Below are 72089 nucleotides of genomic sequence, written 5' to 3' on the forward strand. Positions count from 1 at the left end.
TCAGAACTTGTTTGTATCACCAGTCCCATCCACAGCTGGGTATTCTTTTTGCTTTGGCTCCATCCCTTCATTCTTTCTGGAGTTATTTCTCCACTGATCTCCAGTAGCATATTGGGCACCTACTGACCTGGGGAGTTTCTCTTTCAGTATCCTATCATTCTTGCCATTTGCAAGAATACGGAAGTGGTTTGCCATTCCCTTCTCCAGTGGACCACATTCTGTCAGATCTCTCCACCATGACCTGCCCATCTTGGGTTGCCCCACGGGCATGGCTTAGTTTCATTGAGTTAGACAAGGCTGTAGTCCTAGTGTGATTAGATTGACTAGTTTTCTGTGAGTATGGTTTCAGTGTGTCTGCCCTCTGATGCCCTCTTGCAACACCTACCATCTTACTTGGGTTTCTCTTACCTTGGGCGTGGGGTATCTCTTCACGGCTGCTCCAGCAAAGCACAGCCAATGCAAGAGAGTTCCATAAAAACATCTATTTCTGCTTTATTGACTATGCCAAAGCCTTTGACTGTGTGGATCACAATAAACTGTGGAAAATTCTGAAAGAGATGGAAATACCAGACCACCTGATCTGCCTCTTCAGAAATTTGTATGCAGGTCAGGAAGCAACAGTTAGAACTGGACATGGAACAACAGACTGGTTCCAAATAGGAAAATGAGTACTTCAAGGCTGTATATTGTCACCCTGCTTATTTAACTTCTATGCAGAGGACATCATGAGAAACGCTGGGCTGGAAGAAGCACAAGCTGGAATCAAGATTGCTGGGAGAAATATCAATAACCTCAGATATGCAGATGACACCACCCTTATGGCAGAAAGTGAAGAGGAACTAAAAGCCTCTTAATGAAAGTGAAAGAGAAGAGTAAAAAAAGTTGGCTTAAAGCAAAACATTCAGAAAAGTAAGAGCATGGCATCCAGTCCCATCACTTCATGGGAAATAGATGGGGAAACAGTGGAAACAGTGGCTGACTTTATCTTTGGAGGCTCCAAAATCACTGCAGATGGTGATTGCAGCCATGAAATTAAGACACTTACTCCTTGGAAGGAAAGTTATGACCAACATAGATAGCATATTCAAAAGCAGAGACATTACTTTGCCAACAAAGGTCCGTCTAGTCAAGGCTATGGTTTTTGCAATGGTCATATATGGATGTGAGAGTTGGACTGTGAAGAAAGCTGAGCGCTGAAGAATTGATGCCTTTGAACTGTGGTGCTGGAGAAGACTCTTGAGAGGCCCTTGGACTGCAAGGAGATCCAACCAGTCCATCCTAAAGGAGACCAATCCTGGGTGTTCACTGGAAGGACTGATGCTGAGGCTGAAACTCCCAATACTTTGGCCACCTCATGCGAAGAGTTGACTCATTGGAAAAGACTCTGATGCTGGGAGGGATTGGGGGCAGGAGGAGAAGGGGACGACAGAGGATGAGATGGCTGGATGGCATCACTGACTCGATGCACATGAGTGTGGGTGAACTCCGGGAATTGGTGATGCACAGGGAGGCCTGGTGTGCTGTGATTCATGGGGACACAAAGAGTTGGACATGACTGAGCGACTGAACTGAACTGAACTGAACTGAAAGGAATGAAGAGCTTTCCAGGCAGCTCAGTGATAAGAATCTGCCTGCCAATGCAGAAGATACAGATTTTATTCCTGGGTCAGGAAGATCCCCTGAAGAAAGAAATGGCAACCCACTCCAGTTATTCTTACCTGGGAAATCCCATGGGTAGAAGAGCCTGGCAGCCATGGGGTTGCAAAAGAGTCAGACACGACTTAGCAACCAGACAACAAATGGACAAAAGTAGAATTAAGGTCCTTCAGTGGAGGAGAGGCCTGATAAATCTCTCAAAGACCTAAGTCTTGAAGAGTATCCTCTAAGAATAAGAGTGAAAAAAACAAAAAAAAATAAAGAAGTCTTCACAGGGACTGAAACCCAGTTTCGAATAATCTCAATATATGATTGGATGAAGGCAATCAGGGATTACTCGTCTTCCTAGACTGTTCACCTGTTAAAAGCAAAGACAAACCCTCTCTGAAAGATAATATCATCCAGAGCATCTAATTATATCTACAGTTTTTAGTATATAGTGTCTAAGCTGTTCTTCTACAATCACAAGTTATATGAGAAAACAAGGTATTACCAAAATCCAAGAAAAACAACAACTATCAGAAAAGGGCTAACAAGAAATCTAGACAATGGGCTCATCACTAGGAGAAGAGATGGAAGATAATCAAGTAACTGCATAATTTGAATAAATAATAACTAAAATTTTCCCCAAGTGTGCAAAAAACCCCACTAAGCTACAAGTTTTTTACAGAGTGCAAATCCCAAGCAGAATACATATAACATCATACCTAAGCATACCACTGTCAAACTGTTGACAGCCTAAAACAAAGACATAGATTTTCAAGGAGTGAGAGAAAAGAATTTTAAAAAGAACATAACCTTCAAAGATAACTAGATTGAAAGCTTAATTTTCAACAAAACAATGAAAGACAAATCATAACAAAATCTCAAAATACTAATAGAAAATAAAACTTGGAATTCTAAACTCAGTAAAAGCATCTTTTAAAAATGAAAGCAAAATTAATACATTTTCCAACAAATGAAAACAATTTGTCACCAGCAAACATACACTAAAAGAAATACTAAAAGCTGTTGTTCAGTCAGAAGAAAAAAATTCAAGAAGGAAAATTAAAGGACAAGATAAGTAACAAAAAGGGTAAATATATGCATTAATTTAAATGAATATTGAAACAGTAATGATTAATGAAATAGTAATGATTGAACATGTCAAATACATATAGAATTAAAATGCATGACATCAATACCATGTCAGAAAGGAAATAACAATGTTCTATTCATCTTACAAACAAAATGGTGAGTACTAACTTACATTAGTCCTTAATAAGTGAAGTATGCATAGTGTATTAATATCTTACATAGTAAAATTTGAGACAAAAAGCATGACTAGAGATAAAAAGGAACATTTTATAATGATTAAGTTTCAATTAACCAGAAAGAGTATAACAAGTCTAAATGTAAATGGATGTAGAACCAAAGACTTAAAATATATAAAATGAAAATAAGGAGAAACAGATTCACAATTACTCTGGAAGACTAGAACACACTTCATTCAGTACCTAATAGAATAAAAAACCAAAAAAAAAAAGTTAAAAAAAATAGAGGATTCGAGATCAAAATTAAGATCAATTTGTAGAGATTAAGAGGAGATAGGAATACTCTTTCAAGTATGCAACTTTCTTCCAAGAACACAAGCTCAAATGCAAGACAATTGCCTCATGGTAACCTAATATGTCCCCTTCAGGGATCATAGCCTTGTCATGATGACGGGGCTTGCATAACTGACTGAAGCTATGAAACATGCCATGCAGAGCCAACCAAGATGGATGAGTCATAGTGAAAAGTTCTGACAAAACACGGTCCACTGGAGAAGAAAAGGGCAACTCACTCCAGTATTCTTGCCAGAGAACCCCATGGACACTATGAAAAGGCAAAAAGGTATGACATGGGAACATGAGTCCCCCAGGTTAAAAGGTGTTCAATATCTATAGGGGAAAAGCAGAGGGCAATTACTAATAGCTCCAGAAAGAATGAAATGGCTGGGCCAAAGGAGGAACCATGCTCAGCTGTGGATGAGCCTGGTGGTGCAATGAAGTCCAATGCTGTAAGAACAGTAAATATTGCATAGCAACCTGGAGTGTTAGGTCCACGAATCGAGATAAACTGGCCATGGTCAGGTAGGAAATGGCAAGAGTGAACATCAACACCTTAGGAATCAGTGAACTAAAATGGACAGGAAGAAGAAATAGAATAGCTCTCATAGTCAACAAAACAGTCTGAAACAGAACAGAACAGTGTGCATTTTGGGCGCAGCCTCAAAAATGACAGAATGATGTCCATTGTTTCCAAGGAAAACCATTCAACATCACAGTAACACAAGGCTATGCCCCAATCACTAATGCCAAAGAAGCTGAGGTTCACTGATTCTATGAAAACCAACAAGACCTTCTAAAACTAACATCAATAAAGATTTTCTTTTTATCATAGGGCACTGGAATACAAAAGTAGAAGTCAACAGATAACCAGAATAACAGGCACGTTTGGCCTTGGAGCACAAAAGGAAGCAGGGCAAAGCTTAACAGAGTTTTACCAAGAGAACACAGTGGTCATAGAAAACACCCTTTCCCAACAACCTAAGAGACAACACTACACATGGACATCACCAGATGATTAATACGGAAATCTGATTGATTATGCAGCCAAAGATGGAGATGCTCTATACAGTCAGCAAAAACAAGACATGGAACTGACTGTGACTCAGATCATGAGCTCCTTATTGCAAAAGTCAGACTTAAATTGAAGAAAGTAGGGAAAACCACTAGGTCATTTAAGTATGACCTAAATCAAATCCCTTATGATTATACAATGGAGGAGGCAAATAAATTCAAGGGATTAGATCTGGTAGACAGTGCCTGAAGAACTAAGGATAGAGGTTTCTAACACTGTACAGGAAGCTGTGATCACACCAATCCCAATGAAAAAGAAATTCAAGAAGGCAAAATGCTTGTCTGAGAAGGTATTACAAATAGTTAAGGGAAGAAGAGAAGTGAAAGGCAAGAAAGGCAAAGATATACCCAACTCAATGCAGGGAATATCAAGAGATAAGAAGGCTTTCTTAAATGAACGATGCAAAGAAATAGAGGAAAACAATAGAATGGGAAAGACTAGAGATCTCTTCAAGAAAACTGGAGATATCAAGGGAACATTTCATGCAAAGATGGGCACTATAAAGGACAGAAAAAGTAAGGACCTAACAGAAGCCAAAGAGATTAAGAGGTGGCAAGAATACACAGAACCATACAAGAAAGGTCTTAATGACCTGGATAATCACAATGGTGTGGTCACTCACCTAGAGCAGGACATCCTGGAGTGTCAAGTCTAGTGGGCCTTAGAAAGCATTATTATAAACAAACCTAGTGGAAGTGACAGAATTCCAGCTGAGTACTTCAAATCCTAAAAGATGAAGCTGTTAAAGTGCTGCACTCAATATGTCAGCAAATTTGGAATACTTAGCAGTGGCCATAGGACTGGAAAAGGTCAACTTTTATTCCAATCACAAAGTGTGTATGAAAGTGTTGCACAGTCGTGTCTTTGCAACCCCATGGCCTGTAGCCCACCTCTGTCCATGGAATTCACTAGAGAAGATTACTGGAGTGGATAGTCCTTCCCTTCTCCAGGGGATCTTCCTGACCCCGGCATCAAACCCGGGTCTCCTGCATGGCAGGCAGATTCTTTATTGTCTAGCCCAATTACAAAGAAGGGCAATGCCAAACAATGTTTAAACTATGATACAATTGTACTCATTTCACATATTAGTAAGGTTATGTTCAAAATCCTGCAAGCTAGGCTTCAGCAGTGCATGAACCAAGAATTTCCAGTCCAAGTTGGGTTTTGAAGAAGTAGAGGACCCAGAGATCAAACTGCCAGCATCCATTGGATCACGGAGAAAGCAAGGGAATTCCAGAAAAACATCTATTTCTGCTTTATGGACTACACTAAAGCCTTTGTGTGGATCACAACACACTGGAAAATTCTTAAAGAGATGGGATTTCCTGACCACCTTACCTGTCTCCTGAGAAACCTGTATGTGGGCCAGGAAGCAACAGTTAGAACCAGACATGGAACAACTGGTTCAAAATCGGAAAGGAGTATGACAAGGCTGTATATTGTCATCCCGCTTATTTAACTCATATGCATGCAGAGTACATGATGTGAAATGCCAGATGGGATGAATCACAAGCTGGAATCAAGATTGGCTGGAGAAATACCAACAATCTCAGATATGGAGATGATACCACTCTAATGACAGAAAGTAAAGAGAAACTAAAGAGCCTCTTGATGAGGGTGAAAGAGGTTTCAAGCCAGCTCGAACTCAAAATTCAAAAAAACTAACATCATGGTATCTTGTCCCATCATTTCATGGCAATTAGAAGGGGATAAAATGGAAGCAATGACAGATTCTATTTTCTTGGCCTTCTAAATCACTGCAGACGGTGACTGCAACCATGAAATTAAAAGACACTTGCTCCTGGAAAGAAAGCTATGACAAACCTAGACAGCATATTAAAAAGCAGAGACGTTACTTTGCCAACAAAAGTCTGCTTAGTCAAAGCTATGGTTTTTCCAGTAGTCATGTACAGATACGAGAGTTGAACCATAAAAAAGGCTGCATGCCAAAGAACTTATGCTTTCGAACTGTGGTGCTGGAGAAGACTCAATCTTGAGAGTCCCTTGGACAGCAAGGAGATCAAACCAGTCAATCCTAAAGAAAATCAACCCTGAAGATTCATTGGAAGGACTGACACTGAAGTTGAAGTTCTAGTATTTTGGTCACTTGATATGAAGAGCTGACTCACTGGAAAAGACCCTGATGCTGGAAAGATTGAAGGCAAAAGGAGAATGGGTTGACAGAGATGGTTAGCTAGCATCACCAACTCAATGGATATGAATTTTAGCCAATTCTGGGAGATAATGGGAGAGAGTGGAGCCTGGTGTGCTATAGTCCATGGAGTTGCAGAGAGTGGGACATGACTGAACAACAACCACAACAAACTTAGTATGTAATAAGTAAGTAGAGGATGCTTTAACAAAATTGGAAGGAAAGAATTCTAGGTTTTAAAACTTTCTTAATTTGTCTCTTTAGAAAAAGAAATCATTCAAAAAGTAGAGGTTTCTGTAAAAGACAGTGAGAATCCAGAGTGCCAAATCTGTAACCTGTGGCTAACTTTCATGATCTCAGAACCAGCTATAGTGTAACAGGTAATCTTTGGGGCTGCTGCTTACATCAATGACCACTTCTGGGATATAGTCTGGGAGCACTTTATACCTCTTGGGCATGAGTTACCTGCTGCCATGGTAGGGAATTAATAAATAAGGAAACACATTAGTTACCTAAAGATGCCTGTGAATATTCAGGTAAGTCTGTGGTTTTTGCCAATCTCGAAGTCAAATTTTAAACTTATTAATCTAAATTTCCACACACTAATAAACATTGTAAGCTATAAATAATAGTGACATCCCAAAGAAAAGAAAAAAAGTAGAGTCCATCTTTGTATCTTTAATGTCAATTTTCACAAAAACTTCTAGATTCTTTTTATTATACATCTGAATTGTCTACACTGTTGCCTTGATTTTAGTGTTCATAGAGTGCTTGGACAATGAAAATTTTTCTTGGAAATCTACTCAAGAAATTCCTTTGGTCAACATTGAATATTTTTGCTATACAGGGCATGAACAACTCAACAGCCCTGATTTATAAAGCTGCTTATCCAAAACGTGAAATAAGAACTATTGCCAAGTCATCTTCTTGCACATGTACTATTATTTGCAGGCGCTTAAAAATCCCAGTATCTGTCAAGTAAACAAGCATGCCATTAATCACTGCTTAAACACTTTCTCCAAAGTGTCTGCCCATATGTATAAAACTGGACATAAGCTATGAGATCCAGATATTCATACCTCTGACTAGTTGGAGGAAAATTGACTTGGGTTACCTCCTGCTTCTTAGTCAAGCTATAGCTCCTCACAACTTTGTATCCCTACCCCATGATTGTGGCACTGGGCATTCTACTTCCTCAGTATTAGATTTCTGATGTACACTGAATTGTGCTTTCCAGTTAAAGTCTTTCCTAAAGTCACTAGATTTATAAGGTTTCTGTTTAGTATGAATTTTCTGGTGTTTAATAAGATTTGATCTGATGGAGAAGGCCTTTCCACATTCAGTACATATATAAGGTTTCTCTCCTGTGTGAATTCGGTGATGTTCAAGGAGTTGTGACTTCTTAATAAAAGCCTTCCCACAGTCGCTGCATTTATAGGGTTTCTCTCCAGTATGAATTCTCTTATGTCGATTTAAATGTGACTTCTGGATGAACGACTTCCCACATTCAGTACAAATATAAGGTTTCTCTCCTGTATGAATTCTTTGATGCATAATGAGTGTTGATTTTCGTGCAAAGGCTTTCCCGCATTCACTACACTCATAACGTCTTTCTCCAGTATGAGACTGCTGATGTATATGGAGGCCTGACTTTCGAGTGAAGGCTTTTCCACAGTCATCACATTTATAGGGTTTCTCGCCAGTATGAATTTTCTGGTGTGTAAAGAGATTTGATCTGTCCGTGAAAGCCTTTCCACATTCAGCACATCTGTAGGGTTTCTCTCCTGTGTGAATTTGCTGATGTACATGAAGCTGTGACTTCTTTGTGAAAGATTTCCCACAGTCACTGCATTCATAAGGTTTCTCTCCAGTATGAATTCTCTCATGTGTAATAAAATGTGACTTGTGGAAGAAGGCCTTCCCACATTCAGTGCAAACATAGGGCTTTTCTCCTTTATGAATTCTTTGGTGCATACTCAGTGTTGACTTCTGAATAAATGCTTTCCCACATTCATTGCATTCATAATGTCTCTCTCCAGTGTGACATTTCTGATGTATCCTGAGCCGTGACTTCCAGGTGAATGATTTCCCACAGTCACTGCATTTATAGGGTTTCTCTCCAGTATGAATTTTTTGATGTTTAATGAGATTTGACCTGTCAGTAAAGGCCTTCCCACATTCAGTACATATATAGGGTCTCTCCCCAGTATGAATTTTCTGGTGTATAATGAGATTTGTCCTGTGAGTGAAGATCTTCCCACATTCTGAACATATGAAGGGATTCTCCCCTGTGTGAATTCGCTGATGCACATGGAGTTGTGACTTCTTTATAAAGGACTTCCCACAGTCATTGCATTCATAAGGTTTCTCTCCAGTATGAATTCTCTCATGTGTAATAAAATGTGACTTTCGGATAAAGGCTTTCCCACATTCAGTACATACATATGGTTTTTCTCCTGTGTGAATTTTCTGATGCATACTTAGTGTTGATTTTCTTGTGAAAGATTTCCCACACTCAATACATTCAAAGTGCTTCTTGCCAGTATGAGCTTTTTTGTGTATACTGAGATTTGAATTGTGAGAGACATTTTTTCCACATTCACTGTAATCATGGGGTTTTTTCCCTCCAGTAGGAATTCTCTGGAGTCTGAACAGATCTAACTTCTTGATAAAGGCTTTTCCACGTGCACTGCATTTATAGTCAATTTCCTCAGTATGAGAAGTTTTCTCATGGTTTGAGTTGAGGGAAAATTTCTTCCCATATTCAGTGCCTACATAGGATTTTTCTTTGTATAAACCTGAGGCACAGCAAATTGGGACTTCTGAGTGAAGATCATCTCACATTTGGTGCACTCAGGATGTTTCTCTTCAGTATAAATCCTTTGATGTGCAAAAAGGTGTGTCTTATGGGTGGAGAATTTTACACAATCAGAAAATACATGGAAGTCCTCCCCAGTATGGTGTTTTTGATGCTGAATGAGAGCTTGCTTACTCAGAAGTTTCTTACATTGATTATATTCACAAGCATTCGTTTTCGTATGAGAATTCATATAAGTGTTACCATGTCCAATAATCTTATCAAAATTTTCTGTTGCATTGTTTCTATTACAATTACATAAGCTTACAATAGGCTTCAAACTCTTTTGAAATGAGTCATAGTTATGGAGTCTTTTTCTTGAAGGAACAAGGTTTGTGTTTACATGAAATTTTTCCCCAATGTCTTTTTTATAGTCACAGTTCCCCTTATTAGCTAGTGTATCCTTGTTGGTGAAGATGATAGGACTTAAATGTTTGTTCTGATTTTCCTTATCTCTTCCTGTCTGTTTATCATCTTGCCAAAATTCTTCTAAAATGGAATATAAGTCATCTCTTGGGAAGAGACGTATTCCCTCAAAGCAGACTGAAACATCTTCAGATATTCCCTGTTGTGATGTTTCAAAACCAATGTCCTGATCTAAAAAATAAAATACACAAAGAACAGTTAGCAAAACACAGAAGGGATGATAGAGTGGATACAAGATGAACACAGAGAAATGGGAGAGGTTCTATACACATGTAATACTAAATATAGATAAATATATAAAATAAGAATAAATATATATAATAATCTCTTTATATGAAATAATATGCAATAATAAAGTAAGCCCTTACATTTACTGTCTGATAATAGAATTTAGATGTCTCAGGCATTGTTCTAACTCATTTAAACATCAACATAACCTTTTGCTATTAATGTTATTATTGTCCCTTCTTCACAGATGAGGAAACTGAGCCACAGAAGAGTTAAGTAATGTGCCCAAATCAAATGCTTAGTAATTGGGGAAGACGAGATTCAAACTGAAATATGCTGTTCTGAACATGTAGCATAAGTACATAATAGGTGTTAGAACAAAGTGACAAACCATGTGGCTAAAAAATATTTCTGAGTCTAGATTCTTATTATCCTTCATCTATAAATCCTAATCTCTCTGCTTTCGCTATTCTCTATTAATCACTGTTCCATAAATACAAATTTATTTATGTACAGAAATCTATTGTAGCCACAGTCATCCTGAATTAGCTTTACCGTTTACAAATGGTAAATATATATCTATGATTCAATTCTTTATGCCTGGTTTTGGGGTGCAGATACACACACTTAATAACGAAGAATATAACAGCAAAAAGGGCCAACTCTGAAGCAGAGACAGAAGTTGTTCATTAAAATCCGTCCCCTTCCTTCAACAGTCTTAAGCCTGTAGCCAAGCATGTGTCTGTCTCAAAACAACAGGCATATACAGCCTCATTTGTAGGTAAATCCAGGTAATTCACCTATCACCATTCAAATGAGAATAGGAATTATATTTGTTGTAATCAGGTCAATGTTTTAAGGAAGTAAGTGTGTCTCCCATAACTCTCTTCCCACTGGCTATATTACAGACTTGATAGCTCAGTTCTATGTTGCTGGTGATGCCCAAGACAAGAGATTAGAAAACTACAGCCCTCAGGCTAAATCCAGGCCTGGTTAATGTTTGTGTTCTCTAAGTCACTGTTTCTTGGGGTCTATCAATGACAGGAGGTGGGTTTTATTCCAATATACCATTCTTACCTACAACAAGAATCACTAATATCCCCAACTGTGGAACAGTGTATAAGACATAGCAGAGTCAGTTCTGATGAGGTGGATGAACCTATAACCTATTATACAGAGTGAAGTGAGTCAGAAAGAGAAAGATAAATATCGTATTCTAACGGAGAAGGAAATGGCAACCCACTCCAGTATTCTTGCCGAGAGAACCCCAGGGATGGGGGAGCCTGGTGGGCTGCCATCTATGGGGTCGCACAGAGTCGGACATGACTGAAGTGACTTAGTAGCAGTAGCAGCAGCAGCAATGCATATATACAGAATCTAGAAAAATGGTTCTTTAGAATTTATTTACAGGGCAACAGTGGAGAAACAGACATAGAGAATAAACTTATGGACACAGGGAGAGGGGAGGAGAGGGTGCTGCTGCTGCTGCTAAGTTGCTTTGGTCGTGTCTTACTCTGTGCGACCCCACAGATGGCAGCCGACCTGGCTCCTCCGTCCCTGGGATTCTCCAGGCAAGAGTACTGGAGTGGGTTGCCATTTCCTTCTCCAATGCATGAAAATGAAAAGTGAAAGTGAAGTCGCTCAGTCGTGTCTGACCCTTAGTGACCCCATGGACTGCAGCCCACCAGGCTCCTCCATCCATAGGATTTTCCAGGCAAGAGTACTGGAGTGGGGTGCCATTGCCTTCTCCAGGACAGTGTGAGATGTATGGAAAGAGTAACATGGAAACTTACATTACCATGTGTAAAATAGATAGCCAATGGGAATTTGCTGTATGGCTCAGGAAACTCAAACAGGGGTTCTTATCAACCTAGAGGGGTGGGATGGGGAGGGAGATTCAAAAGGAAGGGTATATATGTATACCTATGGCTGATTCATGTTGAGGCTTGACAGAAAACAACAAAATTCTGTAAAGCAATTATCCTTCAATTAAAAAAAATTTTTTTAAGACACAGTAGATTCTTAGTAAATACTTACATAAAAATCAGATTACTCTTTAATATAGACACAGTCCAACCTTGTATCCATTTCATTCTATCTCTAGGATCTTATAATGTTTGTAATATCCCCAAACACATTCTTTTAACTTTTATATTTTTGGGCTTCCCATGTGGTGCTAGTGGTAAAGAACCCACCTACCAATGCAGGAGACTTAAGAGACATGGGTTCAATCCTTGGATTGGGAAGAACCCCTGGAGAAGGAAACAGCAACCCATCGCAGTATTCTTGCCTGGAGAATTCCATAGACAGAGGAGCCTGATGGGCTATACAGTCCATGGGGTTGCACAGAGTTGGACATGACTGACGTGACTTAGCACACATTACAGTTTTACTCACACATATTAATGTTTTCATTAAGCCTGAGGACCTCTAATACTAGATTCCTCAACATGGCTTTCACCTTTTGCAACTTTTCACTTTCTTTAGCTTATAAACCCACTGCTATGCCTGACAGTATTTACATTATTATCAATGATGTTCAATGTAAAAAATTTGCTCCTGTGGTAAAAAGTTTAATTATTCATAATTCCTCTGTCACAAACTGAATTATCAATTCAGTAAAATACAAAGTCATAATTCAGGCCAATAAAATGAGTGTATGTAAGCTATCTTTCCACCAGTCACTAAAGTCTATTTTATTACTGAATCTAAACATATATTCTTTTCCTTTTCCCCACTAAGCTTCCTTTTCCTGATCTTTATTCCTTTTCAAAATTCATTTCCTTCATGGATCATTTAGGGTTGTATGCTGTGAAAATGAATCTCAAACCTCAGAAAAACTCTAGGAAGGCTCTCTTTTCTCTTAACTTAAAAATAAACACAGATATTCTGAGCCTTACAAAGTCATATTTAATTGGCATAGATGTACACAATAATAAATGCTTAATGCTCAAATGCTTAAATTTTAAACATTTCTTTCAGTTGTCTCCCCTTTCCAATTACAATTATTGGTCCTTTAAATTACTCTTAGCAGAAAAATTTCAAATCCCTCTGAAATAGAGCAAAATATCACCTCAAGAATTTAATTTCACTAAATATTCTCTAGAGAAACATTTTTGAAATAGGTAAAAGACTCAGTTGTCATTCAAATTAATGTCATTTTCTCTGAGTTTTTGTGGGTCAGAGAATTAGAAAAGGGAAAAAGCAATGTATACTGTAATATGTCCAATAAAAGAAGTAAGTGAAACATGAGAGCAAAGTATAAGTATGTAGATTATCTGAATAGGCAGACAGATCAGAAAAGAAAGGGTCAGATACAGAGGAATAATTAAAGAAAATGTTAAAATGAACCAAACGTGATTATGGAAACTAAATAAAGATAAATGTGAATTGCAAATATGAGGCATGTTTTTCCTGTAGTTTATGAATCCATTGAGAGAAGAATTTCTCATATGTTAGGTAATATTTTGCATCATATAGTTACAACAAGATAAGCACAGTATTTTAACCAGTAGCACCTAGAAAAAGAATTTTTTTAAACATCAAAACAGGATTAGAATAATTCAAGCATAAGTAAATATAGACTTGGTCTTAGGTTTTACTTTTCACTGGAAAGTAAAAGGAAGAGGGCATCTAAATGATACTTCCTAAAAGAGAAAAATTAGTAGAAAGAGCATAAAGAATTGTTTGAGAAGATGAGTCACAGGGAAAAGCAAAAATATGACATTAAAACAATAAACAACAATAAAATATGACAACATTTAGAAAAGTGGTTTAGCATGCTGCATTGTAACTGCTCTTCCTTCACACAAGTAGCTGCCTGATGGGCCCTTATATGCATAAGGTATCAATTGTTCCCCTGAGAGCTTTATACAATGAGAGCCAATCTGATCTGTTTCCTTAATTCTGGTATCAGTCATGGCTTATGCCAGAATTGAGACAAATGATTCAATTTGAGACACATACATAGGTCTTAAGCTACTTTATGGAGGGCCTAGTTCTTTACATCTGTCCCAGAATACCAACAATAACTTCCAACTTCAATTGGAAGTTATATTTGGTGTGTGTGTGTATATATATATATATATATATTTGGAAGTTATATTTGGTGTGTATATATATATATATATATATATATATATTCTCTGGCAGTGAAGCCAGAGAACAAGAGAAGAAAGACCCCCTTGGTGGCGGTCATCATCCAAAGGCCCTGCTTACTACACAAACTGTTAAGTCACCTGCAGAGGAACAATGGACTCCCACACCAAATTTGGTTCAGATGTCAAGAGTGATGATTTGACACACAACCAATAAGATATGAAAAAGTTCATTACTCATTTAGTGAGGCTTTTGAAGGGAAAGCTCCTAAGCAGGTCTAAAAGTGGCTTACAAGAGTGAGAAAAGGAAACTATCTTGGGTTTTTTATAGTAGTTGGGGGGTGGTGCTAAGCTGACTGATACAGAGCAATTTCCCACTAGCACTAATGGAAAGAGCATCTGAGTTTTCTTGTAGTTTGCCCAGATGTGGGGCAGAAGATGAAGAGAGCGTGGTGAAGTTTGGAAGGTGTCAACAGTCAAATACCAAAAATGAAATCAGAATCTATTACAAGGTACATGATAAGATGTTCAAAACATTTTGTTATTAGAGAAACACAAATTAAAACAAATGGTTAGAAATTAAAATCCAATAGATTATGAGAAATCATTAGAAATATGGGCAGGGATGTGGAGAAACTGATGCCTTTGTATGTTTAGAGGACTGTAGACCAATACATCCAATCTAGAAACCAATATGGTTATACTTAGTGAAATAAAGCATTCATATATTCATTAATAAAACACTCCCACTACTCTTCCTCAAGAAATTCCTGTTTCCTATAAGAATAGTTCTTGAATAAATTTATTATAGTACTAGCTATAGTAGCTAGAAAGCTGGACAAGTAAATGTGGCATATATATATACTATGGAATGTATATATCTATTAGAAGCGATGAGCTAGAAAAACAGTGTAACATGAACCAATTTAGTGCTGAGAGGAAAGAAATAAACTAAGGATATATATATATAGGATATATAGCACAGTACCATTTTTAGAAATTAAAATGACCAACAATTTAAATTTTACAAATACCCAACAAATTCAAGAATAAATTGCAAGCAAACATATAAAATACAGGAGAGCAACTAACTGCCTCTGGGAAGAATAAAAATGAGTAGGGAGTGAGGATTAAAAGGGATAAATAAAAAAATTAAATAAAACTTTTTTAAAAATTGTAAAATAGGGGATTCCCTGGCTATCCACTGGTTAGGACTCTGAGTTTCCACTGGAGGGCATGCAGGTTCAATCCCTGGCGAGAGGAACTAAGATCCCGCATGCTGTGGGGTGTAGTCCCCTCAAATTATAAAGAATTAAAATAAGAAGCTATCCCCAAATGTAAGTAATAGAAATCTCAAAGCCAACAGTTGAGGGAGAGACATGGGAGATGATATAATATGGCCATCTTTAGATGACAATTTTGAAGTACCTTAAGGGAAGAGAAAGAAAATGAAGAGAAATATGCAGGTGAGTGACCCAAAGTAATTTTTTTTTTAAGGCAATTTTATGAGTACCTGAATGTGTAAGGAAAGGATTTAAGATATTGACAGAGATTTAAAAAAAATTTTTTTAATGCTATAAAAAGGGAGAAAAAGCAAAACAGCAGGATCCTACAGCCAATGTACCAGTAACTGTAGCATATCCCTCTTAAAGAGTCAAACAAAGAAGACACTGATATTGGAAGGGGCCTTAAATGGGAATGGCATTTAGATGTCTAAGAGACCAATATCAACTCTATCCATGCAGTTTCAAAAGTTCAGAATGTTAGAGAAATATCATATTAAAAGCACTTCAAAGTTGCCAAACTCTGCCAGCAAAACTGATTTGGTTATACGATCTCCTATGCTTTTGGTTCCTACTCACCTAGACAGCCCTGGCTTGAGATTTTGCCATTCCACATATATGGTTCTTCTCCCCACTCCAAGCTGAAAATGACTTCTGCTTTGGGAACTTGAAACCCTGATGATAGGAAATAACAAAGCCCTCCATTTACTTTTCAGAAAAGTTCACGGGGAACAGAAGTATATTCTTAATGTCCAAAAGAGATTGTTAAAAACATAGAACAAAATAAGGACAAAACTATTACACACTTCAGATGTCCTACAGGCTTTAGAAGTCCCACATACCTTAGAAACACCAGATTTCAGAAATTCCACTAAGGAGAAAAAAAAAAAAAAATACGTTCAGTTAGGTACAGCCTTACCCAGCAGAGCTGTGCTTACCCACTGAGATCAAGTTGAAATAGTTTTCCAGCATCACATCCCTGTATAGACTTTTCTGAGCAAGGTCCAATTGTTGCCACTCCTCCCTGCTGAAGTCTACAGATATATCTTTGAAAGACACTGATCCCTGGAAAAACACATGTTTATTCAATGAAAAGTATCAGGACTGTAGGATAAGAGCAAGATATTTATGAACTTATTTTTAATAATTTTTAACATGATACAACATATAAGCTTCTCACTAAATATCTAAGTTTGACATTATTATTTCAAGGGAAAAATAAATATTAAAAGTATCAGGTCATTCTTTCTGTGGCTCTAATAACATTCTGAGGTTTTGTTTTTATCTGCATGCTGGTTACAAAAGAATAAAGTGAAAACTCATCAAGCTGCAAACCTGATTTCTGCATTCTTTTCCATGTATGCCATATTTCATTAACACTTCACTTAGGCAATGATTTTTCAGATATAAAATCAGAAGCACAAGCAACCAAAGGAAAAAATAGATAAACTGGACTTTATCAAAATGTAAAACTTTGCACTAAAAAGGATACCATTAAGAAAGTGATAATGTAAGGGAATTTGCTGACAGTCCAGTGTTAGGTCTCTGCACCACCACTTCAGGGGGCATGGGTTCAACGCCTGGTAGGGGGACTAAGATCCCCATGCTATACCCAATGGCCAAAAATGAAAAATAAACAAAGAAAAATAACAACAACAACAACAACAAAAAACAGAACAAACAAAATGTTTACTTAAAAAAGAAAGTAAAAACAACTCAAAGACTATGGGAAAATGTCTGCAATTATATATCTGATAAAGGATTTGTGTAAAGAATATATAAAGAACTCTTACAACTCAATAAAAAGATAAATGATCCAATTAAAAATGGACCAAGGGGACTCCCTGATGGTCCAGTGGCTAAAACTCCATGCTCCCAATGCAGGGGGCCTGGGTTTGATCCCTGGTCAGGGAGCTAGATTCCACATGCAGTAACAAAAGATCCTGGATTCTGCTTACAAAGCTCGAACATCCCTCATGCCACAGCTAAGACCTGGCACAGTCAAATAAACAAATGGACCAAGAAAGAATATACATATCTCCAAGGAAGATATACAAATGGCCAAAAAGCACAAAAGGTTCTCAATACAGATCAATATAGTCAAAAGGGATATCAAAAAAATTCAAAGATACCCCTTCAAATTCACTAAGATGATTATAAAATAAAAAATGCTCTGCTTGTGTGTATTTGTATTTTGATTATTTTTGTAGCAAAATAATAAATGCAATTAAATCTTGAATTCTGAAATTTAAAAAATGCTCCAGTCATTAGTTATTAGTCATCAGGAAAATGCACCTACTAGGATGGCTATAATAATAAAAAACAAAAGGACACATAATATCAAGTGCCAGTGGGGAAGTGGAGAAATTGGAACCCTCATATAGTAAAGGTGGGAAGGTAAAACAGTCTGGCACTTCCTCAAAAGGAGTTATATGAGCTAATGGTTCCACTTCTAGGTATATACCCAAGAGAAATCAAAACATTCATTCACATAAAACTTATATAGAAATGTTCATAGTAGCATTATTCTTAATAGTCAAAAACAGAAACAACCCAGGGTATCAACCAATGATGAATTTCAAAATGTGGCATATTCATAAAAGAGATTATTCAGCCATAGAGAGGAATGAAATACTGATTTATGCTATACTGTGAATGAATTTTGAAAATATTATGCTAAGTGAAATAAGCCAATCACAAAAGACCACATATTATATGATTCCATTTACATGAGATGTCCAGGACAAGCAAACCTATTAGGACAGGAAGAAGACTGCTGGTTTCCCAGGGTAATGGAAGGATGTGGTGGGGAGGGAGGTAGGAACAGCTAAAAGTATGACTTTGGATAGGGGAGGGAAAGAAAGTGTTCTAAAACTGGATAAAGATTGCACAACTCCATGAATATACTAAAAATGATTGAATGTACACTTTAAATGGACAGTACATATGATACACTTAGGTGACCCTTTTGAGGCACTGTCATATCCAGATGGCATACAAGAGTTTGTGATGGTCCAGGGTTTCTTCCAGGAATAACTATACTTGCCAGATGAAATACTGAAACTATCTGTTTGAAAATACTGGAAGCAGTTAGGTGCCAAGACTCTACAGACAACATTGAAGGTTTAAGTTGATGTACGTAACCACTTTTACACTAGGAGTATTTATCAATTCTGGGTGTGGTAAAAGGTGAAAACCCAGGCTTTGAACCAGCAGAAGACTAAAGTTGGGTGATAGAGAAACCAGAATTCAAACACATGGACGGTTTTCCCCCTAAGACATCTGCTAAATTCTAGGGCTGTAGGAGCAGAAGACTAAACACTTAAGCAGATAGCCTCTGAAAAGCAAGGCAAAATGTTAGTAGTCTGATAAGAAAACACTGTTGGCACTTATCAAGAGGAGGGTCCACAGAGGGCAAACTGGGCTCTCAGCTGAAAATCCTGGATGGTCAGAGTGAACCAGAGGTAGACTATTATCAGAGCTTCAACTTAGTCTTGATTCAACCTAACACTGCTTGACTAGACAAAGGTGTTCATCCTCCACTCTATCTGCTAAGGGAAACAAGAATCCTCTCCTGAGAAAGTTTGTTATTGTTCAGTCATTAAGTCCTGTCTGACCCTTTGTGACCCCATGGACTGCAACAAACTACGCTTCCCTGTCCTTTGGTATCTCCTGGAGTATGCTCAAACTCATGTTCATTGAGTCAATGATGCCATCCAACAATCTCATCCTCTGTCATCCCCTTCTCCTCCTGCCCTTAATCTTTCCCAATGAATATTCAGGATTGATTTCCTTTAGGATTGACTGGTTTGATCTCCTTGCAGTGCAAGGGACTCTCGAGAGTCTTCTCTACCACCACCCCTCAAAAGCAACATTCTTTGGTGCTCAGCCTTCTTTATGGTCCATCTCTTACATCCATATATGACTAATGGAAAAATCACAGCTTTGGCTATTTGGACCTTTGTTGGCAAAATAATGTCTCTGCTTTTTAACACACTTTTTAACACGCTTTTTAACGTTCTAGGTCTGTCATAGCTTTCCTCTCAAGGAGTAAGTGTCTTTTAATTTCAAGGCTTTAGTCACCATCTGCAGTGATTTTGGAGCCCAAGAAATAAAATCTGTCACTGTATTCATTTTTTCTCATCTATTTGCTGTGAAGTGATGGAACCATATGCCATGATCTTAGTTTTTTTCGAATGTTGAGTTTTAAGCCAGCTTTTTCACTCTCCTCTTTCACCTTCATCAAGAGGCTCTTTAGCTCCTCTTTGCTTTCTGCCATTACGGTGGTGTCATCTGCATAGCTGAGGTTATTGATATTTCTCCCAGTAATCTTGATTTCAGCTTGAGCTTCAGCCAGCACAGCATTTTGTATGATGTACTCTGCATATAAGTTAAATAACTGAGAAAGATACCATAATCTAGATCCTTAACAATGTTTTATATGTGTTTTGATACAATAAAAGAAATGCCTATCAAAAAACAGAACAAAATATCTAAAGCCAGAGGAAAACAAATTCAATAGAAAGAGTCTTACAGGATTTTGGAGTTAGATGAAAAGGTGGAGAATTTCATCAGAGAAATGGAACTTATACTAAAAAAAATGAAAACTGAAAAATTAAGTATCTAAAATTAAGAACTGAGAGGGGTTTAATAGCAGAAGAACAGAATTACTGAAATGGAAGACAAGCAAACGGAAGATATCCAAACTGAACCACAGAGGTTTTTTAAATAAAAAAAGCAGAAGAGCATGTGATGTATCACATGTACAACACCTTGGAAAGGAAAAACATATTGTTGTCTGAGACAACAAAGAGGAAGAATATGAGGCAGAAGCAAAATTTGAAAAGGAAAGGTAAATGACATCAACTCAAAGACTCAAAAAGTTTCTCAAATCCCACTTTATAAAACTGTAAATACTGACTATGCAAAAACAGTAATAATAATATCTTGTGAAGTTTAAAACATATGTACAATTCAAATGTATAAAAATAATAACGTAAAAATGAGAGGCAGTAAATGGAATTAAGATGTTTTAGCATCTATTAAGAAGGGAGTAAGATAATAATAAGTTAAAGATGGATATTATAGTATCTAGGGAAACAAAAGAATGCATCACAAACAAGCTAACAAAATAAAAATTAAAACTTTGACTAATCTAAAAGAAAGTCAAGAAAAGAGTGGAAAAATAGTATTAGACATTTCAAATATGAAACTAATAAAACTGGATATAAATACAAATATATCAGTAATTGCATTAAATGTAAATAAACTAAACAGTCAAGTTAACACCAAAGACTGAGACTTTCAGCTAAAAAAATTTAGTAAGGTACATTCTACCCTGTTCATCTTGCTAAACACCTAAAAACCTAGAAAAATATTCATATATAAAGCATCTATCCACACCCTTGACTTTCTCTCAAGAACATCCTTTCCTATAGTGAAACTAATTATAGCATCTTTTGTAATCTTGATAGCCCCCAAATATCCCACATCATCAAGTCTAGTTCCTTTTTGCTTAACAGTTCTTCCTCCAATCTATTGCTTAATATTCATATTTTATTGTAAGCAGGAAAAAGAAACCAGGCCACATCTCCAATCCTCTGCTTGAAATCACCTCAGAGAAAAACACAAGTCCATCACTGACAAATCTGCTTTCCATATAACTACAGGAAAAAATCCAGCTAAGCTTTCTGCTACTATATACCAGAGATGTTCCCTCCCCTACTTTCCAGTAACATATTTCTCATTTCCTTCTGAGTCTTCACCAGAAGCACCTTTAACACCTGTATTCCTGTCAACTGTCTGTTTAAAATAATGAGATATTCTGGAGAAGGAAATGGCAACCCACTCCAGTATTCTTGCCTAGAGAATCCTGTGGACAGAGGAGCCTGGTGAGCTGGCGTCTATGGGGTCGCACAGAGTCAGATACGACTGAAGCGGCTTAGCTGTAGCAGCAGCAGTGCCACAAAGTGAAAATATAGGTCACTAGCTACAAACCACCAAACGGTTCCATTTCCACTTAAACCAAGGTCATACACTTTCTGTCTGAACTTTTTTTATTTTTTGTCTTCATTCATATCTTGGTAGTTTTCCCTGCTTTCCAATAACATTTTTCTATGAGGGCTATTATAAAAAAAATAATAATAAAATAAAATAATGAGATATTCTATAAAACAATATAGTTTTTTTCCTACTGTGCTCCTCACTTTCTTCTGAGTTCTCTAGCAGAGTTAACAACAATATTTCTATTATCAGTCTGTTCAAGGAAATCTAGGCTATTGCTATTATACACTTCAAATTTTTTACAGTTTTTATTCATTACCAAATTCCAAAGTCTTTTGACATTTTGGGGTATTTGTTACAGCATCATTCCATGTCCAGGTACCAAAATCTGTAATGGTGTCCTATTGCTACTGCAACAAATTACTGCAAACTTAAAACAACACAAATTTATTATCTGGATCTTGTTTTCACATCCAGTAAGAAAAGGTGGGATGATTAAAGTAGAAAGAATGTCTTAAAATTTCTGAGTAAAAATGACTTACAATCTAGAATTAGCTATGAAATTACTGAGGGTCAAATAAAAATACTTTTAGACATGCAAGGTCTCAAAAAACCTAATTCCCATACAATACTTTCTGGATAATATTCTCTAAAAATGAAAGCACGAATCAAGAAAGAGCCAAAAAACAAGAGATCCAATACTTGAGAGACATGAAAGGAATTCCTAGCAGCATGCCAAGAGAAGACCCCCCAAGTCAGTGCATGAGAATCAAAGAGAGAGCAACTTCGGTAATGTCAAGAACTCCAAGGGAAGTTTCTTTCAACTGCTGAAATAAAGAGCCTGTATTCTGGAGCCAAATTGCTTGGGTTTTACTCCTGGTTTCACCACTTACTAGCAGTACAACCCAGAGCAATTTACTTAACTTCTCTGTGGACCTACTTCCTTCTCTGTAAAATGAGGATAATGATTATAGATACCTCAAAAGGGATGTGATTAAATCAGCTGAGAGAAAGAGTGTGTGTTTACAATGCCTAGCATACAGTAAGCACTATATTAATATTTATGATTGGTGTTAACTGTCATTACCTAATATATTTTAACATATTGTAAAGATATTTATATTGCACTCATTTCACATGGTAGCAAGGTTATGCTCAAAATCTTTCAAGCTAGGTTTCAGCAGTTCATGAACCAAGAACTTTCCAGATGTACAAGCTGGGTTTAGAAAAGGCAGGAGAACCAGAGTCCAAATTGCCAGCATTCACTGGATCATGGAGAAAGCAAGGGAATTCCAAAAAATATCTACTTCTGATCTACACTAAACCCTTTGATTGTGTAGATCACAATAAACTGTGGAAAATTCTTAAAGACATGGGGATACCAGATCACCTTATCTACATACAGAAATCTGTATGTAGATCAGGAAGCAGTCATTAGAACCAGACATAGAACAACTGATTGATTCAAAACTGGGAAAGGAATATGACAAGGCTATGTTCACCCCATGTGTATAACTTACATGCAGAGTACATTATGTGAAATGCTGGGCTGGATGAATCACAAGCTGGAATCAACACTGCTGGGAGAATTATCAACAACCCCAGATATGCAGATGATACCACTCTAATGGCGGAAAGTAAAGAGGACTAAAGAACCTCTTAATGAAGGTGAAAGAGATCGAAAAAGCTGGCTTGAAACTCAACATCAAAAAGCTAAAATCATGGCATCTGGTCCCATCACTTCACAACAAATAGAAGGGGAAAAAGTGGAAATAAGGACAGATTTTATTTTCTTGGGCTCCAAAATCACTGTGGACAATGACTGCAGCCATGAAATTACAAGACACTTGCTCCTTGGAAGGAAAGCCATGACCAACCTAGACAGCATATTAAAAAGCAGAGACATCACTTTGCCAACAAAGGTCCTTTAGTCAGAGCTATGATTTTTCCAGTAGTCAGGGACAGATGGGAGAGTTGAACTGTAAAGAAGAGGGAGTGCCAAAGAACTGATGCTTTCAAATTGTAGAGCTGGAGAAGACTCTTGAGAGTCCCTTTGACTGAAAGGTAATCAAACCAGTCAATCCTGATGGAAATCAACCCTGAATATTCACTGGAAGAACTGATGATGAAGTTCCAATACTTTGGCCACCTGATGCAAAGAGATGACTCACTGGAAAAGACCCTGATGCTGGAAAGATTGAGGGCAGGAGGAGAAGCAGTCAACAGAGGATGAGATGATTAGCTAGCGTCACCAACTCAATGGACATGAATTTGAGCCAACTCCGGGAAATAGTGAAGGACAGAGGAGACTGGTGTGCTGCAGTCCATGGGGTTACAAAGAGTCGGATATGACTTACTGACTGAAAAACAATAGCAACAAAACACCTAACCTTCTGAAAGTGTTCCACAAAATTACAGCTGTAGGAAAACTTCCAAACTCATTCTCTGATGCCACCATCACCCTGTGATCAATATCAGACAAAGATACCACAAAAAAAAGAAAATCACAGGCCAATATCAATGATGAATGTTAGAGACATAAATCCTCAACACAATACTAACAATCCAAGTCCAACAATACATTAAAAAGATCATTCACGATGATCAAGTGGGATTCATGTACAGATGCAAGGATTTTTCAATATCTGCAAATCAATCGATGTGACACACAAACTGAAGAATAAAAACCATATGATTATCTCAGTAGATGCAGAAAGACAAAATTCAGCACCCTTTTATGATAAAAACTCTCCAGAAAGTGGGCATGGGGGGAACATTCCTCAACATAATAAAGGCCATATATGACAAATCTACTGCTTAACATCATACTCAATGTTGAAATGCTGAAAGCTTTTTCTCTAAGATCAGGAATAAGACAAGGATGTTTGCTCTCACCACTATTATTCAGCATAGTTCTGGATGTCCTAGTTACAGCAATCAGAGAAGAAAAAGAAACAAATGGAATCCAAATAGAAAATGAAGAAGTTAAACTGTCACTGTTTGCAAATGACATGATACTATTCATAGAAGACCCTAAGGACACTACTACAAAACTATTAAATCTCATCAGTGAACCTAGTAAAGTTGCAGGTTACACAATGAATACACACAAAAAAACTGTTGCATTTCTATACAATAACATCAAAAGATCAGAAAGAGAAATTCAAGAAACAATTCCATTTACCATCATATCAAAAGGATAAACTACCTATGAATAAACCTACCTAAGGAGACTAAAGACCTATACTCTGAAAATTATAAGGTGTTGATGAAGGAAACTGAAGAAGACACAAACAGATGAAAAGATATATCATGTTTGTGGACTGGAAAAATTAATATTGTCAAAATGAATATACTACCCAAAGCAATCTACAGATTCAATGCAATCCTGATCAAATGACCAATGGCATTTTTCACAGAACTACGGCTTTCCTGGTGGCTCAGACGGTAAAGAATCCGCGTGTAATGCGGGAGACCTGGGTTCGATCCCTAGATTGGGAAGATCCCCAGGTGCAAGGAATGCAACCCTCGCCAGTGTTCTTGCCTGGAGAATCCCCATGGACAGATGAGCCTGGTGGGTACAGTCCATGGGGTCGCAAGGAGTCAGACATGACTGAGCAACTAAGCACAGCACAGCACAGAACAAAAAAACTCAAAATCTGTATGGAGACACAAAAGACCTTGAACAGCCAAAGCAATCTTAAGAAAGGAAAACGAAGCTGGAGGAATCAGACTTCCTGACAAAAGTAGAAATATAGATCAGTGGAACTGAACAGAAAACCCAGAAGTAAATTCATACACCTTTGGTCAGTTAATCTATGACAAAGAAGGCAAGACAATACAATGTTGGACAGACAGTCTCGTCAACAAATGGTGCTGGGGGAACTAGACAGCTACCTGTAAAAAAAAATCATTCTTTAATACCATACACAAAAATAATGTCAAAATGGATTAAAGACCTAAATGTGAAACCAGACACTATAACACTCCTAGAGGAAAACATAAGCAGTACAATCTTCAACATAAATGTAGCAATATCTTTTTTATCTGTCTCTCCAAATAATGGAAAGAAAAATAAAAATGCACAAATGGGGCCTACTTAAAATATTTTGCACAGCAAAGAAAACAAAAAACAGAATGAAAAGAAAACCCACAGATTGGGATAAAATGTTTGCAAATGATGTGACTGACATGGGATTCGTCTCCAAACTTTACAAACAGCTCATGAGGTTTAACATAATCAAAACAAACAACTCACTCAAAAAATGGGCAGAAGACCTAAATAGACATTACTTCAAAGAAGACATACAGATGACCAAGAGGCACATGAAAAGAGCTCAACATCGCTAATTACTATAGAAATGTAAATCAAAACTACAATGAGATACGATTCACACCAGTCAGTGTGGCCATCATCAAAAAAATCCACAAAGAATAAATGTTGGAGAGAGTGTGGAGATAAGGGAACCCTCCTACAATGTTGGTGGGAATGCAAATTGGCACAGTCACTATGGAGAACATTATGGTGGCTTCTCTAAAAACCTAAAAATATAGCTACCATATGACTTTGCAATCCCATCCCTGGGCAGATTCCTGAAGAAAATCATGGTCCAAAAGGATATATGCACCCCCAGAGTTTGTTTCAGTGCTGTTTACAATAGCTAAGACATGGAAGCAACCTAAATGTCCATCTACAGAGGAATGGAGAAAGAAAATATGGTGTATATATATACAATGGAATATTACTCAGCCATTAAAAAGAATGAAATAATGCCATTTGCAGCAACATGGATGAACCTAGAGATTGTCATACTTAGTGAAGTAAGTTAGACAGAGAAGGATAAATAGTGTATGATACCCCTTCTAAGCAGAATCTAAAAAGAACTGGTACCCACGAACTTATTTACAAAATGGAAACAGACTTAGAGAACAAACCTAGATGCCGGGGCGGGGCGGGATGGGGGAAAGAATACAGGGAAGGAATAGTTATAGTTAGGAAGTTTGTGATTGACATATACACACTGCTATATTTAAAATGGATAACCAACAAGGTCCTACTGTAGAGCACAGGGAAGTCTGCTCAATGTTATGTTGCAGCCAGGATGGGAGCAGAGTTTGGGGGAGAATGCATACATGTATATGTACAACTGAATCCCTTTGCTGTCCACCTGAAACTATCACATCATTGTTAACTGGCTATACTTCAATATAAAATATAAAGTAAAAAAAAAATCTATCAAAAATTTTCTCAAACATCAAGAACCAGGAAGTAGTTATTATAGATGAAATAAATTACTTTTTAACAATATAATGCATGTATTTCATTTCCATTATTTCTGTCTTTCATGAAGATCAGAGACAATTTTGTAGTTCAAAGTTCATAACTGTTAAGTCACACAACTCACATATACCTATAATCCAAGCTTGACTTGGAGCTGATAGTCTCTTTTTACTGTCTTTGATCTTAGTTTTATTTATTTACACTTGTCCATTCACTATATGGGTTAATAGATACCTTCTAAAACTCACTGAAAAGTAAAGAAATAAATAAATGAACAAATAAGAACTTACCAGGGACTTGGTCATTTCTGGCTCTTCTGGGAAAGGGGCAGAGATCTGAGAAAACAGATTGACAGAGGGACACGAGAGAAGGAAACGTGTCAATGTCATTTACTGTCCATGAACCTGACCCAAAAACTTATTTGTAGAACCATATCACAAAAAAATCATCCTGTACTGTACAAAGATTTAAATGCAGGAGTTTTACCACAGCATGGCTAATACAAAAAAAAAAAAAAAAAAGAAAATTAGAAACATCTTGATACCCAATAATTATGAACAGCTTAAATACTTTACAGGGCATCCATAGTATACAATATTATGTAAAATTAAAGTACTATAGAAAAATAAAATGGTAAGTAAAAATAAAAAGATGTACCAAACAGTATGGGTCCATTTTCATTGAATAATATGTGTGTATGTACACATGAACACATACATGAATGCATTCATGCACACAGAGAAAATCATCTGGAAGGAAATATATTAATATGTTAACAGATATAACATTTGGATGATGGGAAAATTATAGGTAATTTTTGGTATAGACCATCTGGTGATGTCCATGTGTAGGTCTTCTGTTGTGTTGTTGGAAGAGGGTGTTTGCTAAGACCAGTGTGTTCTCTTGGCAAAACACTATTAGCCTTTGCCCTGCTTCGTTCTGTGCTCCAAGGACAAATTTGCCTGTTACTCCACGCAATGGCACCCCACTCCAGTACTCTTGCTTGGAAAATCCCATGGATGGAGGAGCCTGTTAGGCTGCAATCCATGGGGTCGCTAAGAGTCGGACACGACTGAGCGACTTCACTTTCACTTTTCACTTTCATGCATTGGAGAAGGAAATGGCAACCCACTCCAGTGTTCTTGCCTGGAGAATCCCAGGGACGGGGGAGCCTGGTGGGCTGCCGTCTATGGGGTCGCACAGAGTCGGACATGACTGAAGTGACTTAGCATAGCCACATATTTTTTGACTTCCTTCTTTTGCATTCCAGTCCCCTATAATGAAAAGGGCATCTTTTTGGGGTGTTGGGTCTAGAAGGTCTTGTAGGTCTTCCTAGAACCATTCAACTTCAGCTTCTTTAGCATTACTGGTCAGGGCATAGACTTGGATTACTGTGGTATTGAATGGTTTGCCTTGAAAATGAAGAGAGATCATTCTGTTATTTTTGAGTTTGCATCCAAGTACTGCATTTCAGACTCTTTTGTTGACTATGATGGTTACTCCATTTCTTCTAAGGGACTCCTGCCCACAGTAGTAGATATAATGGTCACCTGAGTTAAATTCACCCATTCCAGTCCATTTTAGTTTGCTGATTCCTAGAATGTCGACATTCACTCTTGCCATCTCCTGTCTGACCACTTCCAATTTGCCTTGATTCATGGACCTAACATTCCAGGTTTCTATGCAATATTGCTCTTTACTGCATCGGACTTCAGTTCCATCACCAGTCACATCCACAACTGGGTGTTGTTTTTGCTTTAGCTCTGTCTCTTCATTGTTTCTGGAGTTATTTCTCTACTGATCCAGTAGCATATTGGGCACTTACCGACCTGGGGAGTTCATCTTTCAGTGTCCTATCTTTTTGCCTTTTCATACTGTTCATGGGGTTCTCAAGGCAAGAATACTGAAGTGGTTTGCCATTGCCTTCTCTAGTGGACCCCGTTTTGTCAGAACTCTCCTCCATGACCCGTCCATCTTGGGTGGCTCTACATGGCATGCCTCATAGTTTCATTGAGTTAGGCAAGGCTGTGGTCCTTGTGATCAGATTGGTTAGTTTTCATCCCCATCCCTGGTACTCAATTCCTCACTCCCACTCCTAAACTTTCTTTTCCAACTGCCAATCATTGCACACTGACCTCACCCCAGCAGCCATTACTCACAGATCAGAATCACTGGTTCCCATGTTCTACTGCTCACAGGCCCCAAATGAGGCAGGAGATAGATGGGCTCCAGGTTAGACATTTACAGCCAGCATCCTATTTACACTTCCAGATAGAAATAACAACAGGAACAAGTTAAATACCTGTACTTTGCCTCCAGTGGATACTTTAAGATAGCAGTCCTGGCCATGGCAGAGAGGAGCTGAGTCCTGCTCAGATAAAGAGACCACATATTTCTCATTCTTGAGGTCAAGAACACTTCCCTATCTATATATGCACAGAAAGTTTCCTCAGCAGTCAAAAAGGGAGGGAGCACCACCCATAAGAGGTGGTGTCAACCTTCCCATAGGTTTCTGCACTGGAACCCACCTTGGCAAAAAGATGTGCACACATATGAGGGAGGACCTAGGTCAGGTCAGTTATGAGGAAAAAAAGTGAGATAACTGGTCAAAGGCAAACAAAAACCTAGAACTGCCCTATATAAAAGATGTAACTGTCTCTTTACTGTGCTCCTCCTCACTAGTGGGGATGCCCACACTCTTTCTCTCCAGGCATGTATCTCTACCTTGCTATGTCTTAACTAAACAAACTCTACCACATGTTATGCTGTGTCTCTAATAATAAACCTTATACTGGTTTTTGTTTTGTTTTTTTACAGTTTTTGCCTCCTTAAAACATTTTTGCTTTCAAATAGGGCAAAAGCCAGGGAAACTCTGCTTCTGGCTCTTGCTGGTGGAGTGGGTAGGATTCCTGGTTTTCACCCAGGTTCAATTCTTGGGCAGGGAACAAAGATCTCACTTCAAGCCACCATTGTTCTCTCTACAAGATCATAATCATTCATTCTATAGTTCCTGATCACAGAGCCTCCAATAACTGTACCCCATGGTCCTGACTCTACGTCAATCAATCCCATGCGCTGAAAAGGAAAAACTCCTCCTGTGTGTTTTTCTTCTATTCTCACACCATCTACTTAGAGTTTTAGCATTATTCACACAGGTTAGGGGCTCAGTCCTATAAGACTGTCCCCACCCCAAATTCAGATGCCAACAAAGTTCAGGTTCTTACTTGTGTTTCTGACCAACTGGCTACAATTAGATGTTCCCATGAGGTTCCCTCATATTACACTAATTTTCTAGAGTAGCTCATAGAACTCAAGAAAATATTTTACTTATTAGATTACCAATTTATTATAAGAGAATATAATTCAGAAACAGCCAGGTAGAAGAGATGGATATGCAAGATATGTCAGAAGGAGTGCATTGCTCTTCCAGAATCTCTACATGTTCAATCTAGAAACTCTCCAAACTCCATTCTTTTGAGTTTTTATGAAGACTTCACTATGTACAGATGACTGTTTAAATAACTAGCCATTAGTGGTTCAACTTCCTACTCAACTTCAAGCCCTAAAACTTTAAGAACTTGCTTGGTTCCCCTGGCAAACAATCCCCATTGAGTGATTCACTAGGGGCTTTCCAAACATCATTTCATTAAAATAAACTCAGGGGTGTTTCAAAGTAACTTATTATTTATAACAACAACAACAAAAACCCTACTAATTTCACCTTTATCTCTCTAGTGCTACGTCAAGAGACAGAAATAAAAGAGGCCCCTATAACTCTTATCATTTAGGAAATAGAAAGGTGTTAGGAGCTTTGTGCTGGGAACTGTGGATGAAAATCAAAATATGTATTTATTATATCACAATCCCGCATGCACCAATAACTGGCATCCACACCTTTATTACTACTGTTGACTGAAAAAAAATTCTCACCCTAAAAGGTGAGGATTATTTTTATTCAGTAGACTTACTGAGGACTTAAGTCCAGGATACAGCCCCTCAGACAGCTAACAGGGACTTTTCTGAAGAGATAAAGGAGGAGCCAGAGTAAAAGGGAGCTTTTGCAACAAAACAAAAACCAAGTATTTGGAATATCAAAAGATTCAGTTCAGTTCAGTTCAGTTCAGTCACTCAGTCGTGTCTGACTCTCTGCGACCCCATGAATCATAGCACGCCAGGCCTCCCTGTCCATCACCAATTCCCAGAGTTCACTCAAACTCATGTCCGTCGAGTCGGTGATGCCATCCAGCCACCTCATGCTCTGTCATCCCCTTTTCCTCCTGCCCCCTCTCCCCCCCAGCATTAGAGTCTTTTCCAATGAGTCAACTCTTAGCATGAGGTGGCCAAAGTACTGGAGTTTCAGCTTTAGCATCAGTCCTTCCAGTACTGTCTGTCAATTAAAGAAAATCCAGGCATCTCAAGTTAATGAATTTAGCATTTTTCTATATATGGGACAATGCAAGAGTTTGCATTCATTAGAAATCGTTCCTTTGATAAGTACTGTAACAATCTGGGACCAATGTCTTATTTTTCTCCATTCTGAATTCCCCTAAAGGTGAACAACTGCGGGTAGCAGCAGTGGCTGATGGCTTGATGGTCACAACCTCTTTTGTTTACTGAAATGGCAGGCCACATTCTTGGTCCACACTACTCACCATACATCTCCATTGGTAATCCCAAGTCTCAGTTCCAGACAGGCCTGCACCTTAGTGGGCCGTGAAAAAATCACCCAAGGACTCCTCTCACTATCCACACACAGTAGACCTATACCATCAGTTTTCCTAACAAATTTACATGCACACACAAACAATTGGGAACTCAATCAGTGAACAAAGCTATGAATATTCCTGAATTTTAAAGATAAATTTTAAAATCTAAAACACATCCAAATCTAAAGTGCAAGTGAATGAACAGATTATTTACAGAGAAAGAATTTAAAAAATCAAGATGCCTCATCTGCAGTAATGAATGCTAAGTGACATCAGAAGTAGCATCTAAAGGATGACTTCTCTGTTAGGGCCAAAGACATTTTCAAAAATGAAAGCACTTACAAAGTATCTCTTACCATTATCTGAGAAAAAAAACCCCACAAAAGTATTCCAAATAAATGTAAAATAAATCAGGTGAGAAATAGCAAACAGAAATATATTTTTCAGCAATAACTTTTGTAAGGTATATAATTATTAAAAAGGACAATGATGATGATATGATAAGAATGTAATCAAAGGGAAAAGTAATAACATTATCATATGACAAAACATTTCAGGAAAAAATCAGAAGTTATCTGGGGTGTAGAATGGAAACAATGAACAAAAATTTCGTCAATCCAATGAAAAAGGAAAAGAAAATCAGAAAACAGTGAGTTAAAATAAATAGTAAACATTAAAATGGAAGGTATAAAATTGGGTAAATCATTATTACACCAAACTGAAAAGGTAAAATTATCTATTGACAGACTAGATTATAGGTTAGATTTGGAAAAACCAAAGTGTATCTATTGCAAGCAGTAGATCTAAACAATGAGAGCAATAGAAATACAAAATAAAGCCCTGGGCAAAGATAAATCATCCAAATGAAAGTGAAAGCTGGGATAACAATATAAATATCAAAATGAAATTCAAGGTTGAAATTGCTTTTCACTGAAAAGACAGATCCTATAATAATAGCATCCAATAAATTTTTAAAAATACAAAATGCATTAACCATTAGATTTATGCATGCCTTTCCCCCACATACATGCAAACAAAACTAGTAAAAAAGCACATAGAACTACAAAGTGAATTATTAGTAAAAAATTATTACTGCAACTCTTTGGAAATATGATGAATCAAGTAAACCAAAAATAAGAAAAAAAAAGACTTGAAAAATACCAACAAGCTATATTTAATATACATTAGGAAAGGTTTATACCACACACACAGAAAATATGCTTTCTCTTATATCCATTGAACAAAGTTCACTGTAACTTGTGTAGCTTGCCTTCAAGTCACAAAGAGAAAGAAATATCGTATTCTAACACACATATAGAATCTAGAAAAATGGCTCTGAAGAATTTATTTACAAGGTAGCAATGGAGAAACAGACATAGAGAACAGACTTACGGACATGCGGAGAAGGGAGGAGAAGGGGAGATGTATGGAAAGAGTAACATGGAAACTTACACTACCATGTTTAAAATAGATAGCCAATAGGAATTTGCTATATGGCTCAGGAAACTCAAACAGGGGTTCTGTATCAACCTAGAGTGGTGGGATGGGGAGGGAGATAGGAGGGAGTTTCAAAAGGGAGGGGATATATGTATACCTATAGCTGATTCATGTTGAGGTGTGGCAGAAAACAACAAAATTCTGTAAAGCAATTATCCTTCAATTAAAAAAAAATTTTTTTAAGAAAAAGCTTGATAAATTGTTAAAAGTTGAGACTTTGCAGTCTACAGTCTATGAAAATACAATAAAATTAAAAATAAACAAAACATAGCAATAATTCAGGAATAAAGAAACTCAGGATCAAAGTGGAACATCAAACTGAAATTACACATTTCAAAAATAAAGATGCATATAAAAGAAATATCATACCCCTAAATGTATCCAGTATGGGAAAGAATGACAGTTACATAAAATGGGGGAAAATGGGGGAGTGGGGAGAAAACATTTTTTAAAAAGATAAAATTAATGTAAAAATAGTAGAGAGTATAAACATAATGAATACTTCAAAATGACCAATAAAATAAATCTTGAGACTCCTGATAATAAAAAAAGGAAGAAAAATGATACATAAATAACTAGGAACGACAATGTAGCTCCTAACCGGGATACAAAGCACATAACAATATATTTTTAAATCTCTAGCAAAGTGTACCATGAAGAAAACTTTCACATATTGAGGCACGGAGAAGTCGTTTTGGCTTACACATGGTTCAGACTGAACTTTGTGTGAACACACACAGCACATCTGCTTTAACCATTAAGGTGTTTGGAAGATAAGAATAAGTAACTCCCTTCTTATAGCATCCCCTTAACAGGAATCATGGTCCTGCAGTCTCACTGTATAAGTATTAAATCTGGCTGCTTTAAAACGTTGAAGGAATGTATCCCTGTCGTGTTTGATATATGATCTTTGTTCTGATAAGTTTATAAGGCTAAGCTGAAAACCATATTCCAACCCAGCAATTCCTCAGAGCCTCCTAGCTGTCTCCTGGGCTACAGTCCTCAGTTTGGCTCAAATAATACTAACAAAACTCTTTTCTACTCCTATTATGATTATTTATTATTTATTTCCATCAATAATTTTTTAAAAATCAGAAGTAGAAACAACCTAGTAAGCAGAAAAAAAGAGAGGATATTAATGACCATCTACCATCTCTCCCCTTCAGATCCTTCATTTCTCAGGCCCCACAGTTACCCTCCCCCCACAGAATCCAAGAACCTGCCCACCGATCCAACAACAAAGGTCCCATAGATCCCATCACTCCGCCTGGAGTTCCACCATCCACTATCAGTCCCACCCCATGTCTCCAGGGATTCACCATTACAGACCCCACCAATCCTGCCGGAATCCACCATCAAGACCACACCGACCCCTATTATTCCATCCACTGACCGCCTCCCCATTGTTCATCACGGACATCAGCGACACTTTCCCACTAAATCCCCACCCCAACGCTCCCTGCACTCACCAGCCCCTCACCCATGCTCTTTCCAGACAGTGGTCATTTAGATGTCGCAGTGGTAAAGAATCTGCCTGCCAATGCAGAAGGTGCAAGAGGCATTGGTTGGATCCCTGGGTGGCAAAGATCCCCTAGAGAAGGAAATGGCAACCCGCTCCAGAAAATTCCATGGACAGAGGAGCCTGGAGGGCTACAATCCACGGGGTCGCGAAGAATCGGACACGACTGAGCGACGGAGCGCGCGCGCGCGCACGCACGCACACACACACACACACACACACACACACAGTCACAGGAAATACAACTCCACCTACTTCCTTTTTCTGGATTCCCTCCTTGCCGTTGTGGAATTTCTTAGCTCCGCCTCCATATGCCCATGCTCAACAGTGGCTTCTCTGCGGAAATTTGCCAGTATTCAACATGGCGCTCTCCTGAACTCTGCTCTTCTCTAAATGATTTAAATTTGATTCAATATGGCGGCGCCCAGGTACTCACTCAGGCCTGTGGGCGGCCATGTTGAAATGAGGTAGACTTGTGTAGTAAAGAGCTGCTAAGTCACTTCAGTCGTGTCCGACTCTGTGCGACCCCATAGACGGCAGCCCACCAGGCTCCCCCGTCCCTGGGATTCTCCAGGCAAGAACACTAGAGGGGTTGACATTTCCTTCTCCAATGCATGAAAGTGAAAAGGGAAAGTGAAGTTGCTCAGTCATGTCTGACTCTTAGTGACCCCATAGACTGCAGCCTACCAGGCTCCTCCGTCCATGGGATTTTCCAGGCAAGAGTACTGGAGTGGGTTGCCATTGCCTTCTCGGTAGTAAAGAGCTGTCAGGAGGAAAGGGGGAACCGAGGGATGTATCCTGGAATTAAGCCAGGAACAACCAGAGCTGATCACCCAAAGCAGCCCCAGGCATCTTCCCTATTCCTGTGGATTTGAAGCACCTCAAACAATAATATCTAAGCAGCAATTATTAAGCACTCCATCCCCAAGTAGCAGAATAAATATTCTATCCAAGCATCTAGGGAGCATTTACCAAGGGATACCATAATTTGTGGGCTTCCCTGGTGGTGGTGTTAGTGGTAAAGAACCCGCCTGCCAATGCAGGAGACACAATGAGATATGGGTTTGAAAAGAACATGAGAGACCTGTAACCAAATTGGCTTTGGACTTGAACAGCAATAATGGAACCTAGAAGATAAAAGAGCAATACATTAAAAATTTGTGGGAAAATTGTTTCCAACTTGGAACTGTTATACTATACAAAATTATTAATTACGTGTTGGTATAGAAACCAACATTTTCAGACGTGCATGGTCTCAAAGTAATTGCTCTCCTATTCATACTTTTCTTAGGAAACTACTGGAGAAAGAAATGTGAAATCAAAATAGCAGGATCCAGCAAAAAATCACAGATGTGCAGGAGTTCTAGAGCGCTTTCATTATAGATCTGAACAGCTCAGAATAAATATCTCCAAGAATATGACACTGTCAAAATCAGTGTTACTGTGAATGCATTAGGAACTCATGGGGGGAAAAAAGACCTTTGAAGGTGGTATGAAGAGGTTGGAAAAAAGTATTGTTTCAGAGCATGTTACACTAGTTTCTCCCAGATACATATCCTCACACACATACATTTTCAATAAGTAGGCAAGAAGAAAAGCAAGTCAAGAAAAGCAATACAAGCAGAGGGGCATATATATATTACACACAAACTAGCAATAAACATATCTTTGTACAGAATGATTAGCATTCTGATCCTACTGGATTTGATTTAGGTCATACCTGAATGGTCTGGTGGTTTTCCCTATTTTCTTCAATTTAAGTCTGATTTTGCAATAAGGATTTCATGATCTGAGCCACAGTCATCTCCTGGTCTTGTTTTTGCTGACTGTATAGAGTTTCTCTGACTTTGGCTGCAAATAATATAATCAATCTGATTTCAGTGTTGGCCATCTGGTGATGTCCATGTGTCTTCTCTTGTGCTGCTGGAAGAGGGTTTTTGCTAAGATCAGTGTGTTCTTTTGGTAAAACTCTATTAGCCTTTCCCCTGCTTCACTCTGTACTCCAAGGCCAAATTTGCCTGTTACTCCAGGTATTTCTTGACTTCCTACTTCTGCATCTCAGTCCCCTATAATGAAAAGGGCATCTTTTGGGGGGTGTTAGGTCTAGAAGGTCTTGTAGGTCTTCATAACACCGTTCAACTTCAGCTTCTTCAGCATTACAGGTCAGGGCAGAGACTTGGATTACCGTGATATTAAATGGTTTGCCTTGAAACTGAGCAGAGATAATTCTGTCATTTTTGAGATTGCATCCAAATACTGCATTTCACAATCTTTTGTTGACAATGATGGCTACTCCATTTCTTCTAAGGGATTCCTGCCCACATTTGTATATATAATGGTCATCTGAGTTAAATTCACCCATTCCAGTCCATTTTAGTTCGCTGATTCCTAGAATGTCAAATATCACTCTTGCCATCTCCTGTTTGACCACTTCCAATTTGCCTCGATTCATGGACCTAACCATTCCAGGTTCCTATAGAATACTTTTCTTTACAGAATCTGACCTTGCTTCTATCACCAGTCACATCCACAACTCAGTGTTATTTTTGCTTTGGCTCCGTCCCTTCATTCTTTCTGAAGTTATTTCTCCACTGATCCCCAGTAGCATATTGGGCACCTACTGACCTGGGGAGTTCATCTTTCAGTGTCCTATCTTTTTTGCCTTTTCATACTGTTCATGGGGTTCTAAAGGCAAGAATACTGAAGTGGTTTGCCACTCAACTCTCCAGTGGCCCACATTTTATCACTGTAAAACCACCAGACCATACAGGTATGACCTAAATCAAATCCCTTATGATTATACAGTGGAAGTGACAAATAGATTTAAGGGATTAGATCTGATAGACAGAATGCCTGATGAACTATGGATGGAGGTTCATGACATTGTATAGGAGACAGGGATCCAGACCATCCCCAAGAAAAAGAAATGCAAAAAAGCAAAATGGCTGTATGAGGAGGCCTTCCAAATAGCTGTGAAAAGAAGAGAAGCCAAAAGCAAAGGATAAAAGGAAAGATACAACCATTTGAATGCAGAGTTCCAAAGAATAGCAAGGAGAGATAAGAAAGCCTTCCTCAGTGATCAGTGCAAAGAAATAGAAGAAAACAATAGAATGGGAAAGGCTACAGATCTATTCAAAAAAATTAGACATACCAAGGGAACATTTCACGCAAGATGGGCTCAATAAAGGACAGAAGTGGTATGGACCTAACAGAAGCAGAAGACATTAAGAAGAGATCGCAAGAATACACAGAAGAACAGTACAAAAAAGATCTTCACGACAGAGATAATCATGATGGTGTGATCACCGACCTAGAGCCAGACATCCTGGAATGTGAAGTCAAGTGGGCCTTAGAAAGCATCACTATGGACCAAGCTAGTGGAGGTGATGGAATTCCAGTTGAGCTATTTCAAATCCTAAAAGATGATGCTGTTCAAGTGCTTCACTCAATATATCAGCAAATTTGGAAAACTCAGCAGTGGCCACAGGACTGGAAAAGGTCAGTTTTCATTCCAATCCCAAAGAAAGGCAATGCCAAAGAATGATCAAACTACCGCACAATTGCACTCATATCACACACTAGTAAAGTAATGCTCAAAATTCTCCAAGCCAGGTTTCAGCAATATGTGAACCGTGAACATCCAGATGTTCAAGCTGGATTTAGAAAAGGCAGAGGAACCAGAGATCAAATTGCCAACATCCACTGGATCATGGAAAAAGCAAGAGAGTTTCAGAAAAACATCTATTTCTGCTTTATTGACTATGCCAAAGCCTTGGACTGTGTGCATCACAATAAACTGGGGAAAATTCTGAAAGAGATAGGAATACCAGACCACCTGACCTGCCTCTTGAGAAATCTGTATGCAGGTCAGGAAGGAACAGTTAGAACCGGACATGGAACAAGAGACTGGTTCCAAATCGGGAAAGCAGTACGTCAAGGCTGTATATTGTCACCCTGCTTAATTAACTTATATGCAGAGTACATCATGAGAAACACTGGGCTGGATGAAGCATAAGCTGGAATCAAGATTTCCCAGAAAAATATCAATAACCTCAGATATGCAGATGACACCACCCTTATGGCAGAAAGTGAAGAAGAACTAAAGAGCCTCTTGATGAAAGTGAAAAAGGAGAGTGAAAAAGTTGGCTTAAAGCTCAACATTCAGAAAACTAATATGGCATCTGGTCCCATCACTTCATAGCAAATAGATGGGAAACAGTGGAAACAGTGGCTGACTTTATTTTTTGGGGTGGGGGGAGCTCCAAGTCACTGCAGATGGTGAAGCTGACTGCAACCATGAAATCAAAAGACGCTTACTCCTTGGAAGGAAAGTTATGACCAACCTAGACAACATATTAAAAAGCAGAGACATTACTTTGCCACCAAAGGTCCGTCTAGTCAAGGCTATGGTTTTTCCAGTAGTCATGTATGGATGTGAGAGTTGGACTATGAAGAAAGCTGAGTGCCAAAGAATTGATGAATTTGAACTGTGGTGTTGGAGAAGACTCTTGAGAGTCCCTTGGACTGCAAGGAGATCCAACCATTCCATTCTAAAGGAGATCAGTCCTGAGTGTTCATTGGAAGGACTGATGCTGAAGCTGTTAACTTCAATACTTTGGCTGCCTGATGCGAAGAGCTAACTCATTTGAAAAGACCTTGATGCTGGGAAAGATTGAGGGCCGGAGAAGAGGATGACAGAGGATGAGACGGTTGGATGGCATCACTGACTCATTGGCTATGAGTTTGAGTAAACTCCAGGAGTTAGTGATGGACAGGGAGGCCTGGCGTGCTGCAGCCCATAGGGTCGCAGAGAGTCGGACACAAACGACTGACTGAAATGAACTGAACTGATCCTACTGGAACAGAATATATTTGTGGGTACTAGTGAAATGCTGTAGATAATTGGATCTGTTGGCCCAAGAGTGTTACATGTGTGCTTTGAGCACAGAAATCACATATATAATTTGAACATTATTGCAGCATTGTCTATAAGGTTACATTGGTTGATTTCTTTGGTTTGTTTTGAGGAAATGAGAATAAAATTTGAGAAAAGCTTAACTTTATAATGTCACAGTAAAGGTAAGCCTTAAGTGCTAAGACTTAACATTAGAGTTAAAGGGAAGTGTTAGAACTGGATATGGAACAACAGACTAGTTCCAAATAGGAAAAGGAGTACGTCAAGGCTGTATATTATCACCCTGCTGATTTAACTTATATGCAGAGTACATCATGAGAAACGCTGGACTGGAAGAAACACAAGCTGGAATCAAGATTTCCGGGAGAAATATCAATAACCTCAGATATGCAAATCATACCACCCTTATGGCAGAAGCCACAGGCTTCCCTGGTGGCTCAGAGGTTAAAGCGTCTGCCTCCAATGTGGGAGACCCGGGTTCGATCCTTGGGTGGGGAACATCCCCTGGAGAAGGAACCGGTAACCCACTCCAGTATTCTTGTCTGCAGAATCCCATGGACAGAGAAGCCTGATAGGGTACAGTCCACGGGGTCGCAAAGAGTCGGACACAACTGAGCGACTTCACTCACTCACTTATGGCAGAAAGTGAAGAAGAACTAAAGAGCCTCTTGATGAAAGTGAAGAAGGAGAGTGAAAAAGTTGGCTTAAAGCTCAACATTCAGAAACTAATATGGCATCTGGTCCCATCACTTCATGGAAAATAGATGGGGAAACAGTGGAAACAGTGGCTGACTTTATTTTTCTGGGCTCCAAAATCACTGCAAATGGTGACTGCAGCCATGAAATTAAAAGATGCTTGCTCCTTGGAAGGAAAGTTTTGACCAACCTAGACAGCATATTAAAAAGCAGAGCCATTACTTTGCCAACAAAGGTCCATCTACTCAAGGCTATGGTTTTTCCAGTGGTCATGTATGGATGTGAGAGTTGGACTATAAAGAAAGCTGAGAGCCAAAGAACTGATGCTTTTGAACTGTGGTGTTGGAGAAGACTCTTGAGAGTCCCTTGGACTGCAAGGAGATCCAACCAGTCCATCCTAAAGGAGATCAGTCCTGGGTGTTCATTGGAGGGACTGATGTTGAAGCTGAAACTCCAATATTTTGGCCACCTGATGCGGAAAGCTGACTCATCTGAAAAGACCCTGATGCTGGGAAAGACTGAGGGCTGGAGGAGAAAGGGACGACAGAGGATGAGATGGTTGGATGGCATCACCGACACAATGGATATGGGTTTGGGTGGACTCCGGGAGTTGGTGATGGACAGGGAGGCCTGGTGTGCTGTGGTTCATGGGGTCGCAAATAGTTGGACACAACTGAACTGAACTGAACTGAACTGAAAGGGAAGTGTAGCTTCAGCGGCAAGACAAGAAGTACCTAGGGATGAGGACAATAGGGAAAGGAAATAATGACCAATACAGATTCAACTAATAGGTGCTTAATAGGATAAGACCCTGATGTTCTTTACAATTGCTTATTAAGCACCAACTATGTGCCATGAACTCCTTAGTGCCAAATTCAGACTTAAATTGAAGAAAGTAGGGAAAACCACTAGACCATTCAGGTACGACCTAAATCAAATCCCTTATGATTATACAGTGGAAGTGAGAAATAGATTTAAGGGCCAAGATCTGATAGGTAGAGTGCCTGATGAACTATGGAATGAGATTCATTCCATAGAACACTTTTTCACTCTCCACTTTCACTTTCATTAAGAGGCTTTTTAGTTCCTCTTCACTTTCTGCCATAAGGGTGGTGTCATCTGCATATCTGAGGTTATTGATATTTCTCCCGGCAATCTTGATTCCAGCTTGTGTTTTTTCCAGTCCAGCGTTTCTCATGATATACTCTGCATATAAGTTAAATAAACAGGGTGACAATATACAGCCTTGACGAACTCCTTTTCCTATTTGGAACCAGTCTGCTGTTCCATGTCCAGTTCTAACTGGACATGGAGACAGGGATCAAGACCATTCCCATGGAAAAGAAATGCAAAAAAGCAAAATGGCTGTCTGGGGAGACCTTACAAATAGCTGTGAAAAGAAGAGAAGCGAAAAGCAAAGGAGAAAAAGAAAGATATAAACATCTGAATGCAGAGTTCCAAAGAATAGCAAGAAGAGATAAGAAAGCCTTCTTCAGTGATCAATGCAAAGAAATAGAGGAAAACAACAGAATGGGAAAGACTAGGGATCTCTTCAAGAAAATCAAAGATACCAAAGGAACATTTCATGCAAAGATGGGCTCGATAAAGGACAGAAATAGTATGGACCTAACAGAAGCAAAAGATATTAAGAAGAGATCGCAAGAATACACAGAAGAACAGTACAAAAAAGATCTTCATGACCCAGATAATCACCATGGTGTGATCACTGACCTAGAGCCAGACATCCTGGAATGTGAAGTCAAGTGGGCCTTAGAAAGCATCACTACGAATAAAGCTAGTGGAGGTGATGGAATTCCAGTTGAGCTATTCCAAATCCTGAAAGATGATGCTGTGAAAGTGCTGCACTCAATACGCCAGCAAATTTGGAAAACTCAGCAGTGGCCACAGGACTGGAAAAGGTCAGTTTTCATTCCAATCCCAAAGAAAGGCAATGCCAAAGAATGATCAAACTACCGCACAATTGCATGCATTTCACACACTAGTAAAGTAATGCTCAAAATTCTCCAAGCCAGGCTTCAGTAATATGTGAACCATGAACTTCCTGATGTTCAAGCTGGTTTCAGAAAAGACAGAGGAACCAGAGATCAAATTGCCAACGTCTGCTGGATCATGGGAAAAGCAAGAGAGTTCCAGAAAAACATCTATTTCTGCTTTATTGACTCTGCCAAAGCCTTTGACTGTGTGGATCACAATAAACTGTGGAAAATTCTGAAAGAGATGGGAATACCAGACCACCTGATCTGCCTCTTGAGAAATTTGTATGCAGGTCAGGAAGCAACAGTTAGAACTGGACATGGAACAACAGACTGGTTCCAAATAGGAAAAGGAGTTCATCAAGGCTGTATATTGTCACCCTGTTTATTTAACTTATATGCAGAGTACATCATGAGAAACGCTGGACTGGAAGAAACACAAGCTGGAATCAAGATTGCTGGGAGAAATATCAATAACCTCAGATATGCAGATGACACCACCTTTATGGCAGAAAGTGAAGAGGGACTAAAAAGCCTCTTGAAAGTGAAAGAGGAGAGTGAAAAAGTTGGCTTAAAGCTCAACATTCAGAAAACGAAGATCATGGCATCCAGTCCCATCACTTCATGGGAAATAGATGGGGAAACAGTGTCAGACTTTATTTTTCTGGGCTCCAAAATCACTACAGATGGTGACTGCAGCCATAAAATTAAAAGACGCTTACTCCTTGGAAGGAAAGTTATGACCAACCTAGATAGCATATTCAAAAGCAGAGACATTACTTTACCAACAAAGGTCCATCTAGTCAAGGCTATGGTTTTTCCTGTGCTCATGTATGGATGTGAGAGTTGGACTGTGAAGAAGGCTGAGCGCCGAAGAATTGATGCTTTTGAACTGTGGTGTTGGAGAAGACTCTTGAGAGTCTCTTGGACTGCAAGGAGATCCAACCAGTCCATTCTAAAGGAGATCAGCCCTGGGATTTCTTTGGAAGGAATGATGCTAAAGCTGAAACTCCAGTACTTTAGCCACCTCGTGCAAAGAGTTGACTCATTGGAAAAGACTCTGATGCTGAGAGGCACTGGGGGCAGGAGGAGAAGGGGACGACAGGATGAGATGGCTGGATGGCATCATTGACTCGATGGACATGAGTCTGAGTGATCTCTGGGAGTTGGTGATGGACAGGGAGGCCTGGCGTGCTGCGATTCATGGGGTCGCAAAGAGTCGGACACGACTGAGCAACTGATCTGATCTGATCTGATGTGCCACGTCTAGACAAGCAATCAGAGTAGAACAACTCATTGTGGGCTATAGAGCTTGGTTTCTGTCTGATTTTATATGTCCTGTTGAATTAATTTTATCTCCCTTCTTTCAGATGAAGAATTTAGACTTGAAACTACAAAAATTGAAATTTCTGAAGAATGTTTCTTCCTTTTTGAGATGTTAGATCAGTGTGTACATATCCATTTCAAACTCCCTAAATATCCTTCCTCCCATCCTTCTCCCAGGCAACTGTAAGTTTATTTTCTAAATCTGTGGTTCTGATTCCGTTTTGTAAGTTTATTTGTATCATTTCTTTTTCCATTCCACATATAAGGGGTGTCACATGTGTCTTTTTTATTAATTTAATTGGAGGAGTCATATGACAGTTCTACTTTTCTGACTTACCTCACCTGACACCTGCATTTAGAATATAGGAAAATAAATGAGCATTCAAGATTGCACTCAGGACTATGGAAAAAAGAAGAGAAGGGAATAGAATGGACAGAGTAAAAGTGAGCATTTGCTTTACACAGAGTGGCCATGAAGGCCCAGATGGGTGGGTGCCATCTGGGCAGAGGCTGGAAGAGATCAGCAAAGCAGAGGTGCCAGAAATAGGAACAAAGACTAAATATATGTTGATTATAAATCACAATATCACGAGACCCAAGTGATAAAATGGTGGTCAGTTCTTTGGGTTTTCTTTTTGTGTTGTACATCCTGCACTTAGAACTGAAGAGGCCAACAACCCAGGGATGCCAAAGAGTGCAGACAGACAAACACACACACACACACACACAAGCTCTAGCCAAAGGACCAGAAAAGAGAAAACCTAGCAAGACAGAGAACTTTTAGAGAATAACCTCTCTATTCCAGCAAAAAACCGTAAAATACCATTACTAGGGGCTTCCCTGGTGGTTCAGATGGTAAGGGGTCTGCCTGCAATGCAGGAGACCCAGGTTCGATCCCTGGGTCAGGAAGACCCCCTGGAGAAGGAAATGGCAACCCACTCCAGTAATCTTGTCTGCAAAATCCCATGGGTGGAGGAGCCTGGTAGGCTACAGACCATGGGGTTGCAAAGAGTCGGACTCGACTGAGCGACTTCACTTTCACTTTCACCATGACTATGGCTGCATCCCACCACACCAGCAAAGTCCAGACCTCTACCCTCAAATCACTTTGTTATAACAAAGTATTCCCAATCATCCCCTTTCCTGACTTACGAGGATGGTGTCAGAGAAGGCTGAGTAGGGTTAGGGTTTACTTCTTTCAACTCCTTGGTAAAATTTATTCTTTTTTTCATTCTTCATTTTTATTGGAATATAGTTGCTTGACGATGTTGTGTTAGTTTCTACTGTATAAATCAGCTATACATATGCATATATTTCCTCGTTTTGGGATTTCCTTCCCTTCTAAGTTACCACAGAGCATTGTATAGAGTTCCTTGTGCTATATAGGTTTCCACTAGTCATCTATTTTATACATAAATTTATTCTTAAACATTTTATTGGTTTTGATACTATTATAAATATGGTCATTTTCTTTATTTCTTTTTCATATAATTCATCATCAGCTTATAGAAATGCTAGCAATTTGTGTATGATAATTTTGTATCCTGTAACTTTACGGAAGTCATTGATTGGATCTAGTAGTGACTGGGTGGAGTCCTTAGGATTTTCTTGTCGGAAATTCTAACATTTGTTTAAACTTGGTCTTGGTATCAGTGATTCTTTTGTCATGAGTTGTGATTTTCTTAGTTCTTAGAATAAAGATTTTCTGTTGTTAGGAGGCTTAGGTTCCTATCTAAGTCTTTTATTTTCGCAGGCAGGTATCCTGTTCTGTTTAGCGTACAGGTCTTAACCTCCTTTTTTAGATAGTGGTTCCCCTGACAGTTTAAATTTTAGCAGCTTTGTGGTGTCATTTCGGTCAGCTTTTGGAAAAGGAAATGGCAACCCACTCCAGTACCCTTGCCTAGAAAATTCCATGGATAGAGGAGCCTGGTGGGCTACAGTCCATGGGATCACAAAGAGTTGGACACGACTGAGCAACTTCACTTTCGGTCTGCTTTAACTGGTGCCACTGGGGCTCTCTGCTAGTGCTGCCTGAGGGGATAAAATGAGTCTTCCTAGGTTGGGATGCTGAGTCTCTCTCTGGGATGAGAGGTCTTTGGCCTCAAGGAACTAAGAAGTTTCTCTGTTCTAGAGCTGCCTTATCTTTGCGCTACAGGCCACATGCTTATTACAGTGAGACATTCCTCTCCCCCCAAACCCTGGCCCTCTCTCCCCTCCCACACACACTAGTTACCCTAGTCACCCTGGTGTCTCTGGCAAAAGATGGGTTACTCAGGCCAATCAGAACAAGAGGCTGCCTTGTCTGGGTGCTTATGGTAGGATGCCCTCTACTGGTCACCCCTTGTAATACCTGGTTTCTGGGAGGAAGTGGGGCTTGTTGTTTACTGCTTAATGTTCCAGAACTCCTTTGTTGATGGTGTTGGGTTTGTGTCATACACAGGAAGTCCCCTACATACAAATGATTTTCGTTCAGAGAGCTTGTTCATATGACCAGTTTGTTTTAAAGTGAACGAAGTTAGACTGGGTACCTAACTAACACAGTAGACTATATAGTACCATACCATAAAAAGTTTATAATACTTTCCACACAAATAATTTGGCTGGCATACAGGATCTGTCAACTCATGAAGGGTTACTGACTGGAAGGAGAGGAGGTGGGAAATGGTAGAGCTGAAGGATTGTCAGCAACAGGAGATGGAGGGCAAGCTGCAGTTTCACTCACAGCTGATGTTGCTGGCACAGGTTCTGGTTGCTTGCAGGATTCAATTTTATCTACCTTCTTGAAAAAATGATGCAGTGATGTCTGGGTGATAGCTCTTTTTTCCTCATCATAGATGGCAAGGTAGCATAGGTTGCATTCTGAATGGCTGCTGCAAATTTCAGGTTCCATCCTATGTACCTGTGTCTCAAAAACTAACTGCCTCCTCAAGGAATTAGTAAGCTCTTCATGTTGCACAACAGTACTGTCAAGTACAGAAAAGCACAACCACTCATAGAGCATGTGTGCAAGGGACAATGTACGCCAGACACATGAACTAGCATGGTTGGACATGCAAATATGTGTCACATCTCTGAAAGTTTACAACTTGAAGGTTTGTATGTAGGGGACTTATCATAGTTTGAGGGACTTCTGTTTGATCTGTAAGAGGAACCGACTACTTGACTCTCTTCTATGGCTAGGTTGGATCACCATCTTCTGTTCAGTGGGGAAATTAAATCCTACCACTTAGGTTGTCTTTCCAGTCATGAGGTTCCAAATCAATTCACCTCCCTCTTAACATTTTTGAGAGTTTTCCTTTGGTTGCCTCCTTCAGTTCAGTTCAGTTCGGTTCAGTCACTCAGTTGTCCGACTCTTCGTGACCCCATGAATTGCAGCACACCAGGCCTCCCTGTCCATCACCAACTCCTGGAGTTCACTCAAACTCTTGTCCATCGAGTCGGTGATGCCATCCAGCCATCTCATCCTCTGTCATCCCCTTCTCCTCCTGCCCCCAGTCCCTCCCAGCATCAGGGTCTTTTCCAATGAGTCAATTCTTCGCATCAGGTGGCCAAAGTATTGGAGTTTCAGCTTCAGCATCAGTCCTTCCAATGAACACCCAGGACTGATCTCCTTTAGAATGGACTGGTTGGATCTCCTTGCAGTCCAAGGGACTCTCAAGAGTCTTCTCCAACACAACAGTTCAAAAGCATCAATTCTTTGGTGCTCAGCTTAGTTATTTCCATAGTTTATAGAGGAGCAAAAACAAACAAACAAACAAAACAGGTCTATGCACTCTTGTACGGACCCGAAGTCTATGTTTAACTTTTAAGAAACTGATATTTTCCAAATTAATAGTATCATTTTATATTCCCAACGACAGTGTATGAGGTCTAGTTTCTTTCACATCCTTGCCAACACACGATATTGTCAGACTTTTAACTTTTAGTCATTCTAGTGGGTATGTAATGATTGCCATTATAGCTTTAATTTCCAATTACCTGATGACTAATGATGCTGAACAATATTCATATGCTTATTTGCCATTTGTATCACTTCTACAGTGAAATGCCTATTCATCTTTAGCCAAATTAAAAAAAAAAAACTGGGCAGTTTGTCTTACCATTGTTTAAGAGATCCTTATATATTCCAGGTTCAAGTCCTTTTCAGATATATTTTGCAAATATTCTCTCAGTCTGTGGTTTGCTTCTTATTATCTATAAAATATCTTTTGGAGAAATGAAGTCTTTAGTTTTCTAAGTCCTACTTACTCACATTTTCCTTTATAGTTTGTGCTTTTTGTAACCTATTTAAGAAAACTTTTGCCTTGCTCTAATAAATTATCACCAACTTAGGTTAAAACAACACAAACTTATTTCATATAAGTTGGTAGGTCAGAAGTCTGGTGGACTTCGATGACTTCTTTGCCTTAAGCCTCACAAAGCCAAAGTGAAGGTGTTCACTGTCTAGGCTCTTATCAGGGCCTTCTGGGAAGATCTATTTCTAAGGTTGGTCAGGCTACTGTTAGATTCTAGTTCCTTTCTGCTGCAGGACTGAGGTCTCTGATTCCTTGCTATCATCTGGGGCTGACCTTAGCTCCTAGAGGCCCTTCTCCAGTTCTTGCACATCAACCCCGACATCATTGAGCCAGCAACAGAATAGCAAATTCCCGTATTTGGATTTTTTTTTAATTGGAGGATAATTGCTTAACAACATTGTGTTGGTTTCTGCTGTACAACATGAATCAGCCATAAGCATACATATATTCCCTCTTTTGAGCTTCCCTCCCACCCACCCCCACCCCAGCTCAGCATCAGGCCGAGCTCCCTGTTATACAGCAGCTTCCCATTAGCTATCTATTTTAAACATGGTAATGTATATACTTCAATGCTACTCTCTCAATTTGTCCCATCTTCCCCTGCTATGTCCACAAGTCAGTTCTTTACGTCTGTCTCTATTCCTGCCCTGGAAATAGGTTCTTCAGTACCATTTTTCTAGATTCCATATATATGCCTTGTTAGTTGCTCAGTTGGGTCTGACTCTTTGTGACTCCATAGACTGTAGCTTGCCAGGCTCCTCTGTCCATGGAATTCTCCAGGCAAGAATACTGGAGAGGGTAGCCATTCCTTTCTTCAGGGGATCTTCCCAACCCAGGAATCAAACCTGGGTCTCCTGCATAGCAGACGGATTCTTTACCGTCTGACCCACCAGGGAAGCCCCCAATATGCTTAAATGTACATTTGTCTTTCTCTTTCTTCACTTGTCATGTTTGGAATTTATTACCTCCCCTTCTGTCAATTTCTCTTGCCTCCAGAGAGAAAGTTCTATGCTTTTAAAAGCTGTGATTAGACTGGGCCCACTCAGATAAACCAGAATAATCTCTTTAAAGTCTATAGCCTTAATCACACCTGTAAAGATGTGACCCTGGGTATTTAATATACTTTCAGGTTCCAGAGATTAAGGTGAGAACATCCTTGGGAGACCATTTTACTTACCATACAAAGTTACTAAGGTTTTCTTCTAGTTTTATAATTTAGCTTTACTTCTGTTATACATTGTGGTAAAATATATTTTGCCATATTTTATATTTGTTGTATTTATATATTTTGACTTACGAGTCCTTTTGTAAATGGAGAGGTATAGAACAAGGTTCTGTGTATGTGTGTCTATTACAATCCACTTGTTACAGCACCATTTTGGAGAAAACATTATCCCTTTCCCATTGATGTCCTTGGCATCATTAAAAAAAAATAATTGAAAATATATAGATCTATTTCTGGATTCTCTATTCTGCCCTAATGCTCTATTTCTTATCTTTCTGCCAATTCCAGTCTTAATTACATAGTTTCATAAATCCTATAATCAGATTGTTTAAATCCTCCAAGTTTGTATTTCTCTTTGAAAATTTGGGTCTTAAATCCTCTGTATTTCCATATAAAATTTAAAACCAGCTAGTTAAGGTTATAAAAAAATCCTGCTGGGATTTTGATCAGTATTACATCAAATCTTTAGATTAACTTGGGATAACTGTCAGCTTAATATTATCTTCGGATCTATGAAAATTATAAACTGAGTTGTTTTCTTGAAATTCAAATGTTGACATTCTAATGCCCATGTGATTGCATTTATATTATAAAGTTAATTAAGGTCACAGGTGCCAACTAGCTTTAGTCGTGTCCGACTCTTTGCAACCCTATGGATTGTAGCCCGCCAGGCTCCTGTCTATGGAATTCTCCAGGCAAGAATATGGAGTAGGTTGCCATTTCCTACTCCAGCGGATCTTTCTGACCCAGGGATTGAACTCTGTCTCTTACTTCTGTCTCCTTGAATTGGCAGTTCTTTACCACTAGCAACAACTAGGAAGCTGAAGTCATGGGGTTGTGTCCCTAAATCCATAGGACTCGTGTCCTAATAAGAGACACTGGGAGTTCACACACACAAAGGGGCCATGTGAGGACGCAGTGAAAATATAAGAGCCCTCAGGACAGACTAAACCTGCAGACTTGGTGATATTGGACTTCTAAACTCCAGAATTGTGAGACAATAAACTTCTGCTGTTTACGACACCTGGTCTGTGGTATTTTGTTATGGCAGCGCTACCTGACTAATATGAACATGACATATCTCTTTCAATCATACAGGCTTTATTATCTCTAAGCAATATAATTTTCAGGATACAGGTACTACACATCTTTGGTCAAATTTGTCCTTGAAGTATTTCACAGTGTTTGATGCTATTACAAATAATTTTAAATTTAATTTTCTTCCACTTATTAACAGAGTTTCCATACACTCTACATCCAGCTTACCTTACTGCTAACTTACATCTTACATTTATCATGGTACATTTTCACAGTTATTGAACCAACAATGATACAATACTGTTAACTAAACTCCATACTTTATTTGGATCTCATGAGTTTTCCCCTTCAGATTTTTTTCTGTTCCTGGATCACATCCAGGATGTCACATCATATTTAGCCTGTCTGCTTTGTCCCCTTTGATCTGTGAATATCTCAGATACTCCTTGTTTTTGATGACCTTGACAGTTTTGAAGAGCCAAGTACTGTCAGAATCTCTCTCAGTTTATGTTCCTCTCGTGGTTAGCGTGGGGTTCTAAGTGCTTGGGAAGACAACAGAAGTAAAGTAACAGTCTCATCAAGTTCTCTTAAGCGTATATGCTGTCATAACTGATGATGCTGACCTGTCCGAGGCAGTGTGTCCCAGTTTTCTAACTGCGAAGTTGCTTTTTGTCCCCTTTCCATACTTTATACTCTTTTGATGTAAATCATGAAGTACAGCCCACTCTCAGGGTATGGGGAGTTAAGGCATACCACCTTGAGAGGGAACATCTATATAAATTGTGTGGAATTTTACCAAGATCTGTCTCACCTCTCTATTTACTCAGTCATTTATATCGGCATGTACTCATTGATGTTTATTTTATACTTTGGGTTTTAATTCAATACTAAGTTACATTTTTGTTCAAACTGTTCCAGCTTTGGCCATTGGAGGCTCTTTCACGTTGCCTTCTGACCCTCTGACATTCAAAAAACAACTTAGCTATTTTTAAGGATCAAGCTTAGTATGTTAATTATATTCACACTGTGCAAAAGACCTCTAGAACTTTTCAAAACTTGCAAAACTAAAACTATTCCCATTTCTCCCTCTCTGTAGCACCTGGTAACCATCACTGTGTTGTGTTTCAATGAATTTGACTACTCTAGATATCTCATACAAGTGGAATCACACAGCATTTATCTTTTTCTGACTGGCTTATTTCACTTTGCTTAATGTCCTCAAGGTTCATCCTTCTTTTTCAAGACTGCATAATGCTCAATTGTATGTATACATTACATTTTCTTGCTTCATTCATCCTTTAGTGGACATTTGAGTTGCTCCACCTCTTGGCTACTGTGAATATGTTGCAAAACCTGGGTGTGCAAATATTTCTTCAAGACCTTGCTTTTAATTCTTTTGGATATATATCCAGAAGTGGATTGCTGGATCATAGAAATCATACTAGTTCTACTTTTAATTTTTGAGGAACCTCTATACTCTTTTCCATAGTGACTGCAACATTTTACATTCCCACCAACAGTGCACAAGGGTTCTAGTTTCTCTGATCCTTGCCAACATTTGTTACCTTGTGTGGTTTCCTCCAACTTTGTGGGTTTGGATTTGAATGCATTTATTGTAGTGGCTAGAGCCACATGATTCAGAGTTCCTTTCAGGAGAATCTGATGTAGGGAGTATACCTGATCTAGCTACTGGATTTTCAGATCAACGGATACATCTGTGCTGAGGCCACAGTCCCCTTCAGCCACTAAGCAAGACATGGTCCAAAGTCAGGTCATTTCTGCCTAACTCTGGACTCCTTCTGAAGGCTCTACCTTTGTCTTAAACCCTCCCCTTTATTTTTTGTGTATTAGAAAGATACCCTTCCCCTAGTAGGTTCTTGCACATCTAATTTTGTCTTGGCATCTACTTCTCTGACACAGCATTTCTGGGAAGAAGTGAAATTAGATATTTAGTTTACTACCATAATTTAACTATTAGGACAATTGCTTCAAATCACCCTCTTTAGTTTGCTGACATTAACATGGTCATAGCCCTGGAAATAACTTGGTGCCAAATGTGTTTCAAAAGTAATCTGAAGAGTTTTAGAAATAAATTTCTTTCAATGAAAAGAAAAAAAAGATATTTAGTCTAGTGTCTTAATATGGAAGTGACTATTAAGTTTTGAGTTCTTTAAAGATGGGAGAATGAATTACTTCTAATGTATTATCTGAGAGAAAGTTTATTGTTCTCATTTACTGAAACTTAAAATATTCCATCAAATTACCCAGGGAAATCCAGGTAGCAAAAAATATACAACACTGTCCATTCCTTTAACAGATTTCAAACCAGTTTTAAAAGGCCACAGAGCTATATATAAATATATGAGTGTGTGTGTGTGTGGACACACACACTATACCATTTAAACTACTTCTATATTCTATACTTAAAATTTCAAGTGTAGAAGCATACTTTATAGAGCTGAGGTAACACCAACTTTCCCTCAACATAACTGCATAGGTGTTTAAGGTTAAGTGTGAATACTCCTGTGAAGTCTCAAGTCACCCGATCAATTCCATTTTGATTTTAGGTAAAAAGCAGTATATTATACTGCATCTGAACGAAACATCTTCAATACGTCTGTGTCCATGTGTCTGTGTCAGTGGAGGGGGGAAGGACAGGTATATGCCAGGGAAACGCTGACTGAACCACAGATAACTGAATGTTAGAAGTCTGCTGTAGTTGGTAACACAGAAACATACACAGTCTTCGTATTCAAAGTCTTCATAGGGATTTCTTCTGTAATTTCTAGAATGGAAAGAAGAAGTTTTAAGGAAATAATTTTTCTATCTATTCTGGATGATATTAAAAAAAAAAATGTTAACTGCCTGGATAGCAAGATATTCAGCCTTACCTTAAGGGAAGCCTAAACTTTGTCTCAGCTACTGGGTGGGGGGGAGGTACTTTTTCCTGAATGACAGGAGTATCTTTTGTCATACATTGTGAACACGCCTGGTAGTTTATGCTAATGAGATGACAATGAGATGACTCAGGGTGGAGCTGGCCACACCAGAAAAAACAATCATACGAGCAATTATACCTATGTAATGAAGTCTTAATATAAACTCTGGACATCAAGGCTCAGGTGAGCTTCTCTGGTTGGTAATACACTGTACATGCTACTGTCATGCTCTGGGGCTAGGAGGAGGTAACACTGTCCATGGCTCCTTGGGGAGAGATGATCTGAAGTTACATACTTGGACTCTCTTCCAGATTTGGCCCTTTGCATCTCTTCCCTTGGCCTGATTCTAGTTTTTTTTTCCTTTCCCTATAATAAATATGGTCATGAGTACAACAGCTACCATAAGTTCTGTGAATTCTGCTTGTAAATTATCAAACCTGAGAGTAATTTTGGGAAACTCTCTGAAATGTGCAGTTGGTGTCAGGGGGACCAGAGTCTTGTCCGAAGTCTTTTGTCTGCCTAGCTCCTAATACTTGGGGTTAGAAGTTTTAGGCAGATTTCTCGAGGACTGTGTTCTTAACTAATCTTAACTAATCTGAGTACTGACTAAGATGTACCTACACCCTCACTCAAATAGTATTTTCTTTTTTTTTGAATGCATGAATTCCTTTATTGAAAATATTGGGCTAGCACTGCATTACATACACTCAATATCCATAAATGAAGGGCTACACATGTCTGATGGACAATATTGTCAAACAGTATTTTCTATGTCTACAGAAAAGGCCTAGACTCAATTCTAAGCAAGTAGCTCAGAGTTGTGGTTTCTAAATACTAACACCTTACAATAGGAAGAACAATCAGTTCCAAGTTTAGGGAAGAAAGAGTATATGATAAACCAAGGACACTTACAATGTCAGAAAGCAAGAAGTTATCAAAGATTGAAGGCTCAGGTCAAAAGATATAGGAGACAATATGACTAAAGATAAAATATTTGAGCATCCAAAAGTATAACACAGATGTTATAGATCAAAACACACTGAAAACATAAAAGCTCAAAGAAAATGGGGATAGAAAGGAGAGACAGAAAGAGAGAGAGAACAAAAGAAAGCCACAACTACTGAGCCTATGAGCTCCGGAGCCCACACTCCACGATCAAAGAGCCCATACACACCAACTACTGAGCCTGAGTGCCACAACTAGAAAGTCCGTCTGCTGCAACTAAAACCCAACACAGCTAAATTAAAAACAAGAAAAAGTGTCCCTGTATACTGGATAATTTAGAAAGCCATATGCATGCCCAGAGCAGTATGCGTACATAGAGAGACCTAAGAAGACCCTAGGCATTCGATTCTGATAAAAATAAAAGGCTTTTGTGGCCAAAGGTGGCTGACTTTCAGGACTCGGTGCAAAAAGAAAGAGAAGCCTAAGGCAGGGCCTGGCAGAGTTGAAGGAGTGGCCCAGAAAAGACCCAATCTTTAAAGACTAGGAGAAGTGGGTATTTTATTTTTAAACTTTTAGTTCCTGGAAGTCAAAAAAACTCTTGTCAAAATATTAATAAAGGAACTATTTTTAAAAATAATTTGGAAAAGTCATAGACAGTTACAGCGTTCAATCATTAAAAACAACAAATCCTGGGGAGGAGAACCTAATTTCCAGAGTCACCACATTCAAATATCCAGTTCTCAACAACCAAAAAATTACAAGGCATACAAAATATAGGAAAGTATGGCCCATTCACAGAAAAACATAAGTAACAGAATCTGTCCCTGAGAAAGTGCAGATACCTGAACTTAACAGACAGACTGTCTTAATCAACTGTCTTAAATGGAAAACAACAGACTAACGGAAAGGCCAATGGAAACCACAGACAAAGAACTAAGAAACCACGAAAACTATCAACAAAATGAGAATATCAATAGAGAAATTATAAAAAGGAATTAAACAGAAATAGTGGAAATGAAAAGTACAATAACTGAAATTAAAAGTCACTTGCGGGACTTCCCTAGCAGGCCCCTGGTCCCTTCTGATGCAGTGGGTGAGGGTTCAATCCCTGGTCAGGGACCTAAGATCCCACATGTCTCATGGCCAAAAAACCCCAGAAAACATAAGACAGAATGATACTGTAACAAATCCAATAAAGATTCTTAAATGGTTCACATCAAAAATTCTTTAAAAAAAAAAGTCACTAGACAAGTTTAACAGCATAGTTAAGCAGACAGAAGAATCAGTGAACTTGAAGATAGGATATGTGAAATCATCCAGTCTGAAGGAGAAGAAAAGAGAATGAAGAAAAGTGGACAGAACCTAAGAAGCCTGTGAGACACAGGCCAAGTGACCAACATACATTTTATGGGAGTTTCAGGAAGAAAAGAATATAAAGAATATTTGAAAAAATAAAAACCAAATCATGAAAGCAGCAAAAGAGATGGAAAATACCAGGGATTCTCAGTAAGACTAAAAGATTAATTTCTAACCAGAAACCATGGGAGCAACAAGGCAAAGGGGTAACATATTTAAAGTGCTAAAAGAAAAAACTATCAGCAAAGAATTCTCCATTTAACAAAACAGAGTTTTTCTTAATTTTTTCTTCAAAAATTAAGGAACAATTAAGACATTTCCAAGTAAACAAACATTGAGGGAGGAGATCATTACTACCAGCTCTGACCACAAAGAGACGCTACACGGATCGTTCAGGTTGAAATGAAAGGGTGCCAGACAGTGAATCAAAGTCATGTTGCTGCTGCTTTTAATTTTTAACCCCACTTTTTGTTTTCTACATGATTTAAAAGTAAATACATAAAACACAATTAAGAATTTATGTTTTGGGGCACATAATTATAAAGATATAAATCCTGACAAGAATACAAATGGGGACAGAGCTGTATAGAAGCAGAGTTTTTGTATGTTATAAAAGTCAAACTGGCATCAATTCAAACTAGACTGTTATAAATTTCACATGTTAGTTGTAATCCCCATGGTAAACACTAGCATCTTAAGAGAAAAAAATCACAAAAGGAAGTGAGAAAATAGTACAATACAAAAAAATCAACTGAACACAAAAGGTGACAGTAATGGAGGAAATGAAGACAAAGAAGGCACAAGGCTCCTAGAAAAAATGTCCCAGTAAAATGTGAGAGCTTCTTCCTTATCAGTAACTATTATTTTTCTTTTTAACCAGAGCCTAACTGACCTGGAGAAAGAGAAATACCCATCTCTAGGCCCCTTCAGCCTTCCTTTCTACCTAAAGAGGAAATATTAAAAAGCTGAATAAACATCTGTGAAGGTCACAGCTCAGAGGCATAGGCCCACTAAAGACTGAAAACTAACTTTAAAATTATAGAACACTTCTGCCACTTCTCCTCCCCTCATACTCTACTACATCAGAAGGGCTCCTGTGTAATAGGGTATTACAGCTGAAAGGATGTGCAAAGCTCTGACCATATTTAAAAAGGAATCTCTAGGGAAACCATAAAACAACAGAAGGAAATTGGAGCCTCTGGAGCCTACAGCAACAATAAACAATTATAGCCTAATTCCTAGAAGATAAACATAAAACTTTACAATGAAGGCCTACCTTACCTCAGTTCCCTTTCCCCAAAACATCATGTACTGCTATCAACCAAATATCACAAGTTATTCTAAAAGGGAACACAGTAGGAAGAGATGAAGCAAGCATCACCACTAGACTCAGATGTGACAGAGATTTTGAAATTATCAGACTGGGTATTGAAAATAACTAGGATTAATGTTAAGGATGCTAATAGAAAGGGTGGACAACATTGAAGAACAGATGGGTATGTAAGCACAAAGATGGAAATACTAAGAAAGAATTAAAAGGAAATGTTAGAAATCAAAACACTGTAACAGAAACGCAGAATGCATTATACCAAAAAATTTATACTCAAGAACAGCATATTCAAACTTCAGAAAATCAAAGATATGACTACTTTGGGAAAGACAATGTCTAGTAACTTTCCACCAGTGCTGGGAGACACAAATCTTGATTTAGAAACTCCAATAAATCCCACGCTATAAGGCTGTAAAAATAAAAGGATGAAGTGACAAAAGGTTTTTAGGATGACAAGAAGGATGGCTATTAATCAGAAAAAAACAGATCCCATTAAGGGAAGCTATTTGAGGAAATGATTCCAGTAGCATCAGCTTTAAAATGAACACCCATGTGAAACGGGATTATAGAAAAGAACACAAGGGGAGGGCTAAAAAGTCAGTAGAGAAATTGTTGGAACAGCCACAGAAGCTGAAATCACAGAAGTGGATGATGTAAGTGGGAGTAAGAGAAAACCTATCTTTAAAGACACTAGCCCGTGTCTTGTCCTGACTCTCTGTCTTCTCAATTATGGAATGGAGAATGTCAACTAATGACCTAACTCTTCACATTTTTATGCAGCTCACTGAGAAAAGGCGTGCTTTATAAGTTGTAAAGGAGGAGGCACATAAAGTCAGTTACGTTTCCTTTAAGCTGTTATTTTAAGATACAGTGATCATTTTGATTCTCGGGGAAGAGGACAATTTTGGGATCAGCAAACAAGCTAACTTACCTAGAAGCGTATGTTTTTAATAATATACCATTATATATTTTTAGATTTATTTCCAAAACAAAAAGTAATCATCCTTTTAATTATTATTAATATTCACAATATGGCAAATTTCTGGAGATAGCAAAAAAGTAAAAGAAAACAATAGCATAATCTCTTACACATATAATCTACAAATGATTGATGGTATCAAAATCTATTTTCAAGAAAATAAAAACAAAAATGAAAAAGATTAACATGTTCTAAAATCTCCTCACCTTCTGTTTGAGTCTCATTCAGAAACAGCTTTAGCTTCCTGCTCCGGAGGCCAAACATCTTGGCAGCTTCATACAGAAGACCTTGGTGGGTAAGCCCATTCTGTCCAAGTGGATTTTCAAGCAGAAGAGTGCCTACTGTTCCCATTAAACACTCTATAGAAAAATAAAAAAGATTTAAATCCTGAGAGTTCACCCTCTCGCTGGTGGATCCCTACTGGAGGTGGTGACCAGCTCTACTGGGCAGAGCTACAGGCTTGAAAGCCAGACGTGGATACAAGAGTGGGATTCACTGTAGAAATAGAAAATATTCCACTGGGGGAAAGAAGAAAGGGAAGAAAAAACAATTAGTATAAGAGCCCAGGAGTTTAGGGAAGAGATATTCAGTAAACAGTCAAACGAAGCACATGAAGACAGTAATAAATGTGCACAATGAGGATCTTAAAATATCAAGGAAAAACAAGTGTCGATCTAGTCTGCTGATTAAGGTGTGGATACTTACAACAGTTCTCAGAACATATTTCAAGAGAAAAAGGGGAAAAATTACCAATTACAATGGTCTGGCACTTAGACAATTCAGCTTCATTTGGCTGTAATTTTTACCTAACCAATTTATCTTATTTCCTAACCATGTTAGATGGACGGGTGTTCTACATAAATACACCAAAGAAACAGGCCATGAGTGTCCCCCAAAGAAACGTGGGCATCTACATTTTAAATTACTAAGTTGAAACTGACTTGAAAAATCCATATAAATCAGAAAGATTGAACATTAAAGGAATCTTAACACCTAGCATTCCATTACCTGCCCGCTGAGTGTTCACAGCTGGGGGAGGTACGCACCTTGTGGATCTGCATTCAAGAGCTGTAGGTTGATGTACTGACAGAGAAGAGTACTAGGACTGTCCACCACAGACAGCGCTGATCCTGCAGTCACACACAGTGTTTTCCCACTAAGATTCAGTAAGTTGGTTTGGTTTTTTATTTCTAAAAATAACAACAACAACAAAAAAAAACAATCATTCTTTAGGGAGAACAGTTCAGAGCTGAAGTCATTCACTTTTTCTTACTTAATTATTAAACTATCATGTACCTTTATAGTGACGCTTTCCACTTAATTTACATTTATTAAAGAACACTGCCTTTTCTATAAAATTAGACATTAATGACATGCACATAGTAGGAAATCTTAATGTTGCAAAATAACATAATATTCATAACTTATAAATAAAGCAAATTAATTTCCCCCTTTAGTATTTTTTCCTCCATACTATGCATGTGCTCAGTCGCTCAGTTGTGTCTCTTTGTGACCCCACGGAGTGTAGCCCGCCGGGCTCCTCTGTCCTTGGACTTTTCTAGGCAACACTGGAGTGGCTGCCATTTCCTACTCCAGAGGATCTTCCCAATCCAGGGATTAAACCTGAGATTCTTGTGTCTCCGGCATTGGTAGGTGGATTTTTTATCACTGTGCCACCTGGGAAGCCCCATAGTATAGGTTCCTTTTAAAATTTCTTCCTACATAAACTTACCATGAAAAGAAACCTTATGTCAAAAAAATTATGGTCAGAAGGTAAACTGACTAATGAATATAGTCAACTATAGCAAGACACACAGAACAGACATAGTGTAATTTCATTTATATACAATTAAATATTGTTTCAATGGTAAAGAACCCGTCTGCCAATGCAGGAGACGCAAGAGACGTGGGTTCAATCCCTGGGTTGGGAAGATCCCTGGAGAAGGAAAGGGGAGTTGGACACAAGGAACTGGATACAACTGAGCACACCCATGCTAAACACTGCTTGAGGTAGAAGATTAGTTATAGTTACTATGTTCCTAAAGGTCAATGTGGGGCCCAGGCACGCCTCAGCTTTCACAGGCTGCCACTTGCTGGGTCAGAGGGGACAGCAAGCAACCCACACTAACCTTTCCTGTAACCTCCCATCTTTTGAGCCAGGTACAAGAGCAACTCTCTGGCAAAGCTCTTCTGCAAGTCCACAGACTGTCAGTGTTAGATGTGGCTAGACAGATGTGTTCCAGTCTTTTTCTTTCTTATTTTACAATGACTTGAGACAGAGATCCAAGCTGTCCACTGACTGACTTACCAGCTTCCCTTGGTGGATCTGGGTCAGAGATTTTTCCCCAGATCCTCCAATGAACCATCTGTCTTTTAGATCTTACTTTTCCAAGTTTCTCCCATATCAAGTTTGTGTCCCTTACTCAGCCTTAAATGATACAACAGCAAATGGTTTTCATGTTGCTTCTATCAATTTATAATCCAACATTAAATGACAGTTCCTATTACATAATATCCCTGACAACATCTGATATTATGAAATTTTTCTGGTTTTTTGCCAATCTGGTTGCATGTAACAGTACCTCATTGTGGTTTCTACTATTGAGGTAGAGCAGTGTTTTCTTTATTGGCCACTTAGATTTCTTCTTTTAAGCTATTTAGACATTTCACAAAATGAACATTCAAATTTATTAATTGAGTGTATTAGTTTCCTATGGCTGTTGTAGTAATCACAAACCGAGGAGGGGAGTGGTGGAGGGTGAGGTAAGCAAGACAGCTTAAAACAACAAAAATGTATTGTCTCACAGCTTCCTGAAGGTGATACGTTCAGAATCTGTCAATAAGGCCATGCTCCCTCTGAAGCCTGTAAAGGAATTCTTTCTTTTCTCTTCCTAACTTCTAGAGGTTCCCAGCAATCTTCGGTGTTTCTTGGCTTGCAGGTTTGCCTAATTCCAATTTCTGTCCCTGTCACCACATAGCCTTCTGTTTCTGTCTTCACATGGCCCTTTTCTTATAAGGACACATACTGGGGTAGTGCCCACCTTACTCTAGAATTATGTTAACTAATTCTAATACATATGCAATGAACCTGTTTTTCAAAGGTCACATTTGAGTGCACTGGGGGTAGGGAAGAGGACTTCAACATATCTTTTTTTGGGTAGAGATGGTGGGGTGCTAGTACCACAGTTAAACCCATGACAGTAGGAGGAAATGCACTTATAATTCTTTAAAATTTTATGTAGGCTTGTCTTATTGAGAATTTGGATTTAAGATGCAGATACTATGTCTAATAAAGTTAAAACTCAAGAGGGAAGTCTCTGAAGCCTAGAATACATCACATGGCTAACAGGAAAGACAGCAGATTAGAATCTTCATCTCCTATTAAGTTCAGTGTTCTATCAGCCACATCACACAAAGGAGGCACAAAGAGACAGGGCAGGCAGGAAGTACTGTAGAGGCCAGCCCTGACTCAGAGTTAGGAAAAAGGCAAAGGTTATGTATCATAACTGTTACCAAATTAAGATCTTCACTGATTCACCTCATGTCAAAGGACACAGGTGAATACCTTTGACTTCCCACATACCTGTTTCACCAAGGAGGACAGCCAGCTCTGTATTTTTTACACCAAAAATGCTAGTAACAACATTCTTCAGTTTTACAAGGTCCAACCTATTATCTCCTTTTGGATTTTCCAGAAGTAATACTCCACCTAAAAAGCCACAAATATAAGTGAAACTGAAAAAAAAAATGTTAAATTTGAATGAAAAGTCAAGGGGAACATCATCTATATATTTTCTTTGGTCAATGTCTATTCATGTCTTCCCATTTTCTAATTAAATTTTTAAAAACTGCTGACTTTTAAGAGTTCATTATATATTCTGCATACATACATCCTTTGTTGTATACGTGGTTTGCAAAGATCTTCTACTAGTCTATAGCTTTTTTTTTTTTAATCATTTTCACAGGATCTTTCACAAAGCAGGATTTAAAATTCTGAAGAAGTTCGACTTCCTAGTTTTTCTTTTTATGAATTGGACTTTTATTACTAAGTCTTAAAAACTCTTTGCCTAATTCTGAATCCTAAAAATTTTGTTTTCTCCTAAATGTTTCATAGTATCATACTTACGCCTGTAATCCCTTTTAATTTACTCTCTGGACAAGGTGTAACACTTAGGTCTAGGACAATTTTTGCATATGTATGTCTAACTGCCTGGTACCATATAATGAAAAGACTAGTCAATTAAATCACTTTTGCTGATCTATTGAGTGCAGCATTATAACAGCATCATCTTTTTGGATTTGAAACAGCTCAGCTGGAATTCCATCACCTCCACTAGCTTTGTTTGTAGTAATGTTGCCTAAGGCCCACTTGACTTCACAATCCAGGATGTCTGGCTCTAGGTGAGTGATTACACTGTTGTGGTTATCTGGGTCATGAGACATGTTTTGTACAGTTCTTCTGTGTATTCTTGCCATCTCTTCCTAATATCTTCTGCATTGTTAGGTCCATACTGTTTTTGTCCTTTATCATCCCCACCTTTGCATGAAATGTTCCGTTGGTATCTGTTCACTTAAGAAGGCTTTCTTATTTCTCCTTGCTATTCTTTGGAATTAAGCATTCAGCTGGGTATATCTTTCCTTTTCTCCTTTGCCTTTCGCTTCTCTTCTCTTCTCAGCTATTTGTAAGGCCTCCTCAGACAAGGATTTTACCTCTTTGCATTTCTTTTTCTTGGGGATAGTTTTGATCAGCACCTACTGTACAATGTTACGATCCTCTGTCCACAGTTCTTCAGGCACTCTAACAGATCTAATCCCTTCAATCTATTTGTCACTTCCACTGTATAATCATAAGGGATTTAATTTAGGTCATACCTGAATGGTTTAGTGGTTTTCCCTACTTCAATTTAAGTCTGAATTTTGCAATAAGGAGTGCGTGGTAGTGGAGCCTAATTTATTCTCTGTAGTTGGTTGGAGTAGAGCAGTTATGGTCTAGACGTTTTTTTGTCTTGCTAGGTTCCCCTTGAAGAGACAGCAGGATTTTCTGTGTGCGTGCGTGCTTAGTCGTTTCAGTCATGCCTGACTCTTTGTGACCTCATGGACTGTACCAGAGAGGCTCCTCTGTCCATGGGATTCTCCAGGCAAGAACTGGAGTGGGTTGCCACGCCCTCCTCAGGGGATCTTCCTGACTCAGGGATTGAACCTGCATCTCTTGTTTCCTGCATTGGCCACAGGGTTCTTTACCACTAGTGCCACCTGTGAACATTCTGCTGGGGTGTTTATATTCATGCCCGTTGGTCTTTCATGGTTGCCGGCTTCTTCAGCTCCGAGTCTGGGATACATGAAGCAAAAAGAAAAACTAGGGAATTTTCCATCTTCTTACTTGATCCCAAGATTCTTAGTTGGTCTGCCTTCTTCCCTCCACCATTAAGAGTCTTCTTATGCTTGCTTTTATATATCATGTCTAGGGTGTTTAGCTGTCCTTTGTGGGGAGAACAGGGAAAAGTATGTCTACTTCACTTCCTAGAAGTGGAAGTTCAATCATTTACTTTTTTTTACCAATTCTCTTATAATAGCCTTAAAAACATTCATAGGTTTAACTAAAAAATAAAATAAAAGCTATGGAATTCATTTACTCTTACCTTGCTCACTGCCATTTGTACAAATGTTAAGATTGACATATGCACAAGCAGGGCCATGCGTGGAAGATCCTTTGGTGAGTGTAATTTCCAGGTCAGACCCTTTTAACTAAGCATATGAGAAAATGTGACTGGGTAACTACAGCATCGGATCAGTGTCACCAACTAAGATAGCAACTATTCAGCAAGAATAAGAGCTCTACACAATTCTGAGAGCATATTTAATCTAATTACTAAAACAGCCAAGAGCTACCTTTCCCCCCGCTTTTATCTTATTCTTTCCCATTGAAAAGACAGTCACATTCAGGGCCTGCTTGTCTGTTCCATTTGTCCCATACAAAATAGGATCAACACAAGGAACATATGACTGAATATATGATTAGCTGATATAGAAAAGAATTTTTTTCTTTCAGATATACTTCTGAATTACTGGCCAATATTTTTCATATCTTGGTCAGATTTCACAGTTACATCTAAAATGTACCAACAAGAAATGAAATTGTAATTCTATGTATAACTTATTACCATAAAAGTAAACTGCTTTTCAAGTCAAGTGCTATTTACACAATACTAATTTTTATAGTTTTAGATAAGACAGCACCATAAAGTCATCTAACAATTCTTATGTATGTCCTGGTTACCTTTTCCAAGAGAATAGCTCTAATTTTCTTTTTTCTCTTTTAGACCTCACTCTCTAATCCTATTCACTATTCTCCAGAGAAGACTAAGAACTATACTAATTGCTACCAGGGGAGAGAACATCAAGATATGACTAAAAAACTTAACATAAAATTTAATCCTAAATCACTTACTAGTTCAACAGAATTCAGAACTTACCTGCATTTTTTCTTGAATAAGTATTTCATCCGATATAGGAACTGGATATGGTTTCAAAGGAGACTTTATGGTAGCAAATATGAAGTCTGTGTGGCTTTCGATAACATTATTCAGATATTTTCCCTCAGAAGTTGCTTTATAATAAACTGTTATTTCATCAGTTGGAACCAGATTACACTGAAAACACAAAAAGAAAATTTAAAAGGGAAGCACACTTGTCAATTAAAACATAAAACACTGTTAAATAGAGCTGATGATCCCACACTGAATCATTATGGAAGGGTACGATATCCTGACAAATTCTCTGGGAAAAAAAGCAAGAATTCACAAAGCTTTTAATTGAGACATAGTTCATAAGCACACCATTATCTATTGGAGTGGCTACCTCAGACCCTGAACTCAGTCTCAAAAACCTGACCAGATGAGGACAACTTGTGGGGGGCCCTCCCTGAGATAGAAACTCTCTGGCTCTCTCACCCAGTAAGGGAAGGCAATGGGTTTTGTGCACTTGCTCTGGCTCTCAGCTTCTTGAATGAGGAAGAACCACCTCATTCCATCCAGATCCAACAACCTCTCTCTCCCCTGAGCTAAGAACCTTTCCACACTGAGTGCACCTCTACTCTTCTTCAGAGGTGTTTGCTGTCATCTCTGATAACCATATGTGCCAGCCAGGAGGACTACCTATCTAGAAGATGGTTTTGTGGACGCCCTAAGGAACTGAAAAAGGAAGACAAGGAGCACATGTCAACAGAAAGCTTCCGATCAGAGAAACAAGAGTCACAATTAGCTTGGGAGTGAACAAGGAAAGGGAAAAGAGGCCTAAGAAGTATAATCTGAATGGATCGTAGATCAATGATAATCAGTAATAAATTACTGTGGTTTATATTACCTGTGTCTCCTCTCTTTCCCAACAAGCAAAACAAAAACCAAAACAAAACTCTAAACAGTAGCTTATCTTTAATTTCACAAACTGACCTTTTTGCGAAGTTTCTGGATACGATTGATGACTTCCCGAGCCATTCCTTCATCCACCATTGACTGGTCAGGGGTGACATCTAAGAGAACCAAAACCTGTAGGAATGAACAGTGTACACCATGACAATCAAACATAGAAAAAACAGTTCTTTCAAACTCAGCAAAATGGTGTTTAAATTCTTCGAAGTCTATAATGCAGCACCATTCAATCACAAAACTGAGTCAAAGACATGAAATTAGTCTCTTTATAGTTTGAGTCCTCCGTTGTAAACAGTTATTTTCTCATCTGGAGAAAAAGGTGCAACTTTTCATTTTTCTTCTGAAGGGTGTTGCTCACAGGAGATGTCTTGAGACCAACTTAAACCACTTCAGTATTCTTGCCTTGAGAACCCCATGGACAGTATGAAAAGGCAAAAAGATGTAACATCAGAAGATGAGCCCCCCAGGTCAGTAGGTGTCCAATATACTAATGGGGAAGAACAGAGAAATAGCTCTAGAAAGAATGAAGAGGCTGTGCCAAAGCAGAAACAATGCTCAGTTGTGAATGTGTCTGATGGTGAAAATAAAGTCTGATGCTGTAAAGAACATATTGCATAGGAATCTGGAAAGTTCGGTCCATAGGTCAAGGTAAATTGGACGTGGTAAAACAGTAGATGGCAAAAGTGAACACTGATATCTTAGGAATCAGTGAAGTAAAATGGATGGGAATGGGAGAATTTAATTCAGATGATCATTATATCTATACTGTGGGCAAGAATCCCTTGGAAGAAATGGAGTAGCCCTCATGGTCAATAGGAGTCCAAAATGCAGTACTTGGGTGCAATCTCAAAAATGAACAGAATGATCTTGGTTCCCTTCTAAGGCAAACCATTCAACATTATGGTAATCCAAGTCTATGCCCCACCACTAATGTCAAAGAAGCTGAAGTTGACTGCTTCTATGAAGACCTATAAAACCTCTAGAACAAACACCAAAAAAAGAGGTCCTTTTCATCACAGGGGACTGGAAAGCAAAAGTAGGAAGTCAAGAGATACCTGGAGTAACAGGCAAGTTAGGCCTTAGAGTACACAATGAAGGAGGGCAAAGGCTAACAGAATTTTGTCAAGAGAACACACTGGTCACAGCAAATACCCTCTTCCAACAACACAAGAGACAACTCTACACAAGGATATCAACAAATGGTCAACACTGAAATCAGATTAATCATATTCTTTGTTGCCAAGGATGGAGAAAGTCTATACAGTTAGCAAAAACAAGACCTGAAGTTGACTGTGGCGCAGATCATGAGCTCTTTATTGCCAAATTCAGACTTAAATTGAAGAAAGTAGGGAAAACCACAAGACCATTCAGGTATGACTTAATCAAACCCCTTATGATTATACAGTGCAGTGACAAGTAGATTGAAGGGACTAGATCTGGTAGACAGAGTGCCTCAAGTACTCTGTCTTGTACAAACGGATGAAGGTTTGTAACACTGTACAGGAGGTGGTAACCAGATCCATCCCCAAGGAAAAGAAATGCAAGAAGGCAAGTGGTTGTCTGAGGACTTACAAATAGCTGAGAAAAAGAGAAGCAAAAGGCAAAGGAGAAAGGGAAAGATATACCCAACTGAATGCAGAGTTCCGAAGAAGAGCAAAGAGGTAAGAAAGCCTTTAAAAATGAACAATACCATGAAACAGAGGAAAATAATAGAATGGGAAAGACTAGAGAACTCTTCAAAAAATTAGGTACCAAGGGAACATTTCATGCAAAGATGGATACAATAAAGGACAGAAATGGTAAGGACCTAACTGAAACAGAAGAGATTAGGAAGAGGTGGCAAGAATACACAGAAGAACTATAGAAAAAAGATATTAATGACCTGGATAACCATGATGGTGTGATCACTCACCTAGAGCCAGAAATCCTGGACTGTGAAGTCAAGAGGGTCTTAGGAAGCATCATTATGAACAAAGCTAGTGGAGGTGATGGAATTCCAGTTGAGCTATTTCAAATCCTAAAAGATGATTCTATAGTGCTGCACTCAATATGCCAGCAAATTTGGAAAACTCAGCAGTGGCCACAAGACTGGAAAAGGTCGGTTTTCATTCCAATACCAAAGGAGGGCAATGCCAAAGAATGTTCAAACTACCATACAATTGTGCTCGTTTCACGTGCTAGCAAGGTAATACTCAAAATCCTGCAAGACAGGCTTCCACAGTATGTGAACTGAGAAATTTCAGATGTACAGCCTGTATTTAGAAAAGGCAGAGGAAGCAAGAGATCAAATTGCTGACATATGCTGGATCATACAGAAAACAAGGGAATTCCAGGAAACCATCTACTTCTGTTTCATTAACTATGCTAAAGCCTTTGACTGTGTTTATCACAACAAACTGTGAGAAATCTTAAAGAGATGGGAATACCAGACCATCTTAGCTGTCTCCTGAAAAATCTGTATGCAGGTCAAAAAGCAGCAGTTAGAACAGGATATGGAACAATGGATTGGTTCCAAATTGAGAAAGGAATATGTCAAGGCTATATATTGTCAAACTGCTTATTTAACTTATATGCAGAGCACATCATGTGAAATGCTGGGCCAGATGACTCACAAGCTGGAATCAAGATAGCCAGGAGAAATATCAACAACCGCAGATGATGCCACTGTAAAGGATGAAAAAGAGGAAGTAAAGAACCTCTTAAGGATGGAGAAAGAGGGTGGAAAGCTGGCTTAAAACTCAATATACAAAAAACAAAGATCATGGCATCCAGTCTCATCACTTCCTGGCAAACAAATGAGGAAAAAGTGAAAAGAGTGGCAGATTTTATTTTTTTGAGCTCCAAAATCACTGTGCACGGTGACAGCAGCCACGAAATTAAGAGACACTTGCTCTTTGGAAGAAAAGCTATGAGAAACCAAGACAGCATATTAGAAAGTAGAGACATCACTAGGATGACAAAGTTCTGTATACTCAAAAGCTATGGTTTTTCTAGCAGTCACGTACGGATGTGAGAGCTGGACTGTAAAGAAGGCTGAGTGCCAAGGAATTGATGCTTTTGAATTGTGGTGCTGGAGAAGACTCTTGAGAGTCCTTTGGACAGCAAGGAGATCAAACCAGTCAATCCAAAAGGAAATCAACCCTGAATATTCACTGAATGTACTGATGCTGAAGCTCCAGTACTTTAGCCACCTGATAAAAAGTCTACTCATTGGAAAAGATCCTGAATCTGGGAAAGATTAAGGGCAGGAGGACAAATGGGCAACAGAGGAGGAGATGATTGGATGGCATCACTGACTCAATGGAGATGACTTTGGTCAAATTTTGGGAGATAGTGAAGGACAAGGAAAGCAGGTATGCTGTAGTTCATGGGTTGCAAACAATAAGACACGACTTAGCAACTGAGCAACAATAACAACAACATGGAACTCTGCTTTCTAATAAATAATATCAACTCTGCTCATAAATAAAATCACCAATCATGAAGCTAGTACAGCAGTGTAACTTTTCATAACAGATTCACCACAAACAAGTGAACCTCAAAGCAGCCATCTCTGTTGTTTTCTTTAACCATGACCTATTCTATCCACTGGTTGGTTTGTACAATTCAAGATACAATTTCTATAATGGGCCACAATACTTTTTAAAATTGCCACCTTCCTGTCAACTTTATCCACTATTTCATCTTCTCTGTCATAAAGGTTGTCAATGATGATGTGGTAATAATGACAGTATCACTTCTATTATAGAGGGGAATACATATATATATATGAATTAGGCACCATCCCCATTTACATTTTTGAGGACACTCAAAGATAACAAACTTGCTCCATTTTATGAAGATGCATAAGAGGTAAACTGAAAATGGATAAGTCACGGCAGGGTAACCATGGCCCACAATACACAAATTACATTAAGAAACTCAGAAGTATCACAAGACAACATTTCCTTAAGTATAGACAAGCTCTTCCGGCCTCTCTTATTTACATCTTCTTGCTGGTTACAAACCTTCCCTGGCCCCAATTCCTTCTTTTGTAGTTTTCTCACCTTCAGCTCCTTACACTGTCTGCCCACGTGGAGTTCTGTCTACATCATATTTAAGACTCTGTGTATGGCAATTCCCCAGCAGTTCAGTGGTTAGAGCTCAGTGCTTTCACTGCTGGGGGCCCAGGTTCAATCCTTCACTGAGGAATTAAGATCCCATAAGCTGCATAATGTGGCCAAAAAAAAAAAGACCTCATGTAAAGGTTGACTAAACTCACACGAGGTATTCTCCATCATCCCCCATATGTGGAATATTAAGCACAGAGGAACTCCAGCAGGTCCCTTACTCTCACATTAGAGATCTTACAATCTATCTGTCTGGAGAAGTCTGGTCAAGAGTGAAGAGAGATGCTGTGATCCATCACAACAAAAAAACCCAGACCCCAGAATCCACAACTGTCTGTACATCCTCTTCAAGGGATGCTCTCTAACCACTCCCACTTTTACCCCAGACTTAGCCCTTCCCTGTACTTATCTCTACCAGATAACTTACAAAGTAGAATAATAAGAACAGATTTACTTTTCTATCTCCATGACTGACCCATTCCTTGAAGGGTAGGATTACATCTTCCATGTTTTTGTATGACCCAGCACTTATTGGCATGCATAAAGTCACAAAATATTTATTTATATATCCATTAAAGAAATGCATATGTCAAGAAGCTATAATAGAGAAGTTTAATAAGGCCAATCTAAAATAAAAGCCATTTTACCCTGAGACAAGCTGCCAATACTGTCAGGAGGAGCATGCTGCTGCTGCTGCTAAGTCGTTTCAGTCGTGTCTGACTCTGTGCGACCCCATAGACAGCAGCCCACTAGGCTCCTCTGTCCCTGGAGGAACATGGGTGAGTATTTTTTTCCTCTGATGTTCTTATTTTTTGGTAAATGTTCTAGGGAATAGAAAAATACCTGGGCATCCGAGTGTGCTTCAAACTGTGTTGTTCCACCTGTTGCCTGATCAAAGGTGTATATGAGACGGATATCTTCTTCATGCAATTCATGGCCTTCCACAACAATGGTCCCTATTGGAAAAGCAACTGTCACTGTTACTCAATCAGTAACCCACTCCTGAAGCTGCCCTGCTACCAATATACTGTGCCACTCTCTAATAAAAACTTCAAATCATCAAGCTACAGTCTTTAAGAGATTATGTCTTACTGACTGACTCTTACTGACTCATGACTACTGTTGTAGTCAAGGATGAGATAAACTTTCCTTAGACTACACCATGCTATCTTAAGGCCATTTATATCACCAATATCTACTGCTGTATATAAGGTCCTAGATCCAAAAACATGTGCCAGAGGCAACAAATGAATCCCCATCATAAATATAAGCAGCAAGCTACAATGAAGAAAGCACAGTCTGTAGAGTCAAGCTAGACTTAGGCCTACCACTCAAAGGCGGTAAATCCCTGGTGTTCTTCTACCTGCCTATCCGGGTACAGTCAGGGTGAAAAGAGGTAGACAGCGTGAAGGTCTGAGCATCATACCTATTCATGGTAGGCAGAACATGTAAACAGCTGAGGATGGCAATTCCCATTTCCCATACCATTTACTATAGTAATTCACAAAACAATCTTCTGGATCTTTGAGCAATGGGCTGTCATTTTCACTTTATGTCACTGTATTCTAAAAACTGCTTTCCATCAATATGGAACAGTTCACTCAGAAACTACAGTTTAAGAACTACAGGCTTTCAGTTTCAAATAAAGCTTATTTCAAGAATTTTTAATATTTTGGCTAATTGGTGAAACAACTTGAGATTTATGACCTGAAGGCTGATCAAAGATTTTGTTAATTTAACAAATCAAGCTGAGTTAGTACTGATTCAACTTTTAGTTGCTAGTCTCTAATGTTTTATAAATTTTATCTAAAAATTTGGGGAATCTTATGGACATTTCCCCCAATTTCCATAACTACTCATCTGAGTTATGAATCCTTAAATCTTTCTTCATGACATTTCCATGCTTATGATTTTCAATTTCAGAGGGAACCCAAACAATCAAACACCTTGTACCCTAGGATTGCTGCAGGAAGTCAAATAGCTGTAATCAGACCATATATGATTCTAATCATGGCAGAGGTCAGAACTCCTGGGCACCTGGAACAGCTTCCTAAAGATTTCCTTCAGCACACTTATCAAAAATATGACTATATTCATACATCTTTAGCGTCTACCAGCACCATGAGGGTAAGGACAATGTCTGTCTTATTCAACTCTATGTTCTCAGTGTCAACAAACAGAAGGGCTTTAAAAAATATTTGCTGAATGAATGACTCCACTCTTGCTCAATTGAGAACAAAATATGTATTCTAGATATTTCAGAGAAACATTTTAAGTTCTGACACAGTTTTGGAAGACGCTCCAAACCTCAATGCTAAATCCCTTTCATTAAAAATACTTAAGTTAAAAATTACAATTTTGAATTAAAATTAAAAGATAACTTTCTTCTTTGAATATCTTCTGGTCTTCATTCTGGCAACTCAAGTCATCTTTTTGTCTACAAGCAACATCTGACAAGGGTAACACTCTATACCACTGGGTGGTGAATCTGAAGGGTTTTGCTCTCTCATTAGGGTAGATTTTTCCAGGCCCATATTAGCACTTATAGAATTCAATGGTAACTTACAGTTTATCCATCTGACTCAATGATTTCAAGTAGAAACCTAGCTGAAAGTGAAAGTGAAAGCCACTCAGTTGTGTCCGACTCTTGCGACCCCACGGACTGTATAATCCATGGAATTCTCCAGGCCAGAATACTGGAGTGGGTAGCCTTTCCCTTCTGCAGGGGATCTTTCCAACCCAGGGATCGAGCCCAGGTCTCCTGCACTGCAGGCTGATTCTTTACCAGCTGAGCCACAAGGGAAGCCCAAGAATACTGGAGTGGGTAGCCTATCCCTTCTCCAGGGGATCTTCCCGAACCAGGAATGGAACTGGAGTCCCCTGCATTGTAGGCGGATTCTTTAACAACTGAGCCATGAGGAAAGCCCCTAAACCTAGCTAGAATGAATCAATTCCACAAAACATCTACCTGTGAGAATATTCACTGAAATATTAGTTATACTGTTAAAAGAATGGAAACACTGAAAGCACCAACAATAACAGACTGGTTAAAAAAATACCAGGTATCCACAGGAAGGAAAATTTTTGCAACACTTATTGAAATAGCATTTTAAAGACTGACAAAACACAGAAATGTTTATAATGTA

The 72089-nt window shown here is 38.7% G+C and overlaps 2 protein-coding genes across 3 annotated transcripts in view; both read right to left on the reverse strand.

The window, feature by feature from the left end:
* Positions 1 to 7132: 7132 nt before the first annotated feature.
* On the reverse strand, positions 7133 to 34559 carry ZNF484 (zinc finger protein 484). The gene is given in 6 exon segments (NM_001192027.3): positions 7133 to 9259; positions 9262 to 9926; positions 15943 to 16038; positions 16302 to 16428; positions 26938 to 26982; positions 34320 to 34559. Coding segments are annotated over 5 exon segments (2547 nt in total). The 5' UTR covers positions 26953 to 26982; positions 34320 to 34559; the 3' UTR covers positions 7133 to 7615.
* A 17500-nt stretch (positions 34560 to 52059) lies between these two features.
* IARS1 (isoleucyl-tRNA synthetase 1) overlaps positions 52060 to 72089 on the reverse strand; it is an 81194-nt gene continuing 61164 nt past the window's right edge. For both annotated transcript variants that reach the window (XM_005210426.5, NM_001101069.2), the window contains 8 exon segments: positions 69787 to 69899; positions 64856 to 64951; positions 63881 to 64057; positions 63047 to 63152; positions 60991 to 61116; positions 58454 to 58597; positions 57614 to 57766; positions 52060 to 52643 (listed from right to left, as the gene is read on the reverse strand). In XM_005210426.5, coding sequence (XP_005210483.1) covers positions 52561 to 52643; positions 57614 to 57766; positions 58454 to 58597; positions 60991 to 61116; positions 63047 to 63152; positions 63881 to 64057; positions 64856 to 64951; positions 69787 to 69899 — 998 coding nt within the window. In that variant the 3' untranslated portion in view covers positions 52060 to 52560.

The sequence above is a fragment of the Bos taurus genome, chromosome 8 (assembly GCF_002263795.3).
Source record: "Bos taurus isolate L1 Dominette 01449 registration number 42190680 breed Hereford chromosome 8, ARS-UCD2.0, whole genome shotgun sequence".
Taxonomy (NCBI): Eukaryota; Metazoa; Chordata; class Mammalia; order Artiodactyla; family Bovidae; genus Bos; species Bos taurus.